This window comes from Hesperophylax consimilis, chromosome 20 (genome assembly GCF_061612785.1).
Source record: "Hesperophylax consimilis isolate HC1 chromosome 20, BYU_Hcon_1.0, whole genome shotgun sequence".
In the NCBI taxonomy this organism is placed as follows: Eukaryota; Metazoa; Arthropoda; class Insecta; order Trichoptera; family Limnephilidae; genus Hesperophylax; species Hesperophylax consimilis.
The window spans coordinates 9,268,637-9,340,725 of record NC_142855.1 but is presented as its reverse complement, the minus strand read 5'-3'; the positions used below and the strand labels follow the sequence as shown (position 1 = coordinate 9,340,725).

The window sequence follows — 72,089 nt, the reverse complement described above, 5'->3', positions numbered from 1 at the left end:
AAGTTTCACTTCCGTCGTGCGTAGGCTTGCCACACACTGTATTTTTTTACATTACCCCACACATATTATTTCCCGTCGGTGCCTCTGTCATCTTTGGAGATGCTGTGTCATGGGTCTTTTTAGGGAAATGAAGGAGAGGTAAGATAAAAAGTATGAGGGTTGGGTAGGATTCTAGGGGTTAATGGGTCCAATATTTTTCAGTGTGCTGAATTTATAAACCTCTTTTGTACCTTTTCTCTTTCTATATTATGGTTGTGTTCAAAAGGAGCTCAAATAATGGAGCTGCATTCCATGATACTTTTGGGATGCTGTGTGGAGTGTCTTTTCAAGGAAGTTCTGGGAAGGTAAAAGGTATGAGTAGGTAGAAATCTATGGATCAGTGTGTCCAGGACTGATTGACGTATGGATCTATCCCACTGCGGCGCAAAGAGATGGGTCGAGACACCAGATGGAGAGGTCACAGGGTCTCCCCAAATCAGCCTCTCCTGATCTGGCACACTACGCAGCTGGTGGGCTGGCGCATCCTGAATACCCCCCAACCCCCGCAAAATCACCAAGTAATTTTTTGAACTTTTAAGCTTCTAAAATGTTAAATTTTGTAATACTATTCTTCCATGAAATGCATCTCCCATCCAATTTGTTGTCTATGTCTGATAGTGTGAAATATATACATACCTACGTTGCCTTGCAAAAATTTAATATACATAGCCAGTCTGTTTAGAAAACCTTTGCAGTGAACGTGTTCCCTCAGTGCGTTTAATTCCACTCTAATACGGATGCTTGTGCAGTGATCACTCGCAATGTCCGTGAAAGAGTAATATCAATTTGCAACAAGACGTAATTATACCAAAGACCGCGAGTAAGTAAGAGTACCTTTCCAATTCTAACTGTTAACCACAGCTACCTCATTAATTGGAAGAGAAGTGTACATTATATTCAGTACTACGTATTCAAATTTTAGTTATCAAAAACACTGTTATCAATATTAGTCCTGCGTGAAATAGGGTTCAATGTCCTCAAATTTGCTTTAAATTTAAGTGTAATTTTCAAAATTTGAAACAGTTGTGTGAAGAATTGAAACAAACGATAAAGTAGGTACTTAATTGCCTACAGCATTATATTTTAACAAGAAAAAAATGTTATTGCCATTTAGAAATTTTTAAGAAAAAATTTAAAAATTAAATTAAAATTTTTTAAGAAAATTGGAACTGATTTGTCGAGAATTCAAACTAACTTATGTGTTAGGTAATACTATCACATTTAGATGTGATTTTCTCGATGTTTTGTAACGTTGTTGTTCATAAAGTTTTTTTTCACTGCTTTCATAATTCACTACATATTTAAATATCGAACAGTCCCAACATTGACACGATGTTATTTAAATATCGAACTCCGTTCCTAATTCCAACAATGACCCGATGTAATTTAAATATCAAACTCCGTTCTTAATACCAACATTGACCCAATGTAATTTAAATATCGAACTCCGTTCCTAATTCCAATATTGACCCGATGTAATTTAAATATCGAATTCTGTTCCAAGTTCCAACATTGACCCGATGTTATTTAAATATCGAACTCCGTTGCAAGTTCCAACATTGACCCGATGTAATTTAAATATCGAACTCCGTTCCGAGTTCCAACATTGACTCGATGTAATTTTGTTTGTAAGTGAATGGTAGTAAAAGTCGGGGGCGCCCGAGGAAGTCATGGTACGATCAGGCAAATCGCACGACAATTTTTTATTAAAATGTTGCCAAAAATTGTTTTAGACGTGTTTGATGACCAGATCTGATTAGCCAGGTACTATCCCCATCTCCTTCCCCTCCCCAATACATTCAGCCTTACAACATACCCCAATTGGGGATGCTGTGCCTCACTGGCTCCAGACGGTAAGAAGCAGTTATTTATGTATACCTATATATATTTTAAAGTATCAAGCAAATCTTGAGTTTACTTCGGACGCACGGACACGCCCACGACTGCTAGTTTTTTCTCTTCAGTGAAAAGTGTGGTCACCCTACAATAATCCACTTATCTGTTGTAATAGTAATCTTGATAACATATCTCATAACAGGGCGAGATTCAAGACAGGTGCAATGTTATAAAAACTCAGTTGTCATTTGCTGCCCGAACTAGATTATTGTTATCGGAAGTGTCACAAAGTCTTTAGGTAAATATATTATTTTATAATATTTTATCACCAGTCAAAATAAATTATTTATTTATTTGACGCCCAGAGGGCTTTTACATGTGGGTGGTACAATTTTTTTGACAGACAATTTTGAAACATAAGAAAGAAATAATAAAAATAAAATTATATTAAAAAATATATATGCAAGGAATAAAAACAAATAAAAAAACAAGAGAATAAATTGAAAAATACAGCGATCTACAAAAATACAACTTCTATTTAGGAATAGTGTTGGAATAAATCTTTTACGTAATCCACAAAATTCGCAAAGTTAATATTAAATATATCGACATCACCTAGACATTGGTTTCCCATAGTGTGAAACCGTTGTATTGGGGAGTTCGCAATGTAATTGCACTTATGTGTGTTGCAATGGAATAGTGTATTTTGTCGTGTTGTTATTGTGGGTATTCGTAAGTTTATGAGTTGCAGAAGTTCGCAACAGTTGTTTAAAATTTTGAATAAAAAAGTTAAGTCGTTTATTTGACGCCTGTCTTACAAAGTGTGTATATATAACTAGTTTGAAATAGAGCAAAATCCTTTCGAAAAGTGCTTAAGTTGCATTTAAAGATACACTGTGAATTTTTTCATGTTAAATAAGAGAACAAAACGTGTTTTTAATAATTTTTCGAAGCTTTTACGCGATTTTTTTCTATGGAGTGAATCTATAAATGGTATAAAACAAAGTTTGTTTGTGCGCTTAGTTCTTCTAAACGAAGGAACTGATTTTAATAAAGTTTTTACTATCATTTAGAGGATTTATTCCGGAAGGTTTACATATATAAAACATGCATATTATATTTATAGAAAGTAGAGAAAAGGTGATGTTTTATAAATAAATCGAAAAAATATATTTTCGAACGCTTACATTGTTAACGCTGGCTAAACCTTATGAGATACATCAAAATAATGTACTACGGAATTGTATACCTTAAGGCGATGCAATACATCGTGTAATATTTTAAATCGAGCCGCTATCAATAACAGTCCTTACGTAGATGGCGATAAGGTTTAAATTCCCGCTTAACACCATCCGCCTGTTTTGATTTATGCAAGAAAAAAACATGGCCAAAAAGTGCCTTTTATTTTATTTTGTGGATGTTCAGGCATAAATATTTAATTTTTTTCCGATCATTTTATAAATAACTTAATTTGCCACATTATACAATAAAATTATAGCCGAAAATGGGTTAGTAAGTAGGAGATTTTGAACTTTAAAGCAGTTTTCATAGGCCTATACATTATTTTTTTTCTGGGCTTATAAAAAGACTTATGTAAAAAAATACTGGATTATTTCAAAGGCCAAGCTGTATTCTACTCGCAGTATTTAATTAAAGCATCTGAAACATTTCTAGGCGACCAAATTTTCAAACCAAAAACACATGATTTAGCATTACTACTTTAGCACAATTAATCACCAGTTTTTTTAAAATTGATTGGATATGAATTATTTGTTGTTGAGTATTGTAACAATATATAATTGCATAATACTTGTTGAAAAAACATGATATATTTACTCATTTTTGCACCCGATATCTAATCAAAGGATTAATGTAATCTTAATTCTGCCATCAATATTCTATAATTAGCACATGTCCAAATGATATTAACTCTAAAATTATATAACGAAGCCACACCTAATGTCAAATAAATTAAATAATACTACCTAATGATGTGTGTTGCATTTAAAACTGCTTACGAATTACAGCCTACACCTACAACACAATCACAATATTTACCTACGGGGCCATTTTCTATGACACATTAAATTGTATGGGGTAAAGTTTTGAGGTTATGAGGTCTTTTAAAGATATACAATTCCGCCGTACATTATTTTGATGTATTACATAAGGTTTAGCCAGCTTTAGCAATGTAAGCGCCCGAATTAATTTTTTTTTACAGCTTGATTACAAAATATCGTCTTTTCTCTACTTTCTATAAATATAATATGCATGTATTATATATGTAAGCCTTCCGGAATAAATTTTCTAAAAGATGGTAAAAACCTTATTGAAATCGATTCCTTCGTTTAGAAGAACTAAGCGCACAAACAGACTTTGATTTATACAATTAAGAGATTCGCTAGATAGAACAAACTCGCACACATTTTATTCTGTTATTTAACATGATAAAGGTATGAATAAATTTACAGTGTATCTTTAAATGCTACTAAAGCATTTGTGAATCGTGTTTTATTCAATATTTTCCCAATTATCGCTAAATTATGAATGTTTCATTTAATATTAGCGCGCGCTCTCTTACATTTGTATTTTAACATCTCCTTTTCAAACCATTTTTGAACGCTTTCTACGGGATTTAATGAAAGACTGAACGCAGTTGGCGCTTACAAAAAAATGTTCAAAGAAGTGAAGCTAGCAGTCCATAATGGAATGCTGGTACCAAAGATATTAGAAATCTTTGGCTGGTACCTACCCTGATGTGTGGTAGTGAGGTAAATCCATATAATATGAACGTGTGTGAAATGTGAAAATTCAATGATTTTAAGAGGAAGTTAAAAGCAAAAAATGTGTATATTCTTGGTATACCTTATATTGTAGGTAATAGACATTAAAATCGCTTGCCAAACGGAGTCTAGAAACGTTCGATTTCAAGCACAAAACTGGTTTTTATTTATTTTGTAAATAATTTTATTAGAAAGTAAAAAGTTAATCAAGTGAAACTGTCACAGATAATCTTAGCTATAATACTGTATTTTTTTAAAGTTGTTTCTTTTACGCGTTCATACATTTCTATTGAAAAAATATTTTTTTTAGTAGTTTAAATTTTTATTTTTTATTGAGTAATTTATTTTTTATTTGTATTCTACTCAAGCGAAACGAAAGGAAAACCTTTAATTTATTTAAAGCATATTTTTTGGTATACATAATGTACACCGATTCGTTATAAACATTAATCAATATAGTGACAATTCACTAACATTTCCATCTTCGGACATGATTTATGCGAAAACGAGAACTCAAATCAAAAAAAGTTATTCAACAAAAACTACTCCAAAAATGATCTAGAATCACCAGTTTTCCGCTTGTACTACGAATTTCTCGACACCGCTTATAATATGTAGGTTTGTCATCAATGGAAAAGTGATTATAATGATTGCTGGCATAGTGAATGCATCTTGTCGATTAGGAATCGTGGAATTGTTGTTGATGACTTGCATGAAAATGGTATTAATTGTCTTGTGTCTACTGTGGAGAACGATTAAATACAATAACACGTTCTTGGATCCATTTACCTTTGAATACAATACAATAGTTGTCTGTCTATCTCGGACGTTTCCAACTTCTTCCACCATCCACTACTGTATACCACAATGTTACTGTTGCGGCGTGAATGGACTGTAATTTGCGGTATTTTTGTGATATTGTTTGATTGACTTACCAATATCTCCAACTGTCGGCACCTTCCACTTTGCTCTGCTTTAATCACAGGTGGGGGTAATTGTTAGTATTGGAGGAGGTCAAGGAAAAGGAATAGTGATATTAGAATTGCGAAATGGTTCAATGCGTTATATATTGCTATTTTTATGCACTCTTCACGGCGTTCTTTGCGGTTTAACATTTGCCGTATACAGCGCGGCGCGGTGGGTTTTAACTCAATATAGGTTATGCGGAAAGCGGTTGCACTTGCGGCGCGGTTACTTAAACAACTGACTTGATGTAGGTAAACGCGCGGAACGCGGGCGGGAAACAACTCGAACCAAATACTATGCAACAATAACTGGCCCGAGCATGCCCCCCGCCTTGACCAATGGTCAAAGTAACTAATACAACAAAGAAAAAAAATGAAAAACAAAAACACGTTATGAAAGGATTCAATAAACAATACTGAACCCGCGGTAGAACTAAATTCTAAATTAACTAAATCTAAGATAACGTTAAAGTTATTGTGTAGGCAGGGGACAGAGTTTAACGACTGCCCTGCGATATGTTCCGGAGTTAGTCTTAACGTCCGCAACGCGGATCACCCCATCTACGCCGGGGTGGACGTTTACCACTACGCCAATAGGCCATTGTAGTGGTGCGATATTGTCACTCTTAATTATTACCACGGTGCCTTTCGTTATTGGATTCGAATTTGTATTCCATTTCTGACGCGATTGCAGCGTGTTCAGATACTCCATTCGCCATCGATTCCAGAAAGTCTGGACGAGACGATCGACAAGATGTTTTCGTTGCAGCAAATTTACTGGCGCATCTGACAAATCAGCAGCGGGTAAAGATTGTAATGGAGTGAGCGTTAAAAAATGCGCGGGTGTCAAAGGCAATGGAGCCGAAACATCGGTAACGCTGAGCACTGATAATGGGCGTGAATTTAGAATAGCTTCAATCTGATGAAGAACCGTTTGCATCTCTTCGTATGTGAGAAGAGATGTACCCACAACTTTTTTTAAGTAACATTTAATGCACTTAATGTTACTCTCCCAGATCCCACCGAAGTGGGGTGCTTGTGGAGGATTCATCTTCCACTCGATACGGTTTTCCAACAAATTTTCTGAGAATTCTTTCTTGTAGTCCGGTGACTCTAAAAGTTCGAATAAAGCCTTCAAATGCGATTTAGCTCCTACGAAATTTGTCCCATTATCAGAATACATTACATTTACAGGCCCTCGACGGGATAGAAAACGTTTGAACGCGTTGAGAAAGACTTCGGTCGAGAGGTCTGAAGCGAGTTCAATGTGAACCGCGCGGGTCACCAGACAGATAAATAAGCAAATGTATGCCTTTTGGCTTCTAACACCCCGACGTCTATGCGGGATTATTTGAAGCGGCCCAGCGTAGTCGACCCCCGTGTGCAGAAAGGCCTTAGCTTCGCGGACGCGGCAAGCGGGTAAATCTCCCATTATTGGGAATTGCGGTTTGGGATTGACTCTAAAGCATGTATTGCACTGATGCACGCGTTTCCGAATCAAATTGCGCGAAGAAAGTATCCAAAACCTTTGCCTCAACAGAGACATAAGTAAGGTGGGTCCCGTATGCAAGTTCTTAGTGTGGTAATAATCTACTATTAAATCAACTATATGATCATGAGCGGGTAATAAAATAGGATGACGACTATCAAATTCGAGTTCGGCGTTTCTCAATCTGCCTCCTACTCTTAGGAGACCGTCCTGAATAAATGGATTTAATTTAGCAAGAACTTGCCGTACTTTCTTGCCATCGTTCACTGACTTCATATCATCGGAAAAATGTACTTGCTGAACTGCCTTTATAATAGCGGTTTCTGCAATGTCAATATGGCTTAACTCAAATTTACGCGGCAATTTCCTAATGAAGCGAAACACGTAAATGACAATTCGAATCAATTTCGACCACGAATGAATGCGAGAAGCCAATGTGCATAATAAAGGTGACACGATTGTCTTGAGGCGATTATCGGTTTTAGGTTTCATTTCGGGTGGATCAGCTACACGAGAGCACAAGCCAAAAGTGGTTGGCTGTTCATACTGATTGGGTTTCAATTCCGGTAACTGTTCTGAATTTGCGTGCTTAAATGGTGAAATAGGCCACTCGAAATGCGGCTGGCAAAGCCATTTTGGACCATTCCACCAAATGTCATTTGCTATCAATTGCGATGGTAGCATACCTCTTGACAGGCAGTCGCTAGGGTTATCAGCACCTGCGACATGATAAAAATGACTACTGTTTAAATTTTCGTGTATTTTTGCTACGCGATTGGCAACAAAGGTTTGCCAGCGGTGAGGTGATGAATGAATCCAACTTAAAGTTACAGTCGAATCAGAAAAGGCAAATGTTGAATGAATAGTAAACCTAGCGGAGTAATTATCAATTACCTTTTTTAACAGGTGCGATAACAATAATGCAGCGCATAATTCTAGGCGTGCTAAGGAGACGATTTTTAGCGGTGCTACCTTTGATTTTGCGCAAACTAATTGAACCTTAATTCGGTTATCAGGAGTGGTCACATGAGCGTATACCACTCCTCCATATGCCTTTTCGCTTGCATCCGCAAATCCAACAAGTATTAACGTGCATCCTTCAGTGACTCCTATATGACGTGGAATACGAATCGACGATATTGACGGCAATTCCACGTTGAACTGCTGCCACTGTTGTGATATCCTTGCGGGTGGGATTTTGTCCCAATCGATTTTCAAATTCCACAGCTCCTTTATTAGAAGTTTGGCTTGTACAATTATAGGTGCTACCAGACCCATCACGTCAAAGAGTCTAGCGACAGATGATAAAATATTGCGTTTCGTACAAGTTCGATTGTCTGGAGTAACTTCAAATGCGAAAATGTCATCCGAAGGATGCCATCGTAGCCCAAGGATTTTTAGCGATGCATCATTATCGAAAGTTACACTTTGCGACAGGCGAAGTTCCAATGGAACGTTTTCTAAACCTGTGCTGGAATTGGATGCCCACTTAGCGAGTTGAAAACCTCCTGACTGGAAGAGCTCAATCAACTCTTCAGCCGCGCGGATAGCTTCTTGCTCATTTAAAGCAGAGCTAGCGATGTCGTCTACATAAACATCTCTATTAATAATATCCCTTGCAAGAGGGAAGCGAGCGCCTTCATCTAACATTAATTGTTTGATTGCTCGAAGGGCTAAGAACGGACTACATTTAAGACCGAATGTTACGCGATTGTATTGGTAAGCCTGAAGCGGCTTTTGCGGATCGAATCTATATAAAATTCGTTGATAACGACGATCTTCTTTGCGAACATTTATACATAAATACATTTGACGAACGTCTGCGGATATTGCGATAGGAAAAAGGCGTAAATTCAGAAGAATGCAAAATAAATCATTCTGTAGGCTTGGTCCCGTGTGTAAAATATCGTTCAAAGATAAACCAGTTTTTGTCTTTGCGCTTGCGTCCAGAACCACTCTCACCTTTGTTGTCAATTTATCTTCACGCCTAACTGCGTGATGCGGGATGTAGTATGCGTTTTCTGACGGTAAGGCTTCCACCTGGGACAGATAACCTTTATGAATATGTTCTCTTATTACTTCATCATAAAGCGGTTTTAGTTCTGGCAGATGATTAAATTTTCTTTCTAGTGAGTAAAACCGATTTTGCGCAGCTTGCAATGAATCACCTAAGTCACAAGGGTTGCTTTTGAATGGCAAAGCCACTTCATAAGAACCGTCCTCGAGGCGAGTTGTGGTGCCTTTAAAAATATCTTCAGCTTCTTTTCCTTCGAGGCTGTGAACTGGTTCCGAACCAATATCTTCGATTTCCCAGAATTTTTGCATTAAGTTCTCAATTTCGTGCGTAGCGCAGAAAGTGAATGCGGTGTTTGGTTGAGAATTTACTGGGGCGTCACCCATAAAAACATAACCTAATGTGGTTTGAATCGCGACTGGAAAACCGGGGGTGATTATCTTATTTGGTAGCAACAGTTGAGAGAACAGACTGACGCCAATTAGCAAATCGATTGGGCCTGGTATTGCCCAGGTGTCGTCTGCCAGCGGAACATTTATAAATTTATATGACGTCAAGTCCACCTTGCAAGTAGGTAAATGAGCGGTAATTTTTTCTAAAACTAGAGCGGTTATGGAGTATTTGAAGTAGGGATCAATCCTAGATTGAATTGTCAATGTGACACTTCCTCTTATTGATTGCGTTTTGCCACCTAAACCCTGGACTGCGAAGCGCGTTCCTGAACTGACTGCCAGGCCTAATTTTTCACAACATTGTGAAGTTATATAATGCTTTTGTGAGCCTGGGTCTAGAAGACAGCGGACGGTATTCTCTTCACCGTTTCGATCAACAGTGTTAACTTTGGCGGTAGCAAGAACTTCAGTGGTTGCCCCTTGTCGCGTGGTTGCTGACATAGTACATATCGGCGGTTCTGCATCGTTAGGTTGAGTTTCTCCATTGGATGTGGAGGCGTTTGCTTGACTGGGTTTATCAAAATGAAGAAAAGTATGGTGCTTGCCATGACACTTATGACAAGTGCCTTTTGATTTACATTTTGTAGATGTATGTTGCGGGCTCAAGCAATTAAAACACAAAGATTTTTCCTTTGCGAAGGAAAACCTTTCCTTTGGTGATAATTTTAAAAATTGTGTACAAGTGTACAGTTGCGTGTGGTTCTCATTTTGACAATAAAGGCATTTTGATTGCGTACTTGTGTAAGTATGATGTGTGCGGAGTTGAGCTGTGCGACCAGTTCCACCGGAACTGGTTGAATGTGTGTTGGCGGTGTTAGGTCCACGAGTTGTTGAAGTTCGTTGCAGAATTTTGACCTGATCTTGCACAAACGACACCAATTGCTTGCAGGTGGGAATCTCAATTTCTCGAACTGAGAGCTCAAATGCTTGTGCAGTTTGCGACTCTAACTTCTGCAAAGCGCATTGTAGTAATATAAAATCCGAAAGGTCTTCTATTCCCAATTGTTTTAGTGCGGCGATAGATGCTGAATATTTTTCTATAAAAACTGTCAGATTGTTTGCGTTGTGAGCTACGGTTTTTGAATGAAATATGTTATTCAGGTAATAAGTGGCAAGAGATCGCTTATCTTGATATTTATTGACTAGCGTATCCCAGATTATTTTATATGTGTCTCCAGTTGGCACTAAACCTGACGTAACATTTTTCGCGGTTCCAGTTAATTTTCCAATTAAATATTGTACGCGTTGCGAATCAGATAGTTGTGAATTTAAATGAACATTTGTTTTGAATGTTTCATAAAATAGGTGCCAATTTTCCATCCGTCCATCAAACGTAGGTAATTCTATAGCGGGTAACTTAATAAAATTATTATTATTAGTCGTAGCAGCACACGCAGATGTAGATGTTTGCGGTTTTGTAGCTAAATTTGGTTTAAAATTATTTCGTGCGCGAATAATACGTGTGTATAATTCTTCAAACTGTTCCCAGCTTGAATAATCTGGTTCAGAATTCGGGTCTGACGTAAGAGTATTCTCGTTAATTTGATCAATAATTAATTCAAATTTATTTTTAATTTCTAAAATACTTTCAGATTCAGACATAAATGCTTCACCTGAGCGTGACGCTTCGAAATTAATTGGCAAATTATTTGCAAGCAAAACTAAATTTTGAACCCTTTTTAGAATAATATCTCTTTTACCTTTTAGTAAAACTAATTGTCTTTTTAGTTTGTCTTCCATTTTTAGAATTATTTGCAAACTAAAAGTTTAATTATTTATAAAATAATGCGCAAGAAACACAAGTGTACTGGGCGACAATTTGTACTGACGAATTATAGTGGAGAAGTTATTTTCCAAATAATTAAATATATTGTGCCATAAACTCAAGCGATGTTTACGTACGTACTTAGGTTGGCATTAATACATAGACGAATATATTACGCTGGAATATCTTTGCGATTTGCACCGAATAAATTTGCTACAACAACATCGATAAATAATTTAATTACCCAAAATATCAAAGAGTACCTATACCTAGGCATGTAATTTCAAATAGCGGGCGAGTATTGCTAACTGAATTCTTACACAAAATGAATGCGATTTGCGATTGAATAGGAATAAATGGTTCTAGAATTACCAAAATGTAATTCTCAATTTAAATAATGCGGCTCGAATAGGACCAAATGTTGCGGCGTGATTGGACTGTAATTGCGGTATTTTTGTGATATTGTTTGATTGACTTACCAATATCTCCAACTGTCGGCACCTTCCACTTTGCTCTGCTTTAATCACAGGTGGGGGTAATTGTTAGTATTGGAGGAGGTCAAGGAAAAGGAATAGTGATATTAGAATTGCGAAATGGTTCAATGCGTTATATATTGCTATTTTTATGCACTCTTCACGGCGTTCTTTGCGGTTTAACATTTGCCGTATACAGCGCGGCGCGGTGGGTTTTAACTCAATATAGGTTATGCGGAAAGCGGTTGCACTTGCGGCGCGGTTACTTAAACAACTGACTTGATGTAGGTAAACGCGCGGAACGCGGGCGGGAAACAACTCGAACCAAATACTATGCAACAATAACTGGCCCGAGCAGTTACTGTTAAAAAACTACATTACATCGATTTCGTATCTCATTCGGTGAAGAGATATTGCCTTGAGGCAAAGCTTAATCTTAAGCTAAATCACTATTTTGATTAATCTTTATAACGAATTGGTGTACATTTTGAATACCAAAAAATTGCTATAGATAAATTGAAGGTTTTCCTATCGTTTCGCTTGAGTAGAATATAAATAAAATAATAAATTACGCAATAAAAGATATAAATGTAAGCCACTAAAAAAATATTTTTTCATTAGAAATGTATGAACGCGTAAAGGAACCAACTTTTAAAAAATAACGTATTATAGCTAAGATTATCTGTGACAGTTTCACTTGATTAACTTTTTTGATTTCTTATAAAATTATCTACAAAATAAATAAAAACCAGTTTTGTGCTTGAAATCGAACGTTTCTAGACTCCGTTTGTCAAGCGATTTTAATACCTATTACCTACAATATAAGGTATACCAAGAATATACACCTTTTTGGCTTGTAGCTTCCTCTTAAGTATTCCTCAGGCGTTCCCGACTTCTACTTTTTCAGCGATATCGTTCGACTACTTTTCGAGTTTTGCCAACACAAACATATGCAAGCTGATTTTTTAATGAATATAATATACCTATAAACCTTCCGGAAGAAATTATCTAAATGATGAAAACCCTACTAAAATCAGTTTGGTAGTTTGGAAGAACTAAGCGCACAAACAGACAGACACGGATAGTGACTATATTTTATACTACTTAGAGATTTTGTGAATCTAAGTTTAAAATTGTATAAGATGTATCGAATTGTTTTTAACATTGATTATGTGATGTTTCAGATACAGTTGAGCCATGACTTTCTCCAAAGCAGTGCTGGTGGCAGCCTTGCTGGCGGCCTGTTGGGGCTGCACCCTCTCATACAAGATCCTGGTGCTGGTGCCTGTATTCGCCAGGAGTCACCACAACCTCGGTAGGGGGGTGGCAGACACCCTGCACGAAAGGGGACACGAGGTACTATCTATATATATAACCTAACACCTAACCCTAACACTAAAGCAGTGCTGGTGGCAGCCTTGCTGGCGGCCTGTTGGGGCTGCACCCTCTCATACAAGATCCTGGTGCTGGTGCCTGTATTCGCCAGGAGTCACCACAACCTCGGTAGGGGGGTGGCAGACACCCTGCACGAAAGGGGACTCGAGGTACTATCTATATATTTAACCCAACACCTAACCCTAACACTAAAGCAGTGCTGGCGGCCTGTTGGGGCTGCACCCTCTCATACAGGATCCTGGTGCTGGTGCCTGTATTCGCCAGGAGTCACCACAACCTCGGTAGGGGGGTGGCAGACACCCTGCACGAAAGGGGACACGAGGTACTATCTATATATATAACCTAACACCTAACCCTAACACTAAAGCAGTGCTGGCGGCCTGTTGGGGCTGCACCCTCTCATACAAGATCCTGGTGCTGGTGCCTGTATTCGCTAGGAGTCACCACAACCTCGGTAGGGGGGTGGCAAACACCCTGCACGAAAGGGGACACGAGGTACTATCTATATATATAACCTAACACCTAACCCTAACACAGAAGCAGTGCTGGTAAAGGCAAAAATCACCCATGCTAAGTAACAAAACGTGCTTGCCTCTTGGGGTGACCTATGAGTCCATCAACTCTACCTCAGACTGTTACTTGACTGTTAGACTACCGCTCGCTTCTTCCTTTAGACCATTATCTTGGTCATGATGCTTGGTGTCCTGTCATCTGTAATTCTATTCTATATATATATAAACGTTTCTTTGTTTGTCCCCTATTGATTCAAAAACTACTGGACCGATTTTGCTAAAAATTTCAAAGTTTGTTCTTACAGCTTATACATAAAATATAAATATAAATATATACATGTTAAATACAGTCAAGCCAAAAAAGTCTCCTATATTAAAATTGATTGGAGATGGAGTTTTATTGCATAACTGATAATAATCTTTAAAGGCAACAAATGCATTTGTCGAGAGACTTTTGCTCTATTTCAAACGAGTCGTGTTTTATTGAACGCCTTCTAACATTACTTTACACTTCACGTGTTAGAAGCCAATTAGAATTTAACACCACCATTTGGAGTCCTTACTACAGTGTACATGAGAATTCCCTTGAGCGAGTCCAACATAAATTTTTACGTTATATTAATTTTAAATTGTGAATATTCATAGAAAACATTAATTACCCCTCTCTGTTACAATTATTGGGACTCGATACATTAAAAGAAAGAAGAATTTGTTTTGACCTATTTTATTTATTTAAAATCGTTACCAACCTGTTGAATTCCCCTGAACTTCTTTCGTTAATATGTTTCCATGTACCTAGTCGATCAGTTCGTTTCAAATGACCCTATCATTGCAACAATACAGGATCTAACGCTCAACTCAATTCCATAATGAATCGCCTACATGTACTTGGTAATAAATATGTTTTGGATGTACCTATAAACATTGCTAGTTTAACCTCATACAAACACTACTTAATTAAAACTGTCTGTCAGCGCTTCTCAGATTGACTATAATCAAATACAGTTTTAAAGTATTAATTTCTTAACACTCATAATATAATATCCGGGATTTATAATATGTTGTATTGTATTTATAATAACCTACTCATTGTACTTTTTTATGTTGATACTACTATTTCTACTGTTCTCTTTTATGTATTTTATATTTATTCATTTTTTTATATATGTATATTCTGTATTCATATGTAAAACAATTGTTATTCTTTTGTAAAAGCCGCTATAATCGGCGTTAATAAATAAGTTCGTATTAATATATCTCCCTTTTAAATAACATGTGAACGCTTACTACGGGGACTTGACGCATTATCTCGGCACTGAAATGAGATACGGAGTTGAATTCATGTCGATATAATGCACTTTTTTAACAGTAACATTGCCTAAGAAAGATATGTACATGAAACAATAAATTAATTGTTTTTTTTTCAGATTACGTTTGTCAGTTGTTTTCCCTCTGCAAAATCCCCCCACAGAGAAATTGGACTTCCAGAACTCTTGGCCCTGAAAGGTAAATATACCTTGATATTAAAAGTTCTCCAATAATGTTATTTTATTTTAAGTTATTTTACCAACTATCGCGTCGGCGCCATTTTGTGTTATATTGATGTTTGATTATTTTTAAATGAGAAACCGCGCTAGAGTCCCGACTGCTCCAACCAACCGTCTAGAGCAGAGGTTCCCAAACTTTTTTTGCCCCGTAGACCCCTGCCTGCCGAATATTGAATTTTCCTAAAACTATTAACGTCCCATGTTATAATCGTTTATTTTTTCGTAAAAAGATTCGCTGCACTTGCCTGTCCAACAACCGGGTGGCGGTATAGTTCCTCTGTCTTTACATTGTGCAGACAGGGGCACCCTTGTGAAGTATTACACCAAATGAAAATGAAGCAGGATAAGCAACGGGAATTTCTTTCTATAGCTGGCCTTACAGAACTGCCCCTTAAGTTATTTGTCAGTGCTTATTCCGGTCAGTTCTTCTTGTCATACGATATCCGATTCTTCGACGTTCCATTTCCATAGTTGAAATGTCCTCAAACTTAGTTTTAAAGTCTGTGTGAAGTACATTTAAATGTTGATAAACGTTTTTCAAAAACATGTTGGGGAACTAGGAAAATATGCAATGTTTTGCTTTAATATATAAATGTGCAATGTTTTGCTTGAATATATTAATTCTGACGAGAAAAGGAACGTAGACTCTATTTATACACCTCAATAAACAACTTAACGAAATATAAAAATACAAATATCAAATAAGTAATTTCTCAGTCTATTATATTTGTGTTAGGTGTATTGTGTCATTTACGTAACTCCTAAATGTTGAGTTGAGGTAAATGGGGATCCGCTCGTATGTACCCCCATTTGAATCTTGTGGACCCCTAAATTTTTTTCTCGTTGACATACACCCCCAGCAAACCGATATCGACCCCTGGGGGTCCATATAGACCACTTTGGGAACCTCTGGTCTAGAGCCTGTGAGACTATGGCATCCCCAACCGGGGTATCTACCTGGCTATTCAGATCTGGTCACCAAACACAGCCAAAGCCATTTCAAGCAACATTTTAATTGTCAATGGTGGTCTTACAGCAGGGCAATACTGTGAAATATATCTTATAATTATTTTAAGTGTGTAATTTGTTAAATAACACAAATTAATCGAATAAAATTTTTCTTGGATTTGAACTGGCGACCTCCGGCTTGCTAATCGAGAGCCACACCCCTCGAGCATGGAGGCCGTTAAGGTTTCGATTTCCTATCAGAATTTAATATAATAAAACAATTGAGTTAAATATTAATACAGTCTGCATTCCTTGCAATAACAGTGTGAATTATTATTCCCGTGCGGGAAGTATGAAGGGGTGTGGCGGCTGTTGATGTCACCCGAATCCTTCCGACTGCGAACGAAGTCAACGAACGTGTCGAAGGTGACCGGTGACAAATGCTCCTTAAATTTTTCACATTAATAATTGTTATATCTCTGCTTTACTTGCAGATTTCTGTGTTGGAAACTCTTTGATAAAGTAAAAGGTTATTTTACTATAATTGTGTTTATTTACGCAACAATTGATAAGTCTGGATTTAACTACACTGTTCATTACCCGAGGGTTGGTAATTCTCTGTTTCTAGAAGCTTGTTGTCTGTCAATAATATCCCACAGGCAATTGCTACACTCTAGCGTCATCTGTCGGACTCTGGAGTAAGCTTTATGACTAGTGCCATCTATCGCTTGAATACACAACTTATTACCATACATCACAATAATAAAAAAGAAATAATAATAAATTATATAATGCTATTAAATATAGAATTACACATATTATCAAGAAAGAAAGGGACAGTGTACTAGAGTAGAACAGTGCGTCAGTTGTGGGAGAGAGGTGTGGGAGGGAAGTGTGAGATAAGTGAAGTAATGGGGACAGACTTAGAATTAATCTGAAGGTTAAATTTAATTGGTTATTAATGATTTCAACCTTTGTGTTAAGTTTTGATTGGAAGGAACTTGTAAATGATAACACAACAGAAACTTTAAAAGGACTCTTGACTTTTATTTGCTCTATTCCCAATTACATTGTGAATATCAGGAGATCCAAACTACCCAAGACAGACCAAGGAGGTTGTCTTTACTTATTAAAAGCGTTAGCGAAAAAGAGGAAGGTACAATGAAAATCAAATCTTTTATAATCTACTTGGGAGTTTGCACCTACCGACATCTATGTATAATTTTTACAACTAATTATCTTGGTTACATACAATTCAATTTTATCTACTTGGAGAGGTGTGAGTCCTAGATAAAAACTGTATTATTCAATTTTAAACACTTTGAATTTACCGATTTTTATATTTCCAAAGCTTCTAAATTGTTTAGTCTGAAACCAATTCCATATTCGTGTAGGACTTTAATTCCTGTATCACGGTTAAAAGTAAGATCTTCAATAATTAAATTTTCGGCCAATTCTTGAACTCGAAAAACTTGAGAAAATAAATTGAGTTATATGTAAATAGAGTCTATATTCCTAGAATGAAAGATGTGGCAAGTTACTCGTCGTTAATAAGCATTTTAAATATTCAAACTTGAGATTTAGACAGATGACAAATAAACGATGTAAAACCTTTTTAAATTAAAATTATTAAACTCAATCTCCACTTACCTACGATAATTTACTTAATAATATTATTTCATTTTGCTGATACGCTAATATTTTATTTCACAATAAGTTTAATAGTAATGGAGTTGTTTTTAATTTAAAATAAGTTAATCCTTTCTTCTCTCCTAATAAGAACCCAATAGAGCTGTAAATAAGTTTATTTTTTATTTTATATTATAGAAACAAACAGTACATGATTTAGAGAGATGAAACAATATACAGGAATAAGATATTTCATGTTGAGTACCTATGATATGTTTCCTTGTAATGTCTGCTAAGTGGTATGTTTATTCCTTAATTACCAGGTGACGTGTGTAGTTTATAAGTGTGTGTGTTGTGACGTGTGTAATGTATGTGTGAGTGTTTGTGTGTGTCTGTATGTATGCGCATTGAATAGTTTAAATTATTGACATGATGCCACGTTTGAATTTGGGCAGTGAATCCGAATAATGTCGATTATAGAGTTAAGACAAATATTATTAAGAAATTGGCGAATTAGATGCTGCATTTGTTTTATAATTTAGCGTGTGGAATAGCATTGTATGTAGTGTACGTCTCAAAGGTATGTTAAAGTTAATAACGGACAGAAGTTCAGTACAGTCAATGTCATTGTTTAAAAGTCTGTGTATAAACATTGAGTCAGCTACTGCTCGTCTTCGCTGCAAAGTTTCAAATGTACACTCAAAGTTATTGTTGAATTCGTAGGTAATTTATTTTATAAATTTGTTTTGGATACGTTCTATACTATCTATGTAAAGTTTATATTGTGGATTCGTGTTGGTATAATGGATGACATGTTGTGGAAGTTAGTTCCATGCTTGTACTACTCTATATTAGTAGAATGGATGACATGTTGTGGAAGTTTGTTCCATGCTTCCACTACTGTACTTGCAAGAAAGTGTTTTCTAGAATTGTGTGCAGAGGTGTCCACGGAAATTTATATTGAAAAATTTTTGGATGACTATTGTGTCCAGATAAAATTTTGAAAGTCTCAACATTCAACAACAACATTCTTTTGACATTGTTAATCTTAGTTTCTTGAGTCTATTTTCATATTGCCGGTCTTTCAAAGCTCTTGGCATTTTTATATACGTCTCATTCCAACTATGTTTTGCATTCCCCAATAAATACGTACGAACTGATGATTTTTATGATAATATTTTGTGTAGATGGTCGAATTGACAGTATTCAATTATAAAAATTGACAAAACACATGATATAATGTTTGCAGACGATAGCATGATCAACTTCGAGTTGGACAGTTCATCCAAGTTGAGTATGATAATGACTCTGAACACCAGAATCCCGAACATGGTGGAGGAGGGACTGAAGAACAAGGACTTCCAGAAGCTGCTGAACGATCCAAAAGAGAAGTTCGACTTGGTTGTATCTGATCACTTCTTGAACGAGGTGTTCCACGCGTAAGACAATTTCTATATCATTTCAACAATAGGCCATACGTGACCACCCAATCAGAAAATATAGCGTATTTATTTGTTGAATATCAACGGTATTAATACTATATGGTCGGGCATTTTACCGCCAAATTGGAGGCGAAGCGCGGGTGTTTTTTTTTAAATTTTAGCGCCGAAATTAGACTTTCACTTTAATGTGTGATAGCGTTCGAAACACTTTCCTTTATGCAGGGGCACATTGCAACTTGCACATGTACCGCGTTTCACTGCGTAGTTTGTGAGTGGAACATACGCGACAACGATTTAATTTTTTTATTGTGTTTGTTCTGTCAATACAAACTCATTGTATTGACAGGTAGATAGATTGGGTACCGCCGACAATAGAAAAACATGACCCCGCACCCATTTAGAACCCCTTGTTTACAAGTTTCTCGCTCCTGACCGCTTTGCGCAACAAAACGAGTGAACTTGTCTCCCGCGTCTTACTGTAAAAAGGCGTTTGACGAGTTTTCTCGTTTCCCGCAAAGAATATGTTAATATACCATACAGCATAATTCATATCACAGAATAACATTTACAATGACAGAAAGTATAACATTAATACTAGAAGGAGATACAAGTACAAACAAAATATTATCAACAAGTATGAGTAGACTTACATTATATCAGTAATGATTTAGAAGATATGATAGTATAGCCTTCTTTACCTAGCTTCTGTGCAGTTAAGCACAGAAGCTAGGTAAAGAAGCTACGCTACATCTGCGTACCTATTACTAACTTCATGTATTCTAGGTACAAGCGAGTGTTTGAAATGCTCAGTCTTGGAATTGTTTTTATTAAACAGGATTTTAGAACGAGTAGCTCTAATGGGTACATGAAATTCAATGAGGTTAATTAAATCAGTGCTGTCTACACTACCATTAAAATTTTTAACATAAATATTAAGTCGGATATAATTCTTCGATCTGAGAGTATTAATAAATTTATTTTTTTCATTAAGGCGATGCACTACGTCGTGTAATATTTTAAATTGAGCCGCTATCAATAACAACCTTTACGTAGATGGCGATAAGGTTTAAATTCCCGCTTAACACCATCCGCCTGTTTTGATTTATGCGAGAAAAAAACATGGCCAAAAAGTTCCTTTTATTTTATTTTGTGGATGTTCAGGCATAAATATTAAATTTCTTACGATCATTTTATAAATAACTTAATTTGCCACATTATACAATAAAATCATAACCGAAAATGGGTACGTAAGTAAAAGATTTTGAACTTTAAAGCAGTTTTCATAGGCTTTATACATTATTTTTTCTGGGCTTATAAAAAGACATTTCTCAAAAATACTCGATTATTTCAAAGGCCAAGTTGTATTCTACTCGCAATATTTAATTAAAGCATCTGAAACATTTCTAGGCGACCAAATTTTCAAACCAAAAACACATGATTTTGCATTTCTACGTATGACATCGCCTTAAGTAATTATAGTTTATACTTTCAATGGGAATACCGAGTTTAAAGTTAAGGTGTCTTAGAAATTTGTGTTGAATTTTTTCTATTAAATCTGAATGTATTTTATAATGTGGGGACCAGATCGAGGAATTATATTTGACTTGACTTTAAACTAAAGATGTATACAAAATTTTCAACGTTGAAATATTTATACTGGAGATAGTACGAGTATACAACTGCTGACCCTGTACTAATCGCAAGTACGCCCCACTATTGAATGTGGCAGCCACCTCTTGGCTGGAGCCCAAAAATACCTAAAAAAAACCCTCGACTCTGTGCGGAAGTGGGAGGTTCGTTTGATAGATTGCCTATCATAACAAACGGATTGTAATCTTTATGCAGTTCTCGTTCTTTGGCCTCTGTGTTTTCTCCCTCAAGTGCCCAGGTTCTCTTTCTTCTCCTCAAAAAGACCCTCTATCTCCTCACAGAATCCCCAATGATGACATAAGCCCTGAGTTTGAGGAGTTGATGTTAAAAAATGTAGTATTTGCGCTTCTACGTATCTTTTACATAGGACCCACCACAAACATGTTCTTCTTTAATCAATTTAAATTTAATTCAATTCAGTTATTTTTAAAATTTGGCATTTTCACGAGCATTTGTTTCCTCAGGCTATCTGCCTAGTAAAGCTAGGAACTAATATGAGGCTGCCGGACTCATAATTAATCATAACCTAAGATCGTCACATCATATCAAACACATATTCAAGGTTTGTCCAGGTCTGGGCGGCTGATGCGTCTTCTGCGTGGCGGGCCGGATCGAAGGAGACTGGTTGATGGAGGCCTTCTTACCTCACTCTCTCGACCAATCGCCTTACATTACAAAGAAAACTATCTTATACTAGAAACACATTCAAAAAAATAAGTTTCAACAACCACAAACTAGTTACGTATGAGCGTACATACATAAAAACATAAAACTCCGTCGATAAGTACAAGCTTTGGACAGAGATTGATTTATTTTATTTAGTTCCTTTAATATAACGTAATTTGAAAACAGTCTATTTTATTTACATTACTAATTTGTCTTATGACATTCTAAAATGGGGGACTCTAAAAAAAATTCTTAACGTAACTAGCATTTAATTGAAAACTTATTACGATACGTCATTTTGCAGCATCGCAGTTAGGTTCAACTGCCCATTTGTACTGTTATCTCCCACCACGCTGTCGCACGTCTTGGCGAGGGACACCGGCAACCCAGTTTCGCCCGGAACCATCCCCAACGTGTTCCTCAGTTCCACGGGCGAGATGACCCTCATGCAGCGTGTCGCCAACACCGCCATGGCCGTGATGATGGAACTAATGAACACGTAAGTCATCCATCAAACCAGGGTTGGTATCAGAAATCTATTGTGGACTGCTGGCCTCATCTCCTTTGACAATTCTCCATACACTCTTCAGTGTAGATTGTGTGTACACAAACAAATGCAATTTATATGTGTTGGGAAATAAGAGCTTCATAGATGCGCGCACAGATGGCAGTGCATAGAGCTTGCGTGGAAGTCCGCAAGGTGGAGCTAGTGGCCAGTAGTCGCCATGGCCATTTTTAAGGCTCTCAGAGAAACTTTCTGTTTCAGATTCCAATTAGCAAGCTTTTAGTTAGGTCGACTATCGAGTCACCATTATAATACGTGGAGTATTAATAAAACCCTGATTAATCTAAAAGTACCACTTATTTATTAACTCCTTCTAAGACGAGTTGGAGACCTGTTTGTACGAACACAACAATATGATATCATCTTTAAACTCGATTATTCCTCATATGTCAGGCTATACATAAAATTATTGAATACTACTTAAAACAAAAAACTGAAACTATTATAACGTGGTTTAAAAGTTATTTATTCAAAAGAAGAACAATCAGTTCAAATTTCAAACATTTTTAATTTTTTACGGCGTTCCACAAGGCTTGCATTTGGGACTAGTGCTGTTCTCTGTTTTAATTAATGGCATTATTAGTTCAATAGTTTAAACTAAACAAGTTGTGTAAACTATAGGTTTTTCTCAAATTCCAGGTTCGTGTTCACACCGACGCAAGAAGCTCTGTACAAAAAGTATTTCCCCGCAGAAGCAGCCAGATTGCCGTTCTCTGAGTTGAGGCACCGAGTGTCAGCTGTCCTCATCAACACGCACTCCTCCATTGGGATACCTCGCCCCCTACTGCCAAATGCCATCGAGGTTGGGGGCTATCACATCGGACCCGTCAAACCACTGCCTAAAGTGAGTTTTAAATTTAAACATAAAAGAGTAGAAATACCAGTTAGGGCAGATGATCAGTTCTCCAATAATACCCGTACGAAGAAACGCCACGTCACCCCCGAGTCGCCAGATAATCAATATTGTAAATCTTCGCTCTCCTTTTTCAGATCGATTTTTATTAAATACTGAGTGTACTATTTTGTTATTGTTTAATGATCATGCAGCATTCTGTTCATGCGCTCATATCTGATTTCAATATATGTTTACAGCAATTGAGATTTTTCCAATTTAAAAAACGGTTATCCTTTCTTATTTATTTATTTACTACACGCCCAGTGGGCTTTTCTTAAAAAAATTACAAGCTATTTGTATCAAATTAATCGCTTAAAAATTAATACAATAAAGAAAACTGTAAAGATAATGACAAAAAAGGTCGCAAAAAAACACAGAACAAAATTCATAGTTAAAAATGTGAACTGGAACTAAAAATCCTCACGCATATAATTGAATTTAAAAGATTCAACAAAACAAAATAGTAGAAGCGAAGAAGTTATATGGGTACATAGGTCTATTTGTGTCTAGAATAGAAATTATAGAAAATACAACATTTATACTGATTAGTTTTGAGATGAAATATATCACCCAGATCAGAAAGACTGTGAAGTGTCGGAATCGGAGAATTTTGGTAAGCTAGTGTCCTGGTGTTATTGAAGTAAAAAGGTAAGAAATGTCGGCATGATTTTTTGGGAACATGGATATTGATAAAGTGAAGTAATTCGGGACAGTCAATTTTAAAATGTAGTATTCTTTTTAACAGTATTAAATCTGGGCTTATTCTTCTTTCTTAAAGTTTCAATTGAGACATTTTATCCAGGAGATAATTGTAATCAATGTTTTGTATAGGAATATTTAATTTATAGTTTATAAATCTTAGAAACTTCTGTTGAATCTTTTCAATGTTATCTGAATGAATATTGAAAAATGGAGACCATAACGTAGAGTTGACATCTGACAAGGGTTTTATATAACATAATAAATGTTTCGAAATTATTGAAAGCCAAGAAGAGTCTTTAGGGCCTTGTTGATAATAATATGACGTACACAGGTGAGTTTACTGTCGAACATAATGCTTAGATCATCTTATCTCCAAATGGAATCTAATAGAGATTTAAATAGGTTTATATTAGTAGAATGGATGAAATGTTGTGGAAGTTAGTTCCATTCTTCCATTAATCTACTTGCAAGGAAGTGTTTACTAGAATTGAGTGCAAAAGGCGTCCACTAAGATTTAAATTATTGATTTACAATGATAATCAAAATCCTGTTTGCTCACCCACTAGGATCTGCAAGAGATCCTCGACAACGCCAAGCACGGAGTCATCTTCTTCAGCATGGGAAGTAACCTCAAGAGCAAGCTGCTTCCCGCGGAGACCAGGGAAGCCATCCTCCGGTCGCTGTCCAAGCTGAAGCAGACCGTACTCTGGAAGTTTGAGACCGACCTGCCCGGCAAGCCAGACAACGTCATCATCAGGGACTGGCTGCCGCAGATGGCCATATTAGGTAAGTCTCAAATGTTAAATCCCAGGGTGGTATTTGGCCTCTTTTACAAATGTTATCCTATGGCTGTGATCCCGCGCCATTCGTATCAGTCCTCAACCCATTCCATCTAGTTCAAATCCTCTTTTACGAACCCAGCACACCTCTTCCTCGAACAATCTCTTAGTAGTCTCTTAACGATTGATTTGAATTCCAGCCCACAAGAACGTCCGCATCTTCATTTCTCACGGAGGCCTGCTGAGCTGCATTGAGGCCGCAAGCACCGGAGTGCCAATCTTGGCCATTCCCATCTTCGGAGACCAGCACTACAACGCCAAGGCCACGGAGCAGAGAGGCAATGGTCTTGCGCTTCAGTACAGCAACCTGACAGAGGCTACTTTGACCGCCACGCTAAACGAATTGCTGACCAATGACAAGTGAGTGACAATGGACATTAAAATATGGTCAATGTTATTGATACAGTCTGCATAACTCCCATTACCAGTAAAGCCATTAGCCCTGTACTGTCTTCTTAATGAAATTCAAAGGGCAGTCATTGGATGTTTGGCCAAATCTGTTTGTTCTGCAAAATGGTAAACGCAGACGAGCCTTCTTCCTATTGAGATATAGTTGGCTTTCCCATCGTCTCCAGAAATGAATAGATATTCTTCATCATCTTCACATTTCCTAGAGCTACTAGTTTTTGCTTTTTACTTCCCACAACTGAATGTGTCGATTGACTTTGAAGTGACAGTATCTGTTAATAGTCCTATTAGATCTCTCAATAAGTTTCTTTCTACAGCGAGTAGTTGTTCCGCGCGTTTGGGATTTAGATGTTCGCTGTACTAACTAACTAACCATCACGCCATTTCTCACCGGGAGTACCTAAATTAAAATATAGTAGACAGAACACCGCGAAAATTATGTGGTAGAGTGTTGCGAAGCGTATGCCCAGATAAGGAATGCATTTGTTCACTTTTGGCCAATTTTTTGACTTGTAAATGATTTTTCCCAAAAGAGAAACCATAGATCATTGAACTGAGATGAGTATATATATATGTTGTAACGGGTTTATTAAATAAATGCACAATTTGAACGGTGAACACAATTAGTCATCACTTTTCGTACAGTCAATTTGCAAGTATGACGCGTATTTATAGCAGTACAACAATATTTTTTTAGATATTATTCTTATGATAATTTGGACGTCGTCAGAGGGTATTTTTTTTTAAATAATAGGTAAAATAAACATAACACAAAAGTAATACAAATAACTGTTTCATGTCAAAAATTCACATTTACAATGTAGTGATAATCTCTAAGGTACAAACAAATAACATTTTAACTAAAATTCATTCAGAAATAAAGAAATAATCTAGGATAATAAATCTTTAAAAATTCGCCATACTAGTCGAAAACATGTCCGTCACTACCAGTGTTAATTTGAATGAACATTGAAATTCATTTACAATATTCTGGCAAATGACTGGACAGTGAATTGAACTGATGTTATTATTATAGAACACATCCTAATGCGTTAAAATATTTGTAATTCGAGTAGAAAATATTGATATCTCACCTTAAATTAAGTAATCAATGACTGCAGAAATTCGATGAAACTCACAATCAGCAAATGTCAAAATATTTATCGTTGTTGTGGCGGGAATAAGGATTTCAACAGAGCGGAAACAATAGACGCCACAGAAAAGATTACAAGCTATAAGAAAACCAAAACATGGCTTTTCTAAATCGCTACCGTTACGGTAAAAAAATCACAAAGTTCATGTTAATTTGAATTAACACTGGGGTTGAAAGGGGTAACAAGCACTTTATGGGTTCACCGAGGAACAGGTTACACCTGTACTGTTTCTCCCAAAGAAACACAATATGTTCCCTTAACCCAGTGGTCGGCAAAGTGCGGCTCTGACACAAATGCTAAGGTCGCTCTGCTGTTTTTAAACTCCTGAAATAATTCCTATATTGACAAACACCATTTCAAAACAACAATTTGAAATATGAGGGAAGCATTTCTCAGCAGGTTTCAGAAGTTTAAAAACCGCAGAGAGACCTTAGCATTCGTCAAAAATCCTCTTATTGACATTGGTAACTTTGAAATACAATTGCAGGATTTAAAAAAAAAAACAAGGAAATATGGAGGTCTAAATTTCAACGTATTTGTATTGATTTGGAAATATTGGAGAAGAACAAGTGTGATCTTAGTTCACAACACAAGTGGTCTGTTTTGAAAGACCTGGAGAAGGAAGACATGATCATTTTCAACGTCTGGAATAGTTTTCCTGACTCTTACGATCAGCTGAAAAAACTCGCGTTTGCTGTTTTTTCTCTTTTTGATGCTACATATTCATGCGAACAATCTTTTTCAAGCATGAACTTTATCAAGAGTAAACTGAGAAGTCGTCTTATTGATGAGAACCTGGAATCATGCTTAAAATTAAAAACAACAACATAAAAACCTGACTTACTGACATTTTCCGAGAAGATGCAAAGTAATTGTTCGCATTAAGTGTTTGTCAGTCATTGACACGATTTAAATTTATACATAGGTATCTTACTTTCATATTATTGTCTATCAACGGATATTTTTATTAAGGGTGAAATCACGTTTTATTCAGTGTACCCATGAATTAATGAAGGTCTAAAATTATAACAAAGGTTTACTAAATTAAAAAAACAGATTTGGCTCTCAGAATTTTTTTGAATCGTTGTAATGTATCTACATATTTGGCTCTTTGGCCAATAAGTTTGCCGACCACTGCCTTAACCCTTTGTTTTACAAAGACGGTTTGAAGGAGTATTTTCTCTCTCTGGGTTAGCTGATCTCCGAAGCAGACGGTTTATGATGCGTTCTTGAGCTAGACCTGCCAGAGGTAGTCGAAATTAGGTTAGTTACTTTTTAGAGTAAAACATTACCCTTTATCGGTCATCACGGCTGTGACATCCCTTGGAAACTAACCAATAGCATCCCTCGTTCTAATTAGTAATCAACGCTTGGAATTAGTGTGATAATTAAATGGTTTGTTATAATTTTAAATTTTAACTATTTCAGATATACGAAGAAGGCACAGGAAGTCTATCGCCTGTTTAACGACCGTCCGGTCTCCCCTCGCGAACTTCTGACCTTCAACATAGAGCACGTGATCCGTACTGGTGGAGCAGCTCACCTGTCCTCACCTAAAGTCAGCCTGTGTTCCTTATTACTGCTGGACGTTGCAGCAGTTGTTCTCTTACCACCTCTGTTACTCCTGCTGGCTCTGTTGTGCTACTGCAAAAAGCGCTGTTGTTCAAAGGCGACAAAAGTAGAAGAAAAAACCACAAAAAATCAGAAAAAACAGAAAAAAAACTGAAAATATTGATACATTTACAAAAAGCTAATACAATAAAAATTTAAAAAATAACTTATATCATTGATGTCGCTATTCCAAATTCCTGTAATATTCAAAAACCTATTTCTGAAAAAATACACAGATTTAGGAAATAGATTAAAAGAATTTGGCATTCTCAGACTATAAAAATATTACCATTTGTTATTTCGTCTACTGGCATTAAACCTAGCTCTCTCATTCAAAATTTAGGCGTATTACATCTGTCAAAAGAATTTATATATAAAAATGCAAAAATTAGTCATTTTAAATACATGTAGGATTACGATTTTTTTTTTAAATATTTATGTTGAGGGATCAGTAGGATTTATAGGCCCTGTTAGAAGTTCTACCGAGCCGAACCCTCTGATATGAAAATATCTGGAGTCGGTGAATTATTTTCCCATTTGATCTCTGGTGAGTTGACGTGTTGTTCTTGTATTGTTTTGTATTTATTTTGCTTATATAATGCACTTGCATAATGTGGATTGACTAGATGATCATTTGTGGAAAAGTGTGTGGAAGGGTTTAGTTTTTCCTGTGGGAAGATTTAACTCAGGCAAGTCGGAAAATAAAAGTTCAGTTTCATAATAAGAATTGCCGAAGACTTTTGTAATATATATGTTTTATTTTTTTTAATGAATTATTTCTGTGAAATTGACTGGTTTTATATCGACATGTTTTCTTGAATAAAATTGAAATTTTGTAAAATTGAACAGATCATTTTTTTCTTCTTCAACTTAATATACAGATTTATCAATAGTTCCCGTTGGTTTTATCAGTAAATGCATGTTTTTTTTATGTTGTACATGCTCGAAAATAATTCAGAGTGAGGTATTTCAAGGAAACGATAATTGTTTACGGAACAAAACAAACTTTTTCTTCGCAATGACGAAACCAACCAGCTGATGCACTCAAAAAAGCTTTTTTTCTTCTTCTTCGAAAACAATGGAACTCGATTTGGTTGTTTTTCTATATTTTAAATAATATGCATTTTTAAATATGTTACCTATGCATTATTTACCAATAATAAATAATAAACTGAAATAATTCTCATCATTATTTAACTGATACAATGTATCTATGCAAGTTCCTATTTCGTTTTATTGTCATTGCTTTGTTTTGGAATCTATGACAGAAAGTGTTTGGAACAGCCGTCATTAAATTTGAGTTTTGAGTGTTGGATCTGTCATCCACGGCTCGCGCCGCTGTCGGCGGCTGTCAAATCAGTCAAATCCACTATCAACAAAAACAACACACTTTGTTTACGTAAACACTAAAAATGTCTGTTCGTCGCTCCGCCCGCAAATCTTCTAACATATTTGAAAAGATAAACACAATAAAAAGGACGTGTGCCGCCATTGACGATGATACAAAGCCCGACGACATCTCTTGGACCAGCAGCAACGAAAATCAACAAAACTGCGGGAAAACAAAACCTATACTCATTGATTCCGTCATAGATCCTCGAGAGAAAGTGAAAAATTGGATTAAAAACAACGAAAGCATTAGAAAAATAGTTACAAGTTCAAATAGTGCTGCAAAAAAGTGTAAAAATCGAAAAATGGCCAATTCTAAAAGTATATCAAAACTCAAAGTTTGTGAGGTTAAGTCGTGTGAAGAAAATGACAAGAAATCTGAATCTTTGTCTCCGATTATTTCAAAAACGCAATCAGGGCGGAATGATGAAAAAATAGCGAAAAGAATTAAAGAAGTTCCTATTATACGTACTCCTGTGAAAATGAAATTGGAAAATAATTATTATGAATCTCATAGTGAAACCCATTCGCCTGTTTTAGGAAGGAAGAGAAAATTAATTTTTGAATTAGAAGACATTTTGCCATTTGAAAGTGAAAACATGTTGCCAGCTGAAAGCGATAGAATGTTCCCATCGGAAAATAGTTCTAGGGAAGTCAGTCCCATTTTGTGCGGACAATTCAGAAATAAAATAATGTGTAAGAAAAATAGTTTTACAGAGAAAAAAACTGATTCTAATTGCAATGAAAATGAATCTGTCACCATTAAAACTAATTTCCCGCCTAAAAAATATCTGAACACCATTTTTGAAAATGAATCATCAAAAAATGAAGCAAATAAAGTGAATAATTGCAACGAAAATGAAAATGGCGCCATTAAAACTAATTTACCGCCAAAAAAATACCTGAATGCCATTTTTGAAAATGAATCTTCACAAGTATCGATTAAATTCAGCAATTCTCCAATATTCGATATCGCCATATCAAAAAGTCAACAATCCAGCGATATTTGCGCTAAAATATGTTACGAATCTAGCGAAATCAATGAAAATAATTCTTTCGGCGTTATCAGCATATTGACAACACCTCCAAAAGTTACTCGACCAAATTTATCAGCAGATAAAAATGAAGAAGTAACTTTTGACGCGTCTCGAATGAATAACGATGAAGGTTTTAATTCAACGGTGAAAAAAAAACGGAAAAAACTGATTCCCGGCGGTGTAGCCAGCCGTCTGCAGAAGGCGTTGAAAAAACAGAATTCTATTTTATCACACTGGCGACACCAAAATTATCTGGCTGCAAACACCAACTTCGAATTGCCAGCGATAAAAGAAGAATTTTACATATTTAAAATTTTCAATGTTCTAGAAGAATATGGAAGGTTTTTGATGCACTGTTTTAAAATGGATTCTTTAACTGAAAATGTAGATTGTTACACTTTGCTTTTAAATAATCATTTTGTTAAAAAATTAACTTTACAAATTGGCGGAACCGTGCGGCTATTTCAACCTTTTTCTTTATTTAAAATTAATAACTGTAAAAATGAATTTGAATACTTTATTTGTAATGTTTGCAACATCGAAATATTGACATAGTTATGGCATTTTTTAAATAAAATAAACTTTCTTCCTTTCTTGTCTTACTGAATATTATTTCAATCTCTGGAGAAAACCTAAATTACGTCTATTTTTCAACAACCTATTGATTTAAATCACGATGAAAGAGAAAGGGGCCTTTTTGGCATGGAGTATGCCAATATATCATATGTCAGTGGAGTGGAAGATACGGGACAATTCTAGAATTCCACTGCAATCAATATGCACAAATTATTGAAATAACATTCTTTTTCGACATGATACAACTATTTACGTAGCGAGAGATGTTAAATATGGTTCTAAATTTTCAACGTTTGATCTGGTGACCGGAGAAATCATCAAAATGACAATTCAATACACCTATAAAAAGTAATGAAACAAAAACTAGGTTAAATAGTTACATGTTTAACTTATTTTAAGGAGTTATCATGGAACCGTTTGAGCTTGTCAGTACGATGTGATGTTTCCATGAAGGTTTCGTTATACTCTAAATAACTAATAACCTATTTTGTACGTGTTTTGCCATCTCCCCCGGCATAAATAGTTATTTCTTATACTAATTGGACGAAGGCCTCTTCCCTCGTGGGACCTTCAGGGCCAAGGAGGAGTGGAGAGGAGTGATGAGAGCCTCCTCCCTCGTGGGGCCTTCAAGGAAGAGTAGACTCCTATGTGGCGGGGCCTATAGGGAAGCAAGGAGGAGTGGAGAGAGACGAAACCCTCTTCCATCGTGGGGCCTTTAAGGAACCTAGGAAGAGTGGAGAGGAGAGTCGAAGTCCTCTTCCATAGTGGGGCCTTCAGGGAACCAACAGGGAGTGGACAATTCCCCCATGGGGCCTTCGGGGAACCAAGGATGAGTGGAGAGGAGAGATGAGACCCTCTTCCCTCATGGGACCTTTAGAGAACCAAGTAGGATAGGAGGTATGAGGTTCTTTTCCCGTGTAGGGCCTTCAGGTAACCAAGGGGGATTGTAGAGGAGAGATGAGACCTGGAAATACACATTGTGGAACCAGAAGACATAGCCACATATCCAATTACAACCCTGGAGAACTTCATTAAAGGAATGAGGTAAAATGGGAGAGAGCACAATGGTCCTATGACATAAGTGCTCACGGGAACTATATGTAAACCGTCTCCACTCTATAAATAATCTATTAATTGGTCCATGGTCGAGGAGTAAGGGTGTCGACTAGCGATCCCAAGGCTGTGGATTCGAATCAATTTGCTTTATTTCAAAATGCAGTCATTTAAAATAATAATATTAGTATATTGACAGTGAAAGATTCTCCCAGTACCGCCCTGGTGTAGGATCATCCTGTCTGATTACGTCTAAAAGGGATCCAAATGATAATCTAGTCTCCTTCAACGGAAGCAATCTTCCGAACAGGCCTTCCATTGATATGCTTGGTGTAACCATAAGTGACCAGCTCAGGTACGGGGGCTCCATCGAAGCCAGAGTAAAGTTGGCCTCTCAGAAGCTGGGCGTACTGTACAGGGCCCGCAGATACTTTAATAGTACACAACTGCTGACCCTGTACAAATCGCAAGTGCGCCCTACTGTCGAATTTGGCAGCCATCTCTGGTCCGGAGCCCCTAAATACCTGAAAAAAACCCTTGACTCTGTGCAAAAACGGGCGGTCCGTTTGATAGATTCCCCAATCTTAACAAACGGACTGCAATCTTTAGAGCACAGGCGTCAGGTAGGTATGCTGTCCTTGTTCTATCGGTATTACAATGGAAGATGCTCTGAGGAACTAGCGTCATTGATCCCTTCGGCACCGGTGCGTAGTCGGGATACACGCCAAACGCGCGCCCAACATTTGTACACGGTTGACATTTGTCACATGAGAACGGGTCGCTTCTATGATTCATTCTTAAGTTCAACAGCTCGGCTGTGGAACGAACTGCCGGCCTCTGTGTTTCCTCCCTCCTACAACATGGGACTCTTCAAGACCCATATTCACTCACAGTATCCCCAAAGATGACATACGCCCTGAGGGAAATTATTTTCTTCAGGGCCTCCTGTGTGGAGTTAGTATAAAAAAAAAAATCACCATTTTGAATTGAAACAATGTTTTGTAACCAGCCATGTAATTTCTATTCCCCATCTCCCACCTACATTCAGCCTCACAATATACCCCAATGTGATGACTGATCGCTAACCTCAACATCCAGAATGAACCTTGTCATCTCAACCCATCTTCAGCTTGAAATGAACAGAAAATACGAGTCAGAAGAGATGTACACATTTCTTTCGACTGATTTCCTTCGTTTCTTTGTTCCCGATGATTATCTCCGTCACCGACAGCATAGACTGTTCTATCTCCTGGCCTGCAGAACTAACTAATTACCAATTGTCATACCGGTGGTGAGAGCAATATTGCTCGACCGAATCAATTATGATGTGGACATTTTAAGCATCAATAAAGCCTTTTTTTAAGGCGATGCACTACGTCGTGTAATATTTTAAATTGAGCCGCTATCAATAACAACCCTTACGTAGATGGCGATAACGTTTAAATTCCCGCTTAACACCATCCGCCTGTTTTGATTTATGCAAGAAAAAAACATGGCCCAAAAGTTCCTTTTATTTTATTTTGTGGATGTTCAGGCATAAATATTTAATTTTTTTTCGATCATTTTATAAATAACTTAATTTGCCACATAATGCAATAAAATCATAACCGAAAATGGGTTCGTAAGTAGGAGATTTTGAACAGTTTTCATAGGCCTTATACATTATTTTTTTATGGGCTTATAAAAATACTTATCTAAACAATACTCGATTATTTCAAAGACCAAGATGTATTCTACTCGCAGTATTTAATTAAAGCATCTGAAACATTTCTAGGCGGCCAAATTTTCAAACCAAAAACACATGATTTTGAATTACTACGTAGTGCATCGCCTTAAAGGCAGCTCTGTTATTTATAGTACACTGTTTATTATTAAAATTTATATATAAATGCATTAAAATCAAAAAAAATTGTAATGTTTTTTGGTATCACCGAGGACTTATTTATCTGCTGTGCGAATATTACTTCTATAGTTTTAACACAGATGGAGTTACATGGAAAAGTTTGAACACTTTTTACAAGTTGCAACTAAATATTACACATTTCAAAAAACTTTTCGCTAAGCATAGCCAAGTCACGTTTATCAGGACCGTTTTGCATTTTATCTGTCTGTAAATTTGTCTTAATCTGTATGACTAGATTGCTGACTTTGAATCAAACTTTTTTCAACTTTCAAATCATCGTGTTTATTATTTGAACTTATTTGCATTTTTTTTTAATATTATGGTACCTGCCTGAAGAAAGTTTGAAAAAAAGAATTGTCATTGAGATGGCGAAATTTCTTTGGACAATTGTATAATTCTTAAATAACCCAAACTAAGAATCTATTTTGTACATATTTTTCCATCTCCCCGGGTGAAAATAGTTGATTTTTTATAGTGACCAGATAACTCATCAGAGTGACAATTCAACTCACCTTTAAAAAGTGATGTAAAGTCATGAAAAGTGAAGAAACAATAACTAGATTAAATGTGTTACGTAATAATAATAATAATATTTGGCTAATTTATATAGCGCCGTTTTCGTGAGAAATCACCTCAAGGGCGCTGTACAAATATATTTCTTAAATAGTTAATACTAGAACTACTGACTTATCTCTAAGACTTATATCTAGTGACTTACGACTAAGGCCTATAACTACTATTTTAACGACATATATACAAGTATTTACATATTTAGCAACTTACAACTAAAATTAATATTAACAATCTAATCTTACTAACGCCAGAAGAAGAAGGAAGTTCCATTATATTAGGGTGTTTTATGGTTAGCTGGATATATATGTTAAATGAATGAAATTAATGAATAAAATCAATCGTCAATCTTAAACGCATTTAGATGATTCATCTGCCAACAATTAAACCGATTGACTTGTTATGTTCCCGCTGATATTGTCCATTGTCCATTGGTAGGCAAGTTAATAGAAAAATTGAATAAACGGAACCGCTAGGTAATGTAACAATTACAGTATAAAAAAAGAAAAAAAAAAGAAATATTTGGATAGAATGACGGATTTATGGAAATGAGTGTCTGAAAAAGTGAGTTTTTAGTTTGGATCTAAATTCTGTTGGGCTGGTTATACATCTCAATTCCACAGGAAGTTTATTCCAAGCCTTAGGGCCGGATACTCCGAATGCACGATCACCAAACTTAGTGTTCGGATTTCGCTTAGGCTCTTTCAACCTTCCAATTGTAGATGATGTCGCTGATCTAAGACTTGACTGCCTTAGACCAGTATTTTCCGGAATGCATAGCTCAGTAATATACGGTGGCGCCATTTCGTTGATAGCTTTAAACACCATCCAGCATAGCTTGTACTGGATCCTTTCAGGACACTTCAGCCAGTGAAGATTTCGGAGGTGCTCCGAAATGTGCGAAAACTTGGGTACCCCGGTGATAAGCCTTGCTGCGGCGTTGAACACTGATTGTAGTTTATCAGTTTCGCATTTAGGAAGATTTGCATAAATGCCGTTGCAATAGTCAAGACGTGATACTATATATGAGTTCACAAGTAATTTAGTTGCCTCTGTTGAAAGGTTCCTACGAACTGACTTAAGTTGTCTAAGGTAGAAGAACCCCGTGCTAACGGTCTTATTTACCTGACTTTTTAAAGAAAGGTCTGAATCCAGATAAACTCCCAGAAGTTTGACGGTTGTTTTAGCAGTTACGTCGTTGCCGGAAATAGCGATTGGTGAGTTTTCTATTAAATGTTGGCGTCTATGTGTGGCTGCCCAGAGAAACTCCGTTTTTGAAGGATTTAGCTTAAGTTTATTTGAGGACATCCAGAGATTGATTGCTTCTAGACACTCAGCTGTGCGAATTTTTAGGCAGTCGATCTCATTTGGTGAGCAGTAAAAGTATATTTGCTGATCGTCAGCATAACAGTGAGATAAAAGACCAAATGACTCGATAATTTTTGCGACGTCATTTGTAAAAAGAATGAAGAGAAGTGGACCCAAAAAGGATCCCTGGGGTACCCCTGAAGAGAGTTTTGTGAAGTTGGACTGTTTATTTCCAACCTTTACTGCTTGCGAGCGATTGGATAGATAGGATTCTAGCCAATATTTGATGTTAGAATGTAAACCAAACGTTACTTCTAGTCTCTTAATGAGAAAATCGTGGTCAATGGTATCAAATGCAGCGCTCATATCCAAAAGTGAAATAAGTGCTAACTTACCTGACTCTATGGCAAGGGTTATATCTGACAGGACACGAAGTAATCCAGTTTCTGTTGAGTGGAACCTCCTATATGCAGATTGATGATTGGTGATTAATTTATTCAGATTTAAGTGGGAGATTATTTGAGAAGCCACAATTTTTTCTAGGAGTTTAGCTACGAAAGGCAGATTTGATACAGGTCGATAATTACCCAGGTTGTCAGCATCAAGCTGTGGTTTTTTAATAATTGGAGTAACTACAGCAGACTTAAGTGGCTCCGGGAAGTCACCTGTGCTTAGGGACTTATTAAACACGTGAACTAGGAAAGGGGATAATACGCTGCAACATTTCTTGAGAAGCCACGTTGGGATAGGGTCAAGAGTACATTGTTTGTTTGGTGAACTAAGGATCAACTTTCCTACTTCTTCCAGCGTTGTAGGTTCAAAAGATGACAGTGTCCTTGTGGAATTGGCTGTAAATCTTGGCGGAGGGGCAGAAGATGTGGAGGCGCGTATGGTTTCTATTTTTTCATAGAAAAACTTAGAGAAAGCCTGCGGTGTAATTTCTGTAGCAGTTGGAACAGTATTACCAGCGATGATAGTTTTGACCGAGTTCCAGAGACGTCGTGGATTTTTCCGCTCAGAGTCAATTTTATTGATCCAATAATCTGATCTTTTGGCACTTATTTTGCTTCTGTACTCATTTTGAGCATTTATCCACTCATCTCGTGTAGTAACATCGGGGTTTCTTCTGTATGACCTCTCTAGTTTCCTCATTCGCCTTTTCAGGCTTCGGTAATGTTTATATTTTAGTTTTTAATGACTCACTTTTTAAATCGTGGAACCGTCGAAATTTGAAACGAATTGTAATTTCCATAATCTGGGCCAAAAAAGTACAGCGGTTAAGTAACTATGTATTTACAGGATAACTTCTGGCCACAGTGCAATACTAGGTAAAACTTTACTTACGACTACCGTTTTTTAATACGCATTTAAAAAAAAAAACAATCATTCGATTCAACTTAATGACCGTAAAGAATAACTTTTAGCATTTACGATTTTGAAAACCAACCACCTAACCTAAGATTAGGATAGGTTAGGTTAGGTTGGGTTAGGTTAAGTTGAGTTATTATAGGTTAGGTTAGATTAGGATAGGTTGGGTTGGGTTATGATAGATTAGATAAGGATAGGTTTGGTTGGGTTATTATGAATAGGTTAGGTTATTATAGGTTAGATTAGGATAGGTTAGGTTGGGTTGTTAACGGTGAGGTTAGGTTGGGTTATTATAGGTCAGATTAGGATAGGTTAGGTTAGGTGAGGTTAGGTTATTAAGGGTGAGGTTAGGTTAGGTTAGATTGGGTTATTATAGATTAGATTAGGATAGGTTAGGTTAGATTGGGTTATTATAGATTAGATTAGGATAGGTTAGATTGGGTTATTATAGATTAGATTAGGATAGGTTAGATTGGGTTATTATAGATTAGATTAGGATAGGTTAGGTTAGATTAGGTTATTATAGATTATATTAGGATAGGTTAGGTTAGATTCGGTTATTATAGATTAGATTAGGATAGGTTAAGTTAGGTTGGGTTATTATAGATTAGGTTAGGTTGGATTATTATATGTAAGTTTAGGATAGGTTAGGTTGGGTTACTATAGGTTAGTTTAGGATAACAAAGGATTTCGCCTAATAATTAAGGGGTGTGTGACCAGCGATCCCGAATAATTGTCTATGATGCCGATTATGTGTTTAATGTTTTCTACACTGCCTACAAACGCGAATTATGCGCAATATTCATATCGGTGTTCTGTTAAAATGGTGCGTTGGTTGGCAAATTTTCTCGTAAATTATTATTTACGTAAATAATATTAAATATCAATATTTTTCAAAATGGTAAATGCAAAAAATTGTTTATTATTTTTTAATGATAAACTAATGTTTATAAGACAAGGTTTTATGCATAGCGTAAAGGATAACAAATAATTATAAGCAATAATTAGTCACCTGAAATATCGATACAAATTGAAAATATCTCCCGAGTAAAAATAAATGCCGCCAATGGGAATTGATGTCCGGTCAGGTGTTCTGAAACCACTGAGCTATGTCGGCTCATTTCCAACCCGCCAAATAATTCAATATGTACTAGTACTTCAATCAACAATTACTGCTAATTTTATTGTTTCCACCTGTAAACAACCAACATTATTTTTGTAGGAAAGGCTTTGTTAGTGCTAAATTTCTCACTAGATGGCAAAGAGACAGCTGGGGTTCGAGTGAGAGTGCGGGTTCAATTCCCGTTGGCGGCATTTATTTTTACTCGGGAGATATTTTCAATTTGTATTGATATTTCAGGAGACTATTATTTCTTATAATTATTTGCAAAAAGTTGTTGTTCATTGTCATTAAGGCGATGACATACGTAGTAATGCAAAATCATGTGTTTTTGGTTTGAAAATTTGGTCACCTAGAAATGTTTCAGATGCTTCAATTAAATACTGCAAGTAGAATACATCTTGGCCTTTGAAATAATCGAGTATTTTTTAGATAAGTCCTTTTATAAGCCCAGAAAAAAATAATGTATAAGGCCTATGAAAACTGCTTTAAAGATCAAAATCTCCTACTTACGAACCCATTTTCGGTTATGATTTTATTGTTTAATGTGGCAAATTAAGTTATTTATAAAATGATCGAAAAAAATTTAAATATTTATGCCTGAACATCCACAAAATAAAATAAAAGGCACTTTTTGGCCATGTTTTTTTCTTGCATAAATCAAAACAGGCGGATGGTGTTAAGCGGGAATTTAAACCTTATCGCCATCTACGTAAGGGTTGTTATTGATAGCGGCTCAATTTAAAATATTACACGACGTAGTGCATCGCCTTAATTTGAATCAAATGATTTTTTTTTTTTTTTAAATGCGTATTAAAAACGGTAGTCATAGGTAAAGTTTTAACCAGTATTGCGATTGGACATGTTCTAAGCCAAATTACATCTCAACAATCACTAAGTGTGATTCACGATAACTAACTTCAATCATCTTCAAGCTTAGAATTATGCAACAAGTTATTATAAGGTTCCTTATCAAATCCCCCAACAAGTCCTTTGAATAGAATGGTGTTGATAGCGTGTTTCATATGCGATCTCGCGTGTTCGTTACCAATCTTTCGCAATTCATTAGCTACGTATTCACCATAAGTAGAAAACTCATCTCTGTGATATGTTGATACTAATCTACTTTCATTAGAGTTAAGTTTATCAGTCTCGCAACGAGGTGATATATAATTTTGTGTCATTCCGTCTGTGTTTTCATCGTTTTCAGATGATTTGCTGGTATTTTGCATGGTTTTGTTGGTACGACAGTTTGTTTCTTGTGAAGTACTGTCAACGTTGTGACACTTCTTTGTAGATTTGCTTGGCTGAAAGAAATTTTAAAAATTTATTAATAATTTAAGAAAATCAGATGCTATCGGATATTGTCTCACAAATACATGACAAGTTTTTGATTCTCTCGATCGTGTCATGTTGTCTTCTTCAGGCGTCCCCAACTTATAGTACCATTCACATTAGTGTCACATATTCTCCTGACACTCTTAATTCATTCGCTGTACATGACCAAACCACCTAAGCATCCCTTTCTTGATATACTCATTACCCTTGAACCCATGGATCCACGCATACGCCTCAGAGATCTCATTTCTAGATCATTCAGTCTATTTGCATCATTCCTCTGCCAGTTCCATGCCTCACTGCCAAACATCAGAGTTGGTATCAGGACTTCATTGTGGACTGCTACCGACGCTTCTATGAACGATTTTAAATATATGGCGTATATTCAAAAGTAGCATCATGTTAATGATATAAACTGTTACATACGCATACATATCCCTTCACAGAACACTAATTCTCACACATACAAACACACTCACAAACACACTAGTAATTACTAAGTAATTAAGACATTACAAGGAAACATATCACAGGAACCCATTTTGAAATATTTAATATCTGTAATTTTTTCATCAATGTAAACAATTTACTTTTTTTTTTTTTTATAGTAAATACCTCACAAGAGTCCAAACTGCTCCCGTCTGGAGCCAGTGAGACTATGGCATCCCCAATTGGGGGATGTTGTGAGGCTGAAGGTAAGTGGGGAAGGGAAAGAGGAAGATGGGGAAGTACCTGGCTATTCAGATCTAGTCACTAAACACGGCTAAAGCCATTTGGAGCAACGTTTCAATTCTGAATGGTGGTCTTACACCAGGGCGATACTGGTAGTATCTTCCACTCTGGAACGTGCCGCAAATATACTATATATTATTTTAATTAATTAATTGTGAAATAACACAAATTAATCAAATAAAATTTATTTGCGCACGCCGGGTTCGAACCCGCGACCTTCGGAATGGCAGTCCAATGCGTTACCACTGGACTATGCCGGCCGTCTATTATGTTTCTGTAATAAATTTAAAAAAATAACAATTTTTTTACTATAATACATCTATTTTTACTGAGGATTGAACCATCCCCCCCAGGAACTGACTAAAATGAGTGAACCGAAATTAATTTTTTATAACTGCTCTAAATGTTTATAATGTCTTCAAATTTCAGCGAAATGTGTATGTGCGTGAGTGCCACCAAATTTTGATAGAATGCATTGTCATCGATAACGAGTTTAGCTGCCAACTTTCAGCTTGATTGGATTGCGGGAAGTGGGTTAATTTCCACTTTCAAGATTCCATTTGTTTAATTTATTTATTCATTAAAGAAAAGTAAATTCATTGTAAAAAGCAACAGGAAAGTCAATGTCTTAGTGAGATTTATACAACGCGGGTCTCTTAAGACCCGCTAGCGTCGTGAGGTGAATTTACGGGCCGCCGTATCGGGTCATATACGACCCGAAACACGATTACCCGTCACCTGGCTACTTTCAATTTCGTTTGACGTGTGTAGGTTAGGTTTACATTATTTTTTATCAAAACTATTACCGGTCACAAACTTCCCGTCATCGGAAACCAGTTCCTAAAGTATCTGGAAGAAAAGCAGTTCTATGTTCTATGTAGGTCATCAGGTAAGCAATCTTCCGAACAGGCCTTCCATTGATATGCTTGGTGTAACTATAAGTGACCAGCTCAGGTACGGGGGCTCCATCGAAGCCAGAGTAAAGCTGGCCTCTCAGAAGCTGGGCGTACTGTACAGGGCCCGCAGATACTGCAGATAGTACACAACTGCTGACCCTGTACAAATCGCAAGTGCGCCCTACTGTCGAATTTGGCAGCCATCTCTGGTCCGGAGCCCCTAAATACCTGAAAAAAACCCTTGACTCTGTGCAGAAACGGGCGGTCCGTTTGATAGATTCCCCAATCTTAACAAACGGACTGCAATCTTTAGAGCACAGGCGTCAGGTAGGTATGCTGTCCTTGTTCTATCGGTATTACAATGGAAGATGCTCTGAGGAACTAGCGTCATTGATCCCTTCGGCACCGGTGCGTAGTCGGGATACACTCCAAACGCGCGCCCAACATTTGTACACGGTTGACATTTGTCACATGAGAACGGGTCGCTTCTACGATTCCTTCTTAAGTTCAACAGCTCGGCTGTGGAACGAACTGCCGGCCTCTGTGTTTCCTCCCTCCTACAACATGGGACTCTTCAAGACCCATGTTCACTCCTTCCTCTCCACAAAAAGACCCTCCACACAGCATCCCCAAAGATGATATAGGCCCTGAGGGAAATTATTTTCTTCAGGGCCTCCTGTGTGGAGTTAATATTTAAAAAAAAAGGTCTCCGGTAACTGGAAACTGGAACCACAATGATTGCCTATTTTAGATTCTATCATCTCTATTTGTGTGTTGCGAGAAAGCTATTCGAGACGTGATGCTCGGTCTACAATATTAATACTAATGCATCTTCTATTCTATCTAATGGTCGCTTGCCACGCCACCCTGGCACACAGGTTGCTTGACTCGGGTGCTGAAGAAAAATTAACGCTCATTCTTTAGAAGCTTGTGTACCGATTTCAAAGAAAATTACTGCCCGTTTGGATTCGAAAAACTCCGCATAAATCCCAAGCAACAGGAGAGAATGAGGACTTCTGCAAGTAAGTAATAAAAGTTCATACCTTTTTAAGGTCACACCTCAAATGCTGACTCTTCAAAGTAAACAGAAGATATCTGTAACCGTACCACTTGGGTGTATACCCTTTCCCGAGGCTTTTGTATGTAAGAACCCTTCTTTGCTCTCTGCAGAACTGGCTCCGAAGAGAATGTATCTTCTTCTCCGCTTCTCCAGGAGTCAGCAGGACCTGTCGCAGCCCCGAAGAAATGGTCCTCCACGCTTCGTCTCTCTTCCTTCGAACCCTGAACTCCGGGTGCGCGGAGTCCCACAGGAGTATGTGCGATTGGTATAGTTGGATAAGTTTTAGAACGCTCTTTTTAGACCAGTCGATTTCAGCCATGTTTCCTGCTGAAAATAACTTATTAAGTGACTTAAAATTATTAAATGATTTCTCTATCTGTGGCTCTATCCTACAAACTTTCTCTCGGGCATGCTCAGAAGGGATGCGTTGCAGTGCTACACATTTCTTCAGGCTGATTCGTGGATGGTTTCCGGTTATTATCTTCGTCCACAACGTCGAAATGAACAAACAATTTTATGAGACAACTATTTAAGTCGAGAGTTTAAGTCAGAGGTTCCCAAAGTTTTCTATATGGACCCCCAGGGGTCGATATCGGCATGCTGGGGGTCTATGTAAGCGAGAAATAAATTTGGGGGCCCACGAGATTCAAATGGGGGTACATACGAGCGGAACCCCATTTACCTCAACTCAACATTTAAGAGTTCCGTAAATGACACAATAGACCTAACACAAATATAATAGACTGAGAAATTACTTATTTGATATTTGTATTTTATATTTCATAAAGTTGTTAATTGAGGTAAATAAATAGAGTCTACGTTCCTTTTCTCGTCAGAATTAATATATTCAAGCAAAACATTGCAAATTGGAAGCTGCGAATTTTCCTAGTTCCCCAACTTGTTTTTGAAAAACATCCAGGGTAATAATGACATTCAACATTTAAATGTACTTCACACAGACTTCAAAACTAAATTTGAGGACATTTAGACTATGTAAATGGAATGTTGAATCTGATATCATGTGACAAGAAGAACTGACCGGAATAAGCACTGACAAAGAACTTAAGGGGCAGTTCTGTATGGCTAGTTACAGAAAGAAATTCCCGTTGCTTATCCTGCTTCATTTTCATTTGGTGTAATACTTCACAAGGGTGCCCCTGTCTGCACAATGTAAATACAGGGGAACTATAACAACAACCCGGTTGTTGGGCAGGCAAGGGAAGGGAATCTTTTTACTAAAAAAATAAATGATTATCACATGGGATGTTAATAGTTTTAGGAAAATTCAATATTCGGTCTACGGAAAAAAAATATTTGGCAAGTGGTCTACGGGGCAAAAAATTTTGGGAACCTCTGGTTTAAATAAATAGTTTGGGCATTCCTAACCTTCAAACTTAACGTTGATTGAGAAAAAATGGAACTTTAATGTATCTTCACGATCTCCCCCGACATAAATAGTTATTTGTTGTAGTAATTAAGTTGAAACAAAGTGATATTTATAATTTTTTTGCGTAATAACTTGCAGCGGAATTCCACAAGTTTATCAAATGCATTATTTTCCATCTTCACCGACATAAATAGTTGTTTTTTGGAGTAATTATTAGTGCTTTTCGTATTAAGTCGCATCGTCCAGCGATTCTGAAAAATTACCAAAGCACTAAACGGCGTTATATTAAAAGGTGGACTTTTTTATTATATTAACCTTCGTAGAATTAAAACCGTTGGTCTAATGTTTACGGTATTATCCTGTCAATATTTGGTATTGGCATCTAAATATGAATGCTAATATCAACTTATAAGTCTCCGGGCAATCTATTTTATAATTTATAATGCCTGCAAAGTTAATAAGATCGCATTTCTTACGTATTTCACGAAACACATAACCAAACTCCCAACACTAGATGTTTATTTTCATTTTAAAGTTGACGTTTTAAACTCTGTCAAAGTGACGTATATAGGGTTACCGACATTCAAAAATTAGAGACAGATTTTCCCAATGACGACAAAAAATACTGAGTAAGAAATTTTGAAATTCGAACGAAACCTTGCACTTTGGTGAAATTAACGAAACCTCCTAACTTAAATACCAGGATATATGTATATTTTATATACATATCTCCAGTAAGAAGCATACTCAGTAGTTTGGTCTCCCTCTTACAAAATTCACATTAACAACATTGAGCGAAGACAAAAAAATTTCTACATTTTATAAATTTTAAATTAAAAACCCACTAGAAGATTTAAAATATCATTTCTTATTAAATACTCTAAAAATACACACATTGGAAGACAGGGGTAAAATAAACGACTTAACTTTTTTATTAAAAATTCTAAACTCTAAATTCGACTGTTTCGAACTTCTGCAACTCATAAATTTACGAATACCTACAATAACATCACGACAAAATACACTATTCCACTGCAACACAAATAAGCTCAATTACATTGCGATCTTCCCAATACAACGGTTTTACAATACGGGACTCCAAAACTTAGGTGATGTCGATATATTTAATATTAACATTGCGAATTTTGTGGATTACGTAAAAGACTTATTTAAACACTATTCCTAAATGGAAGTTATATTTTTGTAAACCAGTCAAATCGCTGTATTTTTTAATATATGTTCTTGATATTTTTTATTTATTTTTCTTCCATATATTACTTTTTAATGTAATTTTATTTATATTATTTCTTTCTCATGTTTCAAAACTGTCATTAAAATTATACCACCTATATGCAAAAGCCCTCTGGGCGTTAAACAAATAAATAAATATTTCATTTTTTTTTTTTTTTAACGATAAACTTATGTTTATAAGACGAGGTTTTATGCATAGCACAAATGATAAAAAATAATTATAAGCAATAATTAGTCGCCTGAAATATCGATACAAATTGAAAATATCTTCCGAGTAAAAATAAATGCCGCCAACGGGAATTGAACCCGTGCCTTCCGATGTCCGGTCAGGTGCTCTGTATCCACGAAGCTATGTCGGCTTTTTTCCAACCCGCCAAATGATTCAATATGTACTAGTACCTCAATCAACAATTACTGCTTATTATATTTTTTCCACCTGTAAACAACTAACTTTATGTTTGTATGAAAGGCTTTGTTAGTGTTAAATTTCTCACTAGATGGCGTCGAGACATGTTATATCTTCATTTATTGGTGAGATGTTTTGACTTGTCAAATATTATTGTTTTATTTTTATTATGCTATGCATAAAACCTTGTCGTAAAAACATTAGTTTATCATTAAAAAAATATTATTACTCGGGAGATATTTTCAATTTGTATCGATATTTCAGGCGACTAATTATTGCTTATAATGATTTATATTTTTGTTGATGAAATTGATTTTAATAGTTAAAATTACTTTCAAAGTTTTATTTTTTCTCTTCCTAGGGCTTCCTCAACTTCTGCTGTCATTCAAATTCGTATCATATATTCTCCTTACGCTAGTTTCTTCGCTCATTTGCTCTACATGCCCAAGCCATCTAAGCGTCCCTTTCTTAATCTTACGCTTACATCACCCTTGCACTCATTATTATTTTACCAAAGTAGAAAAATACACCCGTGGCCGCATCTGATGATTGTATGAGAGAAAAGCATAAACAATAAACGATGTCAACCGGTCGGTGGCCGAGTTGACATCGCGCTTGGGTCCCACTCAGGCGTAGCTTGTTCAATTCCTCGGCTGGCTAAGTCCTCCATCACAATACAAGCAACATTTTCAGCTTACTGTGGTGGTAGTAGGAGATTTTCAAATATTGTCAGGTTATTCGTAACCCGAGAATGTTTGTCATTCTTTAAAAAATATATTTACATATATTTTTATTTTTTTTTATCTTATTGGATTTTACAAAAAAAGTATTTCAAATGTTTTACCTTCTACGGACTTAATCAATCCATTTAATTTATTTATCTCTGAATACCGCACAAGAGTCTCAACTGCTCCCAACCGTCTGGAGCTAGTGAGACTATGGCATCCCCTATTAGAGTACTTTGTGAGGATACAGATTGAGGAGAAGTGATCGAGACGGGAAAGAGGAAGGACTATCTGATTTTTCAGATCTGTTTACCAAACACTACTAAACCCATTCAAAGCTACTTTTCTATTCTGAATGGTGGTCTTACACCATGGCGATACTAAGAGGATCTTCCACTTTGGAAAGCGCAGTCAGTATATTATATATTATTTTAAATGAATAAATTGTGAAATAAAACAAATCAATCAAATTAAATTTGAACCCACGACCTTCGGCTTTCTAGTCGAAAGCTTTACCCCTCGACCATGCGGCCGTCAAATATAGGATAAAAAAAGTAAGTGATCAGAAGAAAACATCCGAAATATGGAAATATTTAGAAAATTAAAAATTTTTATTTTTAGCTAATTTAATTATTGTTAAGCATTTTGTAAAATAATATATGTAAGTAACTGGGGTGGCTCTAGGGATCCAGGCGTGATTAATTTATAGGTAGGTACGTCATTAATCCGCCAGTAAAATTATACAATATATTAGTATAGTGAATTGGAAATCACCACACAATCCATGTACTTACAAGCAAATCATTTTAAAGAGAACACGTTTCAATTGTGCACACCGATTGTATCAAAAGTTTAAAAATATAAAATTATAAAAAATAAAGCTTTAACACTTTGAACGCCATTGTGGAAATGAAGAAAAATTACCATTTTACATTTGAAAAAAAATACTCAGACGGCATCGGTGACCATCAAAACTTATTCCTTTTTTTTGACCAAAATTTTCAATGAAAATCAAGAAAATTATTTGCGGTCACCGGTGACCGTCATGGCGCTATGGGAGAAAAATTACAATTTTCGTTATGAGGTCACCGGTGACCTACATGGCGTTCAACGTGTTAAACACCCGTCCGCAATCCTCTTTTACCCGAAAATTTCCAGAGACACAGGGTATTATTTATATATGGACTAGCGATTCAATTTGACAATGATCTTTTATGTTTTTTTGTTATTTATCAGCTTTCTAATAAACAAAACTATTATTAAATTATATTATACATTTTCTGTCCGTCTAGTATCACTAAACAAACTTATCACTAGATAATAAATGAACAGGCTCTGCTGTTATTTAAGTTAAGTTTCGTACAAACAACAAACATTGTTTAAAATTGGGCTGTGTTTCTACATGCGTTAAAAAGTGATTAAAACAATCTTTGAAATTATACATTTCTGAACGTGTCATCAAACTAATTTTGAAAATATGAATAATTCTTCCCAAATTACATCGATAACAACATAAAGAATTATTCAAAACCTTTTTCAAACTCTCCAATGCCAAAAACAACCATTGTTTAACACCGATATTTGTGCAAAATGGAAAACCGACCAATATTTATGTCAGGATCTCTTTAAAATTTATAATTTAATGGTGCTGTGTCTCTCACAGCCATGACCAAAACGTTCGCTTTCTTCAGTACCTAATGTATACTCTAAACGAAAAACATAGTGCCATATCATTGATTATATAACTATATGATTATGCTTTAAATTAACCCAAAGAATCGTAGGTACGTGAGCTTGAGGAATTGTTTTCTTAAAATTTTGTTGTTCAAAAACCAATTGACCTAAGTAGATTACCGCCGCTAGAAATAACATTCGTAAAATACCTTATTTCCTGGGAAACTCTCCAAAACTGGTCACATTTGATGACTCATAGACAAATTCCAAATGACAGAGTGCCTCAAAGTAGGAACTTTACAATATTGTTTTTCTCATCATAAAAACATAAATTGTCTATGAACTTCATAACCTCACTTTTTGATGCACGTGTGAGCAGTGTTCACCGACACGCTGCGGCCGCGCTTCATATCGCCGCATGTTTTTTCCAAAACTAAACACGTTTCGTGAATAACAGTGACAACAACAAAACAGAACTATAGTTTAACGCGTTCTCCAGTGAAGTTTCCATTGACGTATAGTACTTTTTCCCGTGTTTTAATCCAGAATGACAGACGTCGCTATGGCGTTCCAGGGGTCTGAGAAAAAGAAGAAGAAGGATAAAGGAATCTCAGTTGGAGAGTTTCAAAAGGTCGGTGACTTCAAGATTGAACCTTCCGAGGCTGTCTCCAAGCTGGACACCGCTTTCTGGCCGCTCTTACTGAAGAACTTTGACCGTCTCAACGTGCGCACTTCTCATTACACTCCCCTGCCCTTCGGCGCCTCTCCTCTCAAGAGGAACATCGTGGACTATGTCAAGTCCGGCTACATCAACCTGGACAAGCCGAGCAATCCCAGCTCTCACGAGGTGGTCTCCTGGATCAAGCGCATCCTTAAGGTGGAGAAAACAGGCCACTCCGGCACACTAGACCCTAAAGTTACCGGCTGTCTGATCGTGTGCATTGAGCGCGCAACAAGGCTGGTGAAGTCGCAGCAGAATGCTGGTAAGGAGTACGTGGCAGTTTTCGGACTGCACTCACCCGTGGAGAGTATCCAGAAGGTAAAGCAGGGACTGGAGAAGCTGCGAGGAGCCCTTTTCCAGCGCCCCCCGCTCATCTCCGCCGTCAAGAGGCAGCTGAGAGTGCGCACAGTGTACGAGAGCAACCTGTTGGAATACGACCAAGAGAAGAACATGGGAGTGTTCTGGGTAAGCTGCGAAGCGGGATCCTACATCAGAACCATGTGTGTTCACCTCGGCCTCATCCTGGGAGTCGGCGGACAGATGCTGGAGCTGCGTCGAGTCAGGACCGGCGTGCAAGGAGAGAATGACTGCATGGTGACAATGCACGACGTGCTGGACGCACAATGGGTGCACGAAAACCACAAAGACGAGAGCTACCTGCGCAGAATCATCCGCCCGTTAGAAGGACTGCTCACCGGCCACAAACGTATCTTCATGAAGGACAGCGCAGTCAACGCGGTCTGCTACGGAGCCAAGATCATGCTGCCCGGAGTTCTCCGCTACGAAGATGGCATCGAGATGGACCAGGAAATCGTCATCGTAACCACGAAAGGAGAAGCGGTGGCACTCGCAATTGCGCTAATGACAACTTCCACAATGGCATCCTGCGATCACGGGGTAGTGGCTAAACTCAAACGTGTAATCATGGAACGCGACACCTACCCGCGACGATGGGGACTTGGCCCTAAAGCCTCCATGAAAAAGACTCTAATCAAAGACGGTAAACTCGACAAGTTCGGCAAACCCAACGAGAACACCCCGTCAGAATGGTTAACCGGTTATGTGGATTACGCCGGAGTCAAAAAAGAGGCCAAACAACAGAATGGAGATCAGGAAGAGGCCAAACCCGACGAGGAATCCCGTAAACGCAAGCTGAGCCTCAACGAAACCGCCGAGAATGAAGTAGCCACTCCCGACGCAGCCGAGAAGAAGAAAAAAAAGAAAAAGAAAGATCGGGACTCCGTTGCCCCTGACGAGAGCATCGCGGACGTTGCCACCGAAGACACCCCCAAAAAGCAAAAGAAAAAAAAGAAGAGCAAAGAAAGGGAAGAAGAAGAATGAAATAGTTGATATAGTTACTAAATCTGAAAGACAATATGTGCGAACTTTTAACATTATAAGTTTTTAATGATCATTCTTTAACATTATGGGTTTAAAATGATCGTTCTTTAACATTATGGGTTTTAAATGATCGTTCTTTAACATTATGGGTTTTAAATGATCGTTCTTTAACATTATGGGTTTTAAATGATCGTTCTTTAACATTATGGGTTTTAAATGATCGTTCTTTAACATTATGGTTTTTAAATGACCACAATATCATTAACATAACTTCAAGTGAGATACGACTCAAAGATTCTCACACTTAACTAGTATCATATTGTTTTACTTTTAGTGAATAAACCCGTATCTTGTTAAAATTGGCCACTTTTGGGATTTGAGCAGAATTGTCTGCGAAGGCCCAATACTTACAGAGATTAAATTCTTTTGCGCCCGCATTGAAATGGTTTACCATGCATTATCCTGCCCTGATAATTGACACTGTAAAGCTGTCCGAAATATGTCAGACTCGAGAGTTATTTAGAATCGAAACTGTAATTGGGACTCTTGCGCTTTATTCACTTAAAAATAAAACGTTTGGAGAAATTTTACATAATTTTAACAACCCAAAAACTACTCTCATCTCATCTTTGAATGTAATTTTTTTACTGCTTAAATTTCCAATCTCAAATGACAAATTTTTTCGTCATTATATTATCGAAGAGATATCTTTTTTCTGCGATTCATCTGAAATATATTTTTTTATAGAAAAAGCATATTTTTAAGTGTTAATTTTGTGCTGCGCATAATGGATAGATTATATTTTTTTATATCCTGACAAAAATTAAGGCATCAAAAATTGCCTTATTGATTTTTGGCAAGTTCGAAAAAAAATGGACTCCTTATTAGGCGAAAATTGCATTCAATATTGTTGATAATTCTTTTTAACACATTGTACGCGGACGCCACAGCAGTTGTTGCGAACGGTCGTGGCTAGGACGACAAAACAGTTGTTTGCGAACACGTATCAATGAAAATTGGCACGTAGCTTTGAAACGTCCTGCGTTCAAAGAGTTAACGGTATCTCATTTTTATTTTACCGTTATTTGCAAAGTTGGAACTTACCTCGTAGACATATTTGTTCAATAAGATTGAATGCATAATTTGAATGTGTTTGAGTTCATTATTAAAACGATGTTTATGATTGAAGAAAAGGAACTATATAAAGTTTATGCGTTTACAATGATGTTATATGATACGAGACAGTGAGAGTTTTTCTTTTCCAATTGAAAAATTGCTGTAAATATACATAATATGAAATAAATTTTTTGATTTCAATTTTATTGTTTTTGCTTATGAAGAAAATAATTTTGCTACAGCACGGAACCATTTATTGGGTAACCATGTGTTCATCAGATCGAAAGAGGCCGGTTTGCGAAGACCCTTTGACCTCTTCAACTGATCTCGACCCATCGCCTTGTGCTGCAGTGGGAGGGTTATATTCGTAAGTCCGTCAATCCTGGACATTGATTCCTAAATTCCTGCTGAATCCTCGTAAATTTTACATTCCCAGATCTTTTTCTCCTTGCTTTCCTTAAAAACTCACCACACAACATAGGCCCTGAGACAAATTATTTTTTCAGGGCCTCGCGTGTGCAGTTAATGTAAAAAAAATTGTATGTTCTGTAGAGAATGCTGCTTGAAAAAATAGCGCCATTTAAATTATCCCAAGTATTAATTGGTATTAATAATAATATTTAGATGATTTGTATAGCGCTGTTTTTGTGCAAAATCACCTCAGGGGCGCTGTACAAATATATAACACATTTCTACAATGATCTATGTTATTACTAGACATCGGATTATATGCACTAACAAAGTGCCAAAATATGCATGCAAATATACACTAAAAAAGGCCGAAATATGCACTAAAAACTCTTGATTTGCCCAAAATATGCACAATGCAAAATCAAAAAACCATTTATATTTTAATTAAAGACCATACAAAAACAGCGAAATATTCATAAAATTATGCATAGTTTTTGTGACAATATACAACTAAGTATTTTTCCAAATTTTTTGAGCTCAAATTTGTGACGTTTGTCACCCAGTATTAATTTGTACGCCGAAAACGACCTCTCTACGTCAACTGACGTCATTGGACAAAATTTAAAATTTGGCGCCATTTCTGGAGATATCTGTTTAGGCAGGGTGTGACCTGTGCCGTTGATGTAGGCATTAATGTTCTTCATATCTTCAAGACTCGGGTTTTTATGTAAAATAGAGTCTAACTTTTTACTAATCTTTTCTAATATTGAATTAGGAAGGGCGTTGGCGAGTTCGATCATTGTTTCCAGTATTTCTATTGCTTTAATTAGAGGAAGGTTTTTTTTTTCCAATTTTTTTATGGTATCTGGTAACTTGTGGAAATATGTTGAGATGAGGGCGATATTCTGTTTAATGGATGCGTCTTCAAATGCTAGCTTGCTTGAATGAATTGCAATGGCCTCAGAACTGTCAAATTGCCCAACTACTTGTTTTACGGCCTCAAAATTTTCAGCATAGAATAATACTGCTTTTAGCCAAGTACCCCATCGAGTAATTATGGGTTCTGGCGGCAATGCTAGATTTGGCAATTGCTCTTTATAAGACTGCACACGCGACGGTGCTTTTAAAAACACTTTTTTTGTAGAGGAAATCAATTTATTAACATTCCCATACTCTTGCCGTATCTCTTCTGCAAGGCGATGAAACCCGTGAGCTAAGCAGGTAATGTGTAGTAAATTTGGATAAAAAGTTTGCAAGGCTTTTACAGCTTTCACCATGTATGACCTCCGCGCTCGTGCCCTACGCGTCATCGTCACCTAGCTCCCTATACGTAGATGATACCTCCCGCTATTAAACGAAATATGCACGATTTGGGAAAAAAGGCTGAAATATGCATTCACGTCGTAATTAGAGACTTATATGCATTTGCATATGCAAATATGCAAATGCATATAATCCGATGTCTAGTTATTACCAGAGATGTGCTTTATTTCAAATAAATCCATTTCAAATGGAAATGCAAAATGGGTATTTTCCATTTTGCATTTTAAATGCTTTTCTAAAAACCATTTTGCATTTTGCATTTTAAATACTTTTCTCAAAGCATTTTCCATTTTAAATGCTTTTTTGCAACATTCTTCCTACTATCTCCACCATTGATGTAGTATACTAGATTAGCCCTGTCTAGTTAAATTCATTTAAAAAATAACGCCACGTAGCGTACGTCACAAATATGGAGATGAACTTAACAACCCAAGTCTGTTTAAACTCCTTGTACAAGCGTTCAAACTCGTAAGCGAAACCACGGAGAATTTGTTGTCAGAGGTGTTGTAATATGGACATAATTCAAATTTAAATATTTGGAACTGGGTTATGTTTGTGATGAAAAAATGACCTTGCCCATGAAGCAAAATAGCTTACTCTACACCAACAAAAGGTAAAACGCAATTCACTGTGCCCATTTCGCATTGCGACACAATGCGTAGGCCTTTTCATAAATGTGCTCGTGAACCAAACCAAAATTGTGTTGGGGTTATTTTTAAATGAATATGCCGTGTCTAGTCTAATTTAGTCTATGATCTCCACTCATCTTTTTTTCATAAGCCCCAAATATCAGTCGGTCCTCAACCTCGCTATGAGAGATAATTTACATTTGTCAAGTTGCTCCCTGGTAGTTGAGTGAGCCCTGGCAATTGAGTGATACCGTTACAAAAAATACTGATTCAAATACTGAACTTGGGGCCATGACGCTGTAATACTAAATGTTAGAAAGCAGTTTCTATGTTTTTACGTTGGCAACATTAGTCCCGCGCAAATTTTTTGTGGTTTCATAATCTGTAGTTGTGGTGTTTTTGGATTTACCATCATGTAATATGTTCTACATTGATGTCCATTATTAAATGACAAAATTGTTTAAAAATTCTATAATTATTTTAATTGTTTGACCTGAGAAACCATTTTGCATTTTCAATGCATTTTGAAAATGGGTATTTTGCATTTTGCATTTTGCATTTTAAATGCTTTTCTAAAAACCATTTTGCATTTTCAAATGGAAAAGTTTTGACCCATTTCCATTTTGCATTTCAAATGGTTTTGGGTACCCATTTTGCACATCTCTGGTTATTACTAACTAAATATGGAGATAATATACAGTACAATATTTACCTGGGAGGTCACTTGAGATTAACACTTAATTAACATTAACTAATTGTTTATTAGCGAAATTTAGATACAGGATTTAGGACATAATTGGATACAAGCACGGACGTATATATAGCTTTGATAAGGGGGGGGTCCGCAAATTAAATAAAAATATAATACGGCTTAATCGATTTGTATGCGGTTTTGTTTAACATTTTAGTCTATGTTTCATTCCAATCGGTTCATAAACTAAAAAGTTATGTTAAGAATAAGAATTTTCAACTAAAAATTAAGTCTACGCGAACAATGTCGCGGGCACCAGTTAGTTGTTAGTTAAATATAATTGTATTTCTTTCTGTTAAAAGGCGAAATGATTTTATAACACTTAGGTACACGTCGCATATACACTGAAATTACCATTTGTCAAATATTTTATGCTCACGGCAAAACATTTGTTTACAGAAATTCTCTGGGAATAAAAATAAGAGCAGGATAAAAGTTTTTAAAATTCTAGTAACTGGGTTCCTTCCTAATAAAATAAACAAGAGACTTACCTTTCTTCACTTCATCGTCATCAGTATCTGTGGATGGCCCCGCTCTATTTATTCCTACTTCTTCAATATGACAGGATTCCACATTGTCTTTTGATAAAAGTTCATTGGGATTTGGTCTCTCTTTCTTAGAAAAAAAACTCAAAAGAGATACCTGATTTGATCGTTTCATACTTTTTAAATGCGACACTTTTTTCTGTATTAAAACAACTGACAACTGCGCAACGCGAAGAGACAAAATAGACTAAACTAGATTCTAGCTTGGTATGGTGCGCGCGGCCGAAACGCGGGCGGCGGCGGCGCGCCGCGGCGGGGGCACTGCCCATTCCCCCGCTCCCCGCACTGTGGCGGACTTAAGAAACTATCGTATTCTACAATCGGCGCGGTGCAATGGGGGGGGTCCGGACCCCCAAGACCCCCCCCTTATATACGTCCGTGGATACAAGTGTACTTTCTCTCAGGAATGGTATATTTAATTTAAGGGTATGACAGCAAAGGTAAGTTCTTAGTTTAGACCTGAATTCTGTTGGACTTGATATGGATCTTAGTTCCGGAGGGAGTTTATTCCAAGCCAAACTGAAGAGTTTTATCTGATGACATACGAAGTAGTCCGGTTTCGGTTGACTGGAACATTCTGTACGCAGATTGACGATTTGCGAATAATTTATTTGAATTCATTGACTGGTTATTTACTGAGGCGGCAAGAGTCCTATGGTCATTAATGTGCTCACGCTGGGAGCTGGGAGCCGTAGTGTGGATCTGTATCGGGTAAGTCACATCGGGCGAGCATAGTATTCTCATTGCTCATAAGCTCTGAGTTCACAACTCCTGATCAATTGAGCCGACTCTTCGTGCCGTTCGAAAATATTGAGCTGGTGCTTGACTCTCACTCCCGAGTATAAACACTATAAGCAAGTTTTTTTTCCAAAATATTGCATTTTTGGACATTCAGGGTACCTACTGTAACATGTATATAATAATAATTATTTATTTATTTTGTAAGAAACAAACAGCTTTTATATAATATGCAGTGATAGATATAAATATACAAGTTAACTGAAGTCAAGCCACAGAATTTTCTTATGTTAAAGTGCATTAGAAATGAAGTTTTAGTATCTTAAAATTAATTTGGTGTTAAAGGAAGAGGATAGGAGATGCTCCCGATACATTCCATACTCTCATATTAATAATCGATCGTACGCATTACTTCATATCGATATTTCTTTAGGTTATTACCAAAAATGTCAATGCTGTAAAATTTTGTATTATATTGTGCACATATACGAGGAATTGGGGAATTTTTTCGAATGTTTGTTCTACACGAGGGTAGATAAAATAAATCAGATTGCCGGGTTGATCTAGACGGAATATGAAGATTTATTAAATTGGTAAGTTCTGGTGAGTCCAGACCATTATTTAGGATTTTAAATAATGTTCAGTCAAATGCTTTACAAGGGCATACAAGAATATATATTTTAATTACAAAATGAAAGATACGTCACTGAAGCACATGGTGACTTGCAAGGACTTGGGAATTGTGTATGACATTCGCTTAACATTTCACACTCATATTGAAAAGATCTGTAAATCAGTCACTAAGATGTTGGGTTTTGTAATACACAATTCAAAAGAATTGACCAAGCTTGCAGTTATAAGGCTGCTTTACTTTAGCTTAGTGCGTAGCATTCTCGAGAATGGATCTCAGGTATGGGGGCCAGAGGACACTGTCTATGTACTAATGGTCGAGAAGATACAAAGAAGTTTTTACGATACCTCTACATGAGAGAGTTTGGTTATTACCTATGGCTGTTTCCAACAGCACTTATCTCGGGAATGCTGGGTGTATGCAGCCTTAGTTTCAGAAGGGATGTTGCATTACTCCTGATGGCGTATAATCTTCGAAACGATTTAGTCTCAATACCAAAAATTCTGGCTAAAATAGGATTCTATGTCCTGGATAATTTAACACAGGCTTTTGATTCTTCCTAGGTGCAGAACTAACTTACCAATGTTGATGCCTTTGGGAAGAATCACTAGGTTAATTATCCTTTCCTTATCTGTGGTGTATATTTACTACACATTGCTTCTAGTAACTTTAATAACTCTATAAATATAATAAATTCTGGGTTCAAATTTTAGGTATTCCTCCGTTATACATTTTTGAACTGAATTAAAAAATAATATTTTACATAGTTTTCAAATTCAATTAAAAATCAGAGTGTTTTGTTAAAAATCAGGAACAAATACACCAACACAATCAACCGTGTGACAATGCTACGTGAAGAGTGTGCGAGGAAATGACACGCTATTGATGTCCCGCTTTAGTTCGCTATGCGGGAACATGAGAAATCCACACGTCCGCAGTTGTATTTAGACAATCGATACCTACGACCGCATAGCTGAGTGTGTGAGTCCAGCACCTGAAGCCAGTCGGTCGCGGGCCGTCGTTAGATAAGGACTCCTTGCATGTTTGTTTAGCATCTGCCGTTGGTTATATTATAAATAACCAACTAGCTCAGAATAATATTAAAATAAATTGCTGTTTTAAACTTAACTCTTCAGTCGTGTATTCTGCTTTCTAACCAATTCTAAAAATAAAATAATAACTAAAAACTTTAATTCTTTACAAGCCATTAAACTATTATACGTATCTCTAGTAAGAAGTCTAATTGAATATAACTCAGTAGTTTGGTCTCCATCTTACAAAATTCACATTAACAACATTGAGCGAATACAAAAATAGTTTCTACGTTTTATAAATTTTATATTAAATATCCCTGTCGAAGACTTAAAATACAATTTCTTATTAAATACTCTAAAAATACATACATTAGAAGATAGACGTAAAATAAACGATTTAACGTTCTTATTCAAAATACTTAACTCTAAATTCGACTGTTGTGAACTCCTGCAACTTATAAACATACATACACCCACAGTAACAACACGACAAAATACAATATTCTACAGCAGCACACATAAGCGTAACTACATTGCCCACTCTCCGATACAACGACTTCACACCATGGGAAATCATTACTTGGGTGATGTTGACATATTCAATACCAACTTGGCAAGTTTTGTGGATCATTTAAAACATTTATTTCAACAATACTCCTAAACACATCATGTAAACCTACAAATAGCTGTAATTTTCTGTTTTTGTTTCTTGTGTTTGTATGACTTGTTGCATAGCTTTTATCAAATGTTATTTTATTCTTATTTTTTATGTTTCAAAGTATCTGTCAAATTAAAATTATACTACCAACCATGTAAAAGCCCTCTGGGCGTTAAATAAATAAATTAAAAAAAAAAAAAAAAAAAATTCGGGTCGCTTGGGTGGGAACAGCGGATGTGTCTCTTTTAATACTAAATCTAAATTATACTTAGATCTACTTATATCTATAACTAGTTATCATATGGTTCTGGGTTGCTTCTCCATTGTTCACTGTAACTACCTCGTTGTCACTGAGTTAGTTCTATGCAAATGGCCTTACTAAGGCCGAAGTCCTAGGTAAGCTTCTGCAGTTCTGCAACTCAGGCCGTCGCGGCAGCGTCTGTTCACCGCACTTTTTTCGTCTCACTCAGCATTACGTTGCCGAGCGGAGGATAACATATCTTGCAAATCACTTTCTCGGACTCGACTGTAACATCCTCATCCACGGGGAACGCGTACTTCACCACCACTCCATTAATATTAACAGTGTGTATATCAACTATACCAGTAATAATAGAGCTTGCCTTTTAAAGGAAGCTTCATTGATGCAAAACATGTCGATATCCGAATTGATTCTGTTCAACAGCAAGATTGCTCTCCCCACAGGCATGACCATTGGCAAGTTAGTTCTGCAGGCCGGGAGATAAAATAGTCTATATTGTCGGTGACGTAGATAACCATCGGGAACATAGAAATGAATGCTCTCCATGATGACTGAGTTTTTAAACCATCCACAAATCAGTCTAAAGAAACAAAGAGGTCTCCTACCTCTCCGGCCTCGGTCTTGACTGTTCTCATTCCTCTACCCCAGAGGTTCCCAAAGTGGTCTATATAGACCCCCAGGGGTCGATATCGGCACGCTGGGGGTCTATGTCTGTGAGAAAAAAATTTGGGGGTCCACGAGATTCAAATGGGGGTACATACGAGCAGACCCCCATTTACCTCAAGTCAACATTTAGGAGTTCCATAAATGACGCAATAGACCTAACACATATGAGAAATTACTTATTTGATATTTGTATTTTTATATTTCCTAAAGTTGTTAATTGAGGTAAATAAATAGAGTCTACGTTCCTTTTGTCGTCAGAATTAATATATTCAAGCAAAACATTGCACATTGGAAGCCGCGAATTCTCCTAGTTCCCCAACTTGTTTTTGAAAAACTTCCAGGGTAATAATGACGTTCAACATTTAAATGCACTTCACACAGACTTCAAACTAAGTTTGAGGACATTTTGACTTTGGAAATGCAACGTTGAAGAAACAGATATCATGTGACAAGAAGAACTGATCGGAATAAGCACTGACAAAGAACTTAAGGAGCAGTTCTGTTGGGCCAGCTACAGAAAGAAATTCCCGTTGCTTATCCTGCTTCATTTTCATTTGGTGTAATACCTCACAAGGGTGCCCCTGTCTGCACAATGTAAAGACAGTAAATTTACCGCCACCCGGTTGTGGGCAGGCAAGGGAAGGGATTATTTTTACTTAAAAAAATAAATGATTATCACATGGGACGTTAATAATTTTAGGAAAACTCAATATTCGGCAGGCAGGGGGTCTACAGGGCAAAAAAGTTTGGGAACCTCTGCTCTACCCCGTACTTCTCACTTGTTTCCTTACAACCCACTTCTATCAACACCTTCAGTTTATAATTCAAATTCATTTGTGACGAAATTTGATTCGTCACACTACCCGCATTTTAAAATTGAATGGGTGTGTCCTTCACAGTTGAAAGCTAACCTTTTGTTAACCAACATCTCTTCCGTAGGTCACCCCAAGTGGCAAGCTTCTACCGGTGACCTAGTAGGGGTGCCCAGGTTCGTGAGTTTAGGTTTGTCCAGGTTTGTACACCAACTGGTTAAGGAATGAGTGAACAATTTGCCGGCCTCTTTGTTTCTCCGTAGCTTCAGACCAGAGGTGACCAGAAATTCCACCGTTTGGCGCACTTACGATAGAATGGATTGCCAAAAAAATACGTCTCGAAACACACTCCTTGCTTCATTCGCATTCATACGTCGTCTCATACATACTCTTTTGTTATTCTGAATGTTTAAATGATCGGGCTCGTGTATTTGGTTTACTCAATCATGCCATGACTTCCGCTGGCGTTCCTGACTTCTTTTACCATTCCAATCTTGTCGTATATTATTCTACTTACGCTCTTCTCTTCGTGCCCAAACCCTAATCTTCCCTTTCTTAATCTTATTCATTACGCTTACACGGTATTTGCAAGACAGAGCACGGTAACAGTGTGCGATATAGTTGTTGCTGAGGAATACTTGGAGCAGGTGGATGAGTTTGTGTATTTAGGAAGTATGTTCTAGAGAGATGGGAAGGCTGACAGAGATATTGAAACAAGGGGAAATGCAGGTAACTCCATTCATGGAGGACTGAACGCAGTTGGCGTTAACTAGTTGTGCAGGGAGGTGAAGCTAACAGTCCACAATGGAGTGCTGGTACCTACCCTGATGTTAACAGGCAGAGTAATGATGGCAGAGTAAGAATGCAAATAATAGATGATTTGGACATGTATAGCAGATGAAGGAATAAAGGAGTGATAGGAGAATATATTATGATGCAAATGTATTTTTATTTTCTGTGTCTTGTTGTTTCATATACCATTTAGATTTGTTAGTATTATTTTCTACTTCAATGGTATATTATATTGATGGAGAACTTCAAAAGTTAAAGAAAAGTTGTTCCAGTAAAAATTAAATAAATACATAAATATACAAGGTGTTAAGGAACGTACTTGACTTATTTTAACCAGTGATTCTTGACATCATTTGGAGTACAAAATGTTAATTAAATTTTGGCCTCAAGATAGAGAGACCAAAATTTCAATGACGTTGTTTACTTCAAATAACTTCAGGAATCACCGGTTAAAGTAAGTCTAGTAACATCGCAGATAAATAATACAAAGTACCATTCTTGAAGAACTTGCTACCATTAATAAAATAACCCTGATCTGGGTACCAGGACATGAAGGAATTGAAGGCAATGAGCGGGCTGATGGACTAGCAAGGAAAGAGGCGAAAGCACCACTTGTAGGATCCAAGCCGGCCGTGGGAGTAGCAGCTTGCCACACTAAAATACATATTGAAAGGTGGCTCAAATCCCGGCACTGGGAGGAATGGGAAAGGGCACCCGGAATGAGGCAATCCAAAGTACTCATAAACTGACTGGACCCAAGGCGAACCAGACAACTACTGAGGGAACTGGTAGGACTATTAACGGGACACTGCCATCTCAGGAGACACATGCAGTTGTTGGAACAGGAAAACACCAACAGATGCAGGAAATGTAAAGAGGATGAAGAGACTCCAATTCACCTTTAGTGCCAATGTCCCGCTCTGTCGGGAACAAGGCTCAGATACCTGGGGAGACATACAGTAGAACCAGAAGACATAGCCACATATCCAATAACAACCCTGGTGAACTTCATTAAAGGGACCGAGTGGCTAAGATAAAGGATTCAGGTAAAATGGGAGATGGCACAATGGGCCTATGACCTAAGTGCTCACGAGAACCTTACTTCAACCGTCTCCTATATAAAAATAAAATAAAATGCACATAGTGCTGACCTCTATTGTCAATAATTGAAATTTATATCTTATTAAAAACAAAATTAATGGTTCGAGGCCAGACTATATAATTATTTTTTAATCTTTTCTTATCTGCGATGTATATTTACTACACATTGCTTCTAATAACTTTAATAACTCTATAAATATAATAAATTCTGGGTTCAGATTTTAGGTATTCCTCTGTTATACATTTATGCACTGAATTAAAAAATAAAATTTTACATAGTTTTCAAATTCAATTAATCAGAGATTTTTGTTAAAAATCGGAAATAAATACACCAATACAATCAACCGTGTGACAATGCTATGCGAAGAGTGTGCGAGGAAATGACACGCTATTGATGTCCCGCTTTAGTTCGCTATGCGGGAAAATCCACATGTCCGCAGTTGTATTTTAATTTAGACCGTCGATACCTACGACCGCATAGCTGAGTGTGTGCTAGCCGCCAGCCAGTCGGTCGCGGACCGTCGTTAGATGTGGACCCCTCGCACGTTTGTTTAGCATCTGCCGATGGTTTTTTCATGTTTTCAGCAATTAAATTACAATTATTATCATTTTTGATATAAAATATGATAAACATAAGCGATTAGCTATGTATATTCATATTTTTCCGATATTAAATCGCTTATTTTGAGATGTGTATTGACTACACAGCACCGGAATGCGTGGATTTTTTTAGCACAGTAAGGGAAAGGTTAACATAAATGATGTAATGGGCGCTATAGACCAGTCAATTTGTTTGAGGGGTTGTTTCAATGTGGTTGAGTTGAACGTACAGTTGAACCGTGTGGAGATGCGTTATATTCAATAAGGGGGTGCGGCCATTATTTTGTTTTTTTTTTATTTATACAGCGGAGACGGCTTACATGTAGTTCCCGTGAGCAGTTACGTGTTATCTCCCATTTTACCTCATTCCTTTAACGGTAATCCGGTCCCTTTAAATGAAGTTCACTAGGGTTGTCAATGGATAAGTGGCTATGTATTCTGGTTCCATCGAAGCCAGAGTAAAGCTGGCCTCTCAGAAGCTGGGCGTACTGTACAGGGCCCGCAGATACTTTAATAGTACACAACTGCTGACCCTGTACAAATCGCAAGTGCGCCCTACTGTCGAATTTGGCAGCCATCTCTGGTCCGGAGCCCCTAAATACCTGAAAAAAACCCTTGACTCTGTGCAGAAACGGGCGGTCCGTTTGATAGATTCCCCAATCTTAACAAACGGACTGCAATCTTTAGAGCACAGGCGTCAGGTAGGTATGCTGTCCTTGTTCTATCGGTATTACAATGGAAGATGCTCTGAGGAACTAGCGTCATTGATCCCTTCGGCACCGGTGCGTAGTCGGGATACACGCCAAACGCGCGCCCAACATTTGTACACGGTTGACATTTGTCACATGAGAACGGGTCGCTTCTACGATTCGTTCTTAAGTTCAACAGCTCGGCTGTGGAACGAACTGCCGGCCTCTGTGTTTCCTCCCTCCTACAACATGGGACTCTTCAAGACCCATGTTCACTCCTTCCTCTCCACAAAAAGACCCTCCACACAGCATCCCCAAAGATGAGATAGGCCCTGAGGGAAATTATTTTCTTCAGGGCCTCCTGTGTGGAGTTAATATAAAAAAAAAATAAAAAAAACAGAGTGGGACATTGTCACCAAAGGTGAATTGGAGTCTCTTCATCCGCTTCACATTTCCTGCATCTGTTGGTGTTTTCCACTTCCAACAACTGCATGTGTCTCCTGAGATGGCAGTGTCCCGTTAGTAGTCCTACCAGTTCCCTCAGTTGTTGTCTGGTTCACCTTGGGTCTGGTCCATTTATGAGTACTTTGGATTGCCTCATTCCGGGTGCCCTTTTCCATTCCTCCCAGTGTGGCTATTCAGTTGAACGATTGTGACATTAGATCAACCAATCACTACCCAACCACCCAACCACAAAAAAAAATGGATTGTCTGTAACGTGGTTGAGCAGTTGAATCAACTGTACTCAGTCTGTCTAGAGAGACGTCGTGCATAGTTGTTTTTGAGCGTACATTTAATAATTGAAATGACGGGAGGGACGTAAATTATATTTTATGATGATTTTAGTTGCTTATGTAATACTACAAGCAACATGTCATCTGATTCAGATATAAGGAACAAAGCTCTTGTGATAATTTTGTAACAGTTCAAATGTATTGAAAAGTATACAATGGGGTGCATTTACCGATCTACGTTCGTTTCAAATGTCCAATATTTTTGGACAAAATTTCCGAATATTCACTTTTAAAACACTGCACTCAAATCACATATAAGTTATAATAACTGGTTATTAAGTTTATTTAAGTTAAAATGTTGATTGATTGATTTTAAAAATAATTTCAAAGGGATGTTGCCTCATTTCCCTTGAAAATACTAAAAAAAACACAAATCGGTTGGAGGACGCTTTAGGACGCGTCCTGCTGCCATGAAGGGCGCTTTACAACTCTATGAAGAAGATTTGCATCATATGATTGAATTTTGTTCATTCCATGGGCCATCCTTTTGGCCACGTGTCTGTATTTTAATTCATGTAAATAGTTATCGATGCTACTGGAAACGAGAGCAAATTTTTGTAGTTTTGTTAAAGTAGGAGGCATTCTGCGCTTGTTCCTCAGAGGAGCAACTGACGAAATTGAACAGAGCATCACGTCATCTGTATGCAAAACTCAACGGTTGATACGCAACGGTTAAACCAACCAAATTGAGTGGAGTTTACGAATTCATTTTTGGTACTATCACTCTTTGTCTTGTTGTAATGCTAAGACCAACAAAACTTTGTAGGTTAGAATCTTTCATATATTAAATTATAAGTGCATGTGTGTACATCTGCATTACATCTAATAATTTTGTTTTCTTGAATAAGGCTGTCTGCACTTTAGCTAACGGGTGTACAATGGTTTTGACTGCACCGTCCCAGCGTAGTATGTCTAATAATTGATCGGCACAATGCTTTAGACCACAGTTTCTCAAACTTATTCGACTTTGAGATTAAAACACTTCAGTACTTTTATTCAGTTTGCAATGTTTTTTGCTTATTTCAAAAGCGCTATATACAATTTATTTTTCAAGTTTCCATAAAAATAAATACTGTTTTAAAAACTACATAAAATTATCTTTCCGATATATGCATTTAAATTAAACATTTATATTTCTAAATAATAAAAATTTAATATCAAACGTGAAAATTTTTGTCAATAACGCTAACCACATTTTTACTTAATTTTTTACTCCAATCATAGAAAAATTGAGAGAATTCGATATTTAGAAAACACACTTTTATTTGGGGAATTTGTAAGAAAACTGAAAGTTCACTTTTATCTCGTTCATATAATAAAAAAATAAAAAATACATTCTTAGGACGGGTGGTTTCGGAGAATTTGAACAATTCATCAAATTTCAACGTTCATTTTTAAGTTCTGTGAAAGATTTTTTCAAGTTCTGTTTTTATTTCAGTTTTGTCAAGAAACTATCCTACAATAATATAAAAACAGAGCTTGAATAGGACTTTCACAGAACCCGAAAATGAACGTTGAAATTTGATGAATTGTTCAAATTCTCCGAAACAACCCGTCCTTAAAGTTTTTTTAAAGAATTTTTCATTTTGGCTATTTTTAGAATTTTATTAATGGATTCCATTATAAATATTTGAGACAAACTGAAATAACTATTATTTTTCTTTCTAATGTCAAAAAAATGTGTTTCGCGTGATAGAAAAAAATAGTTTTATAAAACATGGACGCCCGGTCATATATGACTCTCAAACGCTGGAGAGGTTAAAAAGAGTTATTGCAAATATAATGTTTAAACATGCATTATTCTATTTCTGAGATCAAATAATGTTTCAATGAGAGGAAATGAATCTCATACTTAATCATATTTAGAAGTACATACAGAAGTATTTAACATAAGCTTCATTGCCATACTTTGAGAAACCAATGACTTTGAAAGAAAAGACATAATTCCATTATTAGTGCTTTATTATGTATGTTTTATTATTAGTTTGGATGATCTGCAGTTTCTCGTGTCTAGGATGAACGAAGTATGCATGAAGAATGAGTTAATGATGAATGTAAGTAAGTCTAAAGTCATGATGTTTGAAAGAGAGAGTACGAAAACAGTGCGCAATATAGTTGTTGCTGAGGAATACTTGTCGCAGGTGGATGAGTTTGTGTATTTAGGAAGTATGTTCTAGAGAGATGGGAAGGCTGACAGAGATATTGAAACAAGGGGAAATGCAGGTAACTCCATTCATGAAAGACTGAACGCAGTTGGCGCTAACAAAAAATTGTCCAAAGAAGCGAGGTTAGCAGTCCACAATGAAGTGCTGGTACCTACACTGATGTACGGAAGTGAGGCATGGAACTGCCAAAGAAAGGATGAAAGTAGATTGAATGCTGTTGAAATGAGATCCCTGAGGCGTATGTGTGGTAAAACCATGTATGATCGTGTGAGGAATGTGGAGATCCGCAAAGAGTGCAAGGATGATGTAAGCGTAATGAGTGAGATCAAGAAAGGGACGCTTAGATGGTTTGGGCATGTAGAGCGAATGAGTGAAGAAAGGAGAATATACGATGCAAATGTGAATGGTAGCAGAAGTCGGGGACACCCGAGAAAGACATGACACCACCAAGTGAATCAGATACTTGAGTCGGGCCATGTCAAGAGTCAGAACAATAGAAAAGTATGTATGAATGTGAATGAGGCAAGGAGTGTGTGCCAAGATCGAGTTGTTTGGCGGTCCGTCCTCTCTGCCTACCCCTGCGGGGAAACGGCGTAATGGTTAGTTAGTTAGTCAGTGTTTTATTTCATTTAAAAACTAACTAACAAAGTGGATAATACCCAGTTTTGTTATAAAAAAGGTTTTCTCATAAGGAAGTAAAACAAACTATTATTATTTGATGCAGATAGATTCTGTCAGATGTTTATTATATATTTTGTTTGCCGTCGCACCCTAATTTTCTTTGAGGCTTCTTCTGACCCCCTGAAAGCCTCACAAGGGGGCGTTATCGCCTACTTTGAGAAAGACTGCTTTAGACAATGGTAAGATTAGAGAATTAATTGCAATTTATTATTTTATTATTATTGAAGGTAACCCGGTCGTTTATTGACATCAATGGTTATTTACAAATCATGTGCGCTACCCAACTCATTAGACAATATCTGTTCTGAGCCGGGTAGCAGGAACGCTACATATATTTTGAAAACAAATCAGGGCTTAAGAGGAAGCTACAAGCCAAAAATGTTTATATTCTTGGTATACCTTATATTGTGGGTAATAAGCATTCAAATCGCTTGACAAACGGAGTCTAGTAACGTTCGATTTCAAGCAAAAAACTGGTTTTTATAAATAATTTTCTAAGAAAGCAAAAAAGTTAATCAAGTGAAACTGTCACAGATAATCTTAGCTATAATACTGTATTTTTTAAAAGTTTTTTCCTTTACGCGTTCATACATTTATATTGAAAAAGTATTTTTTTTAGTAGTTTACATTTATATTTTTTGTTGGGTAATTTATTTTTTTATTTGTATTCTACTCAAGCGAAACGATAGGAAAACCTTCAATTTATCTAAAGCATATTTTTTGGTATTCATAATGTACAACAATTCGTTATAAAGATTAATTAAAATAGTGATTTGGCATTAAGCTTCGCCTTAATAAAAAATGCAAAAGAATACAATATATAAAAATAATAGAACAAACTTTAGTGTGAGAGTTCTTATTGAGATGGAGTACCCCATAAAAATCAAATGGATAGAGTAAAGTTGTTTTTAAAAATAAAAATAAGTAAGAAAAATACTATTATTATTGCATTTAAAACATTAGAAAAAGTAGAAGAGTCTGTGTAGGTGTAAAAAATAAAATAAAATAATAACACGCTCAATTGCTGGCGATGCCATACGTAGTAATGCAAAATCATGTGTTTTTGGTTTGAAAATTTGGTCGCCTAGAAATGTTTCAGATGCTTTAATTAAATACTGCGAGTAGAATACATCTTGGCCTTTGAAATAATCGAGTATTTTTTAAATAAGTCTTTTTATAAGCCCAGAAAAAAATAATGTATAAAGCCTATGAAAACTACTTTAAAGTTCAAAATCTCCTACTTACGAACACATTTTCGGTTATTATTTTTTTGTATAACGTGGCAAATTAAGTTATTTATAAAATGATCGAAAAAAAATTAAATATTTATGCCTGAACATCTACAAAATAAAATAAAAGGCACTTTTTGGCCATGTTTTTTTCTTGCATAAATCAAAACAGGCGGATGGTGTTAAGCGGGAATTTAAACCTTATCGCCATCTACGTAAGGGGTGTTATTGATGGCGGCTCGATTTAAAATATTACACGACGTAGTGCATCGCCTTAATCCATTTAATGTAGAATCGTTTCAATTGACACTAAGATAATTATGCAAAAAGTCGTAAGGTCATGAATTAAATAAATCCACTGTTTCAAAAATTTCACTCTCCACACCATTTGTTATTATGTTGTGCTAGAACATCTGTTCTGCCGTGTGGTATCTTGAACAAGTCACGGCGACGGCTACGGCCGAAGTTTTCGGGCATGTAGAAGCCGTAGCATCCGAAGAGGAATCGGCTATCAATAGAGTTATGAATTATATTAAAAATAAGTATTGCAGATTTGCATAACGTGTGGTTTCTAGCCAAAATCTATTTGTTGCCGCAAGTAAGTCTATATGGTAAATAAACCTCGGATAAGTTCCATGCGTCCGCATATTTACATACCCGAGAATTTTCCCCACCCTCTCTGAGCAGGGGTGGGGAACTTGTTGCCTGCTGACCACAAAAAATTAGAATAGCAAAAATTACTTTTAGAACGCGAGAACGGTTTTCTTTTTACTGTGTTTCGAATACATTTTTATGACATTATTACAAAATCCGGAAAAAAATTAAAAATATCTAACAGATACTTACGTAGGCACATACGTTACTAGAAAGCAGTTTAGACACAAATAAACAGGCGATAAAACAACCTTTTTTTAATTTTCTTGTTTTCTTACAATCATGAAATTATTAGTGCTGCTATTAATGCTTAATAAGGCAAAGCTTAATGCCAAATCACTATTTGATTAATCTTTATAACGAACTGGTGTACATTGTGAATACCAAAAAATATGCTATAGTTAAATTGGAAATTTTCCTATCGCTTCGCTTGAGTAGAAGTAAAAAAATAAATTACTCAATAAAAAATATGAATGCAAACTACTACAAAAAATATTTTCTCAATAGAAATGTATGAACGCATTTAGGAAACAACTTTTAAAAAATACAGTTTTATAGCTAAGGTCATCTGTGACAGTTTCACTTGATTAACTTTTTTGCTTTCTTATAAAATTATTTACAAATTAAGTAAAAACCAGTTTTTTGCTTGAAATCGAACGTTTCTAGACTCCGTTTGTCAAGTGATTTTAATGCCCATTACCTACGATATAAGGTATACCAAGAATATAAACATTTTTGGCTTGTAGCTTCCTATTAAACTGAGGACTCGCTGACAGATAAAATTACAGTTGTGGATTCATCGGCAGATGAATTAAAGGAAACCATTCTCGTGTTTGATGCGCAGTTTTAAAATTCTAGTTGCAGATTATGTGCTGCAAAAATCGGCGGAAACCATTTTCGTGTTTTGTGTGTAGTTTTATGTAAAGTTGGGGACTAGGATTTACTCTTATATTAAAACCAGTTTTGTGTTCAGAATGTGAAATTAACGATACAATTGTGGATCTATTTCCAGACGCATTTGAAGGAAAACATTATTGTGTTCGAAGTGCATTTATAAAATCCAAGATGCAGACTGTGTGCTACAAAAATTGGAAACTATTTTCACGTACTGGGTGTAGTTTTAATCAAAGCTGGAAACTCGCACAAAGATTCAATCTTAAGTTAAAAGCAGTTTTGACTTTTGTGATGATGTGTCAAAATGCGGAATTATCTGCTGACGCATTTCGAAGGAAACCATTTGCATGTTGCGACTGTAGTTTATATTCTAGTTTCACACCACATGCTGCAAAATTCCAGGAAAATCATTTGCTTGTTCCGCCTATAACGATTCTTTAAACTCACATGCAGATTTATTCTTGTGAAAGAAACTTAAAATTCGATTTGCGGACACAACTCAAGGGAAACCACTCTCGCGTTCCTTTGTGAACATGACATTTATTCACGTATTTTACATTTTTATATAAAGAATTCTTGTCAGGTGTGATATAAAAATATAAGAAAATTGGCAATTGGTAAATTGAGTTTATACTAATAAATCGAGAATTCCGACACCTAAATCTAAGTGCGGCCCGCGGTTGATATTACACAAATCCAAATGGCCCCCGACGGCGAAAAAGTTGAATTAAAGGTACAGTCACAAAGAAGAAATCTACAAATGTTTTTTATTTTGGCTTTACTACATAATATATGTACAAAATGATGAAATGTAAACTGTAGAATACACGTACTTATTACAAACATTTTGAAAGCCTGTTATTATATACACGTATTGAATTATTTTGCATAATTTTCTATGATAACTTGTATTGTACCTGCTTATATCGTTCACACTTAGTTTATTACGTTATGCACCACTTATTATTGTACTCCTGAACAACTTACCTATAATAATGTGTAGGTACACGTAAAAGCTTTCAAGGCATTAATAAATAAACAAAATTATTTTTTTAGATAGAACCTCAGAAACTTAACACGCGTGCGCTCCAAAAAGGTAGAAACTGACTGATTTTCTGTAGCGAAAGAAATAATTGTTAACAAGTTATAACTTGTATATAATTATTGCTTGTAAAATAATTGTTACCCTTTGTGCTATGCATAAAAAATCTTGTCTTAAACATTAGTTTACCAAAAAATAATAATTAATAAAAAAATGTTAGAAATCTTGGATTAAAATTTTCCGAATGGAATAAATGATGATGAAATCAACGGAAATGATTTTGTTTCCAATCCCATCTAGCCTTTAAGCTGCTGGAGAATTAATGAAATAGTCTATTTCGACAATAAACAAAGAACAACTATGGAATCCTCATGTTACGCTTTGGTACTCGGAACTAATTTTCATATCATCTGCATATAAGAGAGTTCTGGAGTGGTTATGTCGTTAATATGTTAAATAGTAATGGTCCTAATAATGATTCTTGGGGAAATCTCGACGGTACCGTTATTCAATTAGTTTTACTGACAATTACAGCTTGGCTGTGGTTTTCTATATAAGGCGAGAGCCATTTGAGGTCTTCCTGTAAGCCGATTTGTGAAAGTTTGATCAATAAGATATCATGAATTACTACATCAAAACCGTCGCTATAGTCTGTATGATATCAAAGCCCAAAACGCATTGAGCGCGCCTAATTTCAGAGGCAATTGAAATCCATCAAAGACCCATAAATATTAAATACCCATACCCAGAAAATACCATTCACGGATTTTATTTATTTATTTTTATGTGAACACAAATTCATCAAATAAAAATTACTAACGAACGCCAGGATTTGAATCAGCGACCTTCGGTTTGCTAGTCGAGAGCATTACCCATCGACCACAGAGACCGTAAACGCTTGCAACATGATTTCACTTCTGTACATAAACACACTTCTCAACAATCACATCAAGATTGTCCGAAACCTTGGCTAAGAAAAGAGAATGATATCCCAAAATTTAATCACAATTAAATACTTTAATGTGTGAATGAAAGAGCTTGTGTGCAAGCGAGATGGAATGCTTGCACGGTTTATTTTTAATTTTAATTTATTAACTATATTAAAAATGCAGTTTTTTACTATTAAATCCCCTTAAACTGATTGATATCAGTTTTTCAACGGGTTCTTTTAACAATTATTTTACATTTAATTTAATAAATTTAATACATTTACAATTTTAACAAGTACATAACATATAATATACATAATTACATAAAATTCCTTCTGAGAGTCAATTCACAGCTTTTTATTGAGTTTGGTAACATGTTGTAAATTATTGGAACGAGGTATTCAAGAGTTATTTGACCGTATTTATTCAGGTATCTGGGAACTACAAGTCTATCGTTTGCAATTAGTCTTGTATTATGAACATGTGTCACTATTTTATTATGTTCAGATTGAGATGTATGCTGACTCGCAATTTTAAGCTACAATATAGCACGAAAAGATAATAAATTTAAAGAATTGTTTAGTAATGTACGTCATGTCTTTGTTCGTATTTAGTTTTGTTTAATAATAATTTTACCAAAGAATATTTTACATTTTGGACTGAAAGAAGATTTGGTTTTGTTGAATGTCCCTTTGGGACTTGGGTTGTTAAATAAAGTCTGAATGCGTGTATCATCCTCTATCCTAAATTGTCATCTTCCCAAAAAACACCTGAACTAAGAATACCCACATCGCCTCATTGGATTTGTTAAAACGGCTCCCACATACATTATATTGGACGTTAAAATCTCAAATCTTATCTGCTTTGAAAATAATTGTGATAATTTAATAATTAATCAATTTTTTTATTATTATTGTTAGTACCCAACACATTATTACATAGTTTCTAACAAATAATTTTGGAAAAGAAAGATCAATTTAATTAAATATAAGACTTTCCATAATAGGTTCGGTTTTTTTGCACCACACGGATGGCTATTTTTTACTGTGATTCAGCACGTGCTTCATTAAAGATCTTTTATGCAAGCATGAATATGAGCAGTTGGAACAGGAAAAAGGTTTCCCTTTCCTGTGAGCGCTGAGCAGGTGTATTTTTAAATATTCCCTTCGTGCACATGAAAAGTTACAGTACAAACATGAGATAGGTTTTTCTCCACTGTGAGTCAACATGTGTCTATTCAAATCTCCTTTTCGAGGACATGAATAGTTGCAGTCTGAACATGAAAATGGTTTTTCACCACTGTGAGTCA

The 72,089-nt window shown here is 36.3% G+C and overlaps 4 protein-coding genes and 1 long non-coding RNA gene across 5 annotated transcripts in view; 3 read left to right on the top strand and 2 right to left on the bottom strand.

Moving 5' to 3' along the window:
- Window positions 1-13,013: 13,013 nt before the first annotated feature.
- Window positions 13,014-27,906, top strand: LOC149414027 (UDP-glycosyltransferase UGT5-like). Its single transcript, XM_089644092.1, has 10 exons — window positions 13,014-13,131; window positions 13,218-13,319; window positions 13,579-13,706; window positions 15,151-15,229; window positions 19,097-19,286; window positions 21,910-22,104; window positions 22,810-23,014; window positions 24,334-24,553; window positions 24,747-24,966; window positions 27,597-27,906. The coding sequence occupies exons 1-10, from the start codon at window positions 13,014-13,016 to the stop codon at window positions 27,892-27,894; spliced, it is 1,755 nt and encodes a 584-aa protein (XP_089500218.1). The 3' UTR covers window positions 27,895-27,906.
- Window positions 27,907-29,011: 1,105 nt separating this feature from the next.
- Window positions 29,012-32,595, top strand: LOC149414026 (uncharacterized). The gene has a single exon (XM_089643769.1). It carries the CDS (start codon window positions 29,192-29,194, stop codon window positions 30,758-30,760), a length of 1,569 nt encoding a protein of 522 aa, XP_089499895.1. The 5' UTR covers window positions 29,012-29,191; the 3' UTR covers window positions 30,761-32,595.
- Window positions 32,596-38,841: 6,246 nt separating this feature from the next.
- LOC149414025 (uncharacterized) lies at window positions 38,842-44,043 on the bottom strand. Its single transcript, XM_089644022.1, has 3 exons — window positions 43,993-44,043; window positions 42,113-42,456; window positions 38,842-39,410 (listed from the first exon to the last, which is right to left on the bottom strand). Exons 2-3 carry the CDS (start codon window positions 42,446-42,448, stop codon window positions 39,024-39,026), a joined length of 723 nt encoding a protein of 240 aa, XP_089500148.1. The 5' UTR covers window positions 42,449-42,456; window positions 43,993-44,043; the 3' UTR covers window positions 38,842-39,023.
- Window positions 44,044-47,940: 3,897 nt separating this feature from the next.
- Nop60B (dyskerin pseudouridine synthase 1 Nop60B) lies at window positions 47,941-50,951 on the top strand. The gene has a single exon (XM_089644246.1). The coding sequence runs from the start codon at window positions 48,120-48,122 to the stop codon at window positions 49,632-49,634; it is 1,515 nt and encodes a 504-aa protein (XP_089500372.1). The 5' UTR covers window positions 47,941-48,119; the 3' UTR covers window positions 49,635-50,951.
- Window positions 50,952-71,710: 20,759 nt separating this feature from the next.
- The window catches only part of LOC149414023 (uncharacterized), a 3,703-nt gene continuing 3,324 nt past the window's right edge, over window positions 71,711-72,089 (bottom strand). Inside the window, exon 3 of the long non-coding RNA XR_016304123.1 lies at window positions 71,711-72,089. This exon is cut by the window's right edge and continues 270 nt beyond it. This is a non-coding gene — a long non-coding RNA (uncharacterized LOC149414023).

Coding starts and splice junctions, on each gene's coding strand:
- LOC149414027 (XM_089644092.1), top strand. CDS start 13,014: ATGACTTTCTCCAAAGCAGTGCTGGTGGCAGCCTTGCTGGCGGCCTGT. Junction 24,554..24,746: donor GCCGCAGATGGCCATATTAG/GTAAGTCTCAAA, acceptor TTTGAATTCCAG/CCCACAAGAACGTCCGCATC. Junction 24,967..27,596: donor GAATTGCTGACCAATGACAA/GTGAGTGACAAT, acceptor TAACTATTTCAG/ATATACGAAGAAGGCACAGG.
- LOC149414026 (XM_089643769.1), top strand. CDS start 29,192: ATGTCTGTTCGTCGCTCCGCCCGCAAATCTTCTAACATATTTGAAAAG.
- LOC149414025 (XM_089644022.1), bottom strand. CDS start 42,448: ATGGCTGAAATCGACTGGTCTAAAAAGAGCGTTCTAAAACTTATCCAA. Junction 39,411..42,112: donor TGAGGTGTGACCTTAAAAAG/GTATGAACTTTT, acceptor AATTTCTTTCAG/CCAAGCAAATCTACAAAGAA.
- Nop60B (XM_089644246.1), top strand. CDS start 48,120: ATGACAGACGTCGCTATGGCGTTCCAGGGGTCTGAGAAAAAGAAGAAG.